Here is a 61432-nt window from a genome sequence, read left to right on the forward strand (position 1 = left end):
CCCCAGAGCATGGTACATTGGCGAGACCATGCAGACGCTGCGACAATGGATGAACGGACACCACGCAACAATCGCCAAACAGGAGGGTTCTCTCCCTGTCGGGGAACACTTCAGCAGTCATGGACATTCAGCCACCGACCTTCGGGTAAGCATACTCCAAGGCGGCCTTCGAGACACACGACAACGCAAAATCGTCGAGCAGAAATTAATAGCCAAGTTCCGCACCCATGAGGACGGCCTCAACCGGGATCTTGGGTTCATGTCACACTACACGTAACCCCACCAGCGAACAAATGTTATCTGTTTTTAATATAACGGGTCATTGACTGTCTTCCTTCTCTCTCTCTCTCTCTCTTTTTTTTGGGGGGGTTGTATATTCAGTGGCCTTTTAGATGACACCTTTCTGTCTGCTCACTGTGATTGCCTTGGCCACGGGCAGTAATCACCAGGCATTGTTCTATGTTTTTCAAATGCGAAGGATTCGAAAATATCATTTCCACCATCCGCCCGACGAAGGAGGAAGCCTCCGAAACCTTGTGGAATTTAATTTAAAATAAATTTGTTGGACTATAACTTGGTGTTGTAAAATTGTTTACAATTATACACACTGTGATTGTGGTTTATATCTGACCTTATTCCACTGACTGGGACTGTGAATGATGTCTGACCCTTATTATAAAGATTGGAACTGTGGGTGATATCTGACTCTTATTACACAGATTGGGACTGTGGGTGATACCAGACCTTTTCATACAGACTTGGACTGTGGGTGATGTCTCGCCCTTATTATACAGACTGGGACTGTGGATGTTGTCTGACCTTATGATACAGACAGGTGCAGTGGGTGATATCTGACTTATTATATGGACACAGGCTGTGGATGACGCCTGAACTTATTATACAGTCTGGTGCTGTTGTCTGACCTTATTAGACAGACGGGAAATGTGTGTTATGTCTGACCGGTATTAAAAAGACTGAGGCTGTGGCAGATATCTGACCCTTATTATACAGACTGTGACTGTGTGTGATGTCCAACACTTATTATACGAACTGGGACTCTGGGTGTTGTCTGATCTTATTATATCGACAGGGGTTGTGGGTGATGTCTGACCTCATTATACAGACTGGGATTCTGCGTGATGTCTGACCCTTTGATAGCGTCTGGAATTCAGTGTGATAGCTGACCCTTATTATACAGAGTGGGACGGTGGGTGATGTCTGACACTTATTATACATACTGGGACTGTGGGTGATGTCTGATCCCTATTATACAGACTGGGACTGTGGGTGATGTCTGACCTTATTATATGGACCGGGTCTGTGGGTGATGTCTGACCTGATTATACAGCCTTGGATTTTGGGTGATGTCCGACCCTTATACGGACTTAGACCGTGCTTAATGTCGGACCCTTAATATACAGACGGGGACTGTGGATAATGTCTGACCTTATTATACAGACGAGGACTGTGGGTGATGTCTGACCCTTATTCTACAGACTTAGGCTTTGGGTGATGTCTGAACCTTATTATACAGACTGAGACTGTGGTGATGTCTAACGTTATTATACAGAATGTAGCTGTGGGTGATGTCTGACCCTTATTACACAGCCTGGGACTATGGGTGATGTCTGACCCTTATTATACAGATGGGGATTGTGAGTGGTGGTCTGACCCTTATTATACAGACTGGGACTGAGCTTAATGTCGGACCGTTATTACAGACTGGTACTGTGGGTGATATCTGATTTTATTAAACAGATGGTGACTGTGGGTGATGCTTGACCTCATTGTACAGACGGGGACTGTGGGTAATGTCAGATCCTTATATAGACTGGGGCAGTGAGTGAAGTCTAACCTTATTATATAGACAGGGGCTGTGGGTTATGTAATAAATGCAATAAACTGTAATACTTGGGCTGTGCTGTAATACATGACATGCACTGTAATAAATGGGGTGCACTGTAATACAGGTGGTGTGTTAATTGTATCCATGTGATTGATATCAATTAGTATTCATTGTATTCAGGTGGTGAGTATCAATTGGGGACTCTTGTATCCATTTTTAGGAGGGAGCTTATCAAGGGGGTGCAAGATTTGTAAGGGGCATCTCTGAGAATAAAGGCTTGGAAGCAACTGAAGATTAGGCTCTAGTATTCTATCCTTCACCACTGGGCTATCAGACTTTTTACATGGTAGCAGAGGATGGTTGGAAACTACGACTTTTTTTCTTCTTCAGTACAATCTAATAGTATAGAGCCAATTGCAGTGTAATCAAGTAGTATTGAGCCAATTGCTGTGTAATCTAATAGTATTGAGCTAATTGCACTATAATCTAATAGTATAGAGTCAATTGCAGTATAAGACTTGAAAGCCTAGTGGCCATTGTGGAAAATGGCAGAAAGCAAGTTTAAGTCGACGAGGTACAATTTCCCTCCAATGTTTTTGGAGTTTGAACAGTATGACCAGTGGAAGAATGAGGTTGACCAATGTGGACACAGGTTACTAATCTACCAAAGATAAAACAAGGCACGGCCTTGGCGTTGTCGTTTCCTGAACGAAGTAAAAGCAGAAGTAAGGTATTTCCTGAGATGGATGCAGACCTTTTGGATAAGGTTTTACATTTCTATTATAATTTCTGGATCAAATCTACAAGAAAGATGACCAGTTAAGTGCCTATGAAGCCCGGTCAGCATTTGATAGATTTGAGAAAACCAACGACCATTCAATGGAAGAGTATATCACGGACTTTAACAAACTGTACAAAACGTTGACATAGTTCCGATAGGGAATCCCTGGATCGGTACTAGCATTTAAATTACTAGATTCTGCTGAGGTGTCTCATATGGACAGGCAACTGATCCTAACTGGCATCCAATTCTTGGAAAAGGAGACTCCGTTGGACCAAATGGCTGCTGCCTTAAAAAAATTCCTAGAGTAACAGTAATTCCCTTCAGCCTTCATGGAACAAATGAGGCCGTGACACAAAAAATAGAAGATTTGATGGTTAGCAGGAGTTTTAATCCTGTGATGAATGTATTAGTCGCGGATTCCTGTGATTGTGCGGTGTTAGATAGTGCATGTACTTCAACTGTATGCGGGGTAGATTGGTTAAAATGTTATCTTGATTTATTGGGGGAAAAATTGGATGGGGCTGTTTTTGGGCACAGGTAGCGTGATGTGCTATTACCCCGCACCCAATGGCCCCTGCGCAGGCAGGACGCAAGTTTCGACCCACCCAAGGACTTACCTGCAATCAGCGTTCCTTTCCAGGCCTTGCATGTGGAATCGATGCAATTTGCACTTTCCACCACCAGAGGGAGCTCAATCTCTTAAATTGAGGATGTTTCTTAGAAATCTCTTTAAGGTAGCTGGTACCTGTTATTTGCTGAAAATAACAGTCTACTGTCTGCACGGAGTCTGAATTGAGATCAGACATCACACACATAAAACACAGATGCAGGTCGTATCCCTATGTTTACACACTGATGAGTTATGTTAAAACATTGAATAAAGGTTGCGCACTACTAAATCCCACATCCTCCAATCAGCACACCAGACCTCACCAATCTGCCAATCTGAGTTGGTACCAGGCCTGCGAGAGTTCATGCACCAAGGTTCATTGCTGATACACTAGAGACCTTAGTGCAAGAGGTGGACAGAAGGAGGGACATCCTATGTCCGCAGGGGGGATGGGGGGCAAAAGGCTCTCCAGACATATATCCAAAATGCAGTGGGCGGCAGCGGGGGACAAAGTCAATGCCAGGCGCACAGCGTCATGAACATGGATGCAGTGCAGGAAGAGCTTTAATGCTGTGACATGAGCGGTCAAGGTGAGTGAGGTGAACTGTCAAGTGGTGTCTCATACCAACTGCACCACGCACTACAACCCCCATCACCCACATACCAACAAACTCTTTCCATCAGTACTCAAATCTTCCAACCAAATGCTTCCTCTCACTCTTACACAATACCACTGTTGCAAGCTGCCAACCCACAACTCACAGGCCACACACACTATAAAAGAGAGGGTCATGGGGAATGGAAAGGCTCTGGTAAGGTAATAGGTCATGATGGTAAGACAGTACTTGTTCAATATAGCATTCAAACTCTTAAGGTTCATTCCTCTTGATTAAGTGGAATTAATTATAAAATCTCAGACTCTGAGTAGCTGATAGAAGTAAACAAGGCACCTTGTATCTCAGATGTTCATGATTTTTTTGATGAGGTTCCTGAGGTACAGACTGTGGTGGATCGAGGGCTGGATAGTGGTAATGTCAGTGATCAAGAAACACATGACAGAGCTATCACATCCACAGAACAATTACCCAAAGTGGGTACACAGGTGACATATGTTCCAGAAGGGACTAATGAATGGAGGGATGCAACAATTTTGGGATGTGCAGGCAAAGCTACTGGTAGGTTTAAATATTGGTTGAATGTTCAGGATGATGGCCATGCAGTGAGGTCCATGGACTGGCAGAATGGGGCAAAAGAATAGAAAGTACAAAATCAAAGTACAAGTATGTAAAGGGAGTCTGGAAGTGAATCTCACGTCAGAAAACGATAATGAACTAGAGATGAAAGAGGGAGATCTTGCAGTAATAATCCTTACAGGCATGGAAGTGGAATAGAAGACATAGCTTGATTAGGTCAGACAATGAAACAAAGACCACAGAACAATCACATAACAGAACCAGAAGCAGAAGTCCTCATGATTGTGAAGTTTTTGTGGCTGCCAATAAACTTGAGGATAAAAGAGTAAGAGAAGCAAAACAAAGGGAGTTAGATAGTTATAAAGAATTTGGAGTTTATTCTGAGGTAACAGATAAGGATCAACCAGCTTTGTCGCAGATGGGTTTGTACTGAAAAAGTCCTTGCAGATGGGACTTATAAGGCTAAAGCGGGGTTGGTAGCTAGGGGTTTTGAAGAGAAACTGGGTGATACAGATGTTTGAGTGGCTTCTCCCACTGCTGGAAAGGTAATCTTCAAAATCTTTTTGGCTCTTTTGGCAACATATTCATGGGAGTGTAGATCAATTGACATAAAAGCCGCATTTATGCTGGGCAATACTTTTCGGAGAGAAATGTATCTGAAACTGCCAAAGAGACAGCAGATGCGGAAGGAAAAGTATGGAAACTAAACAAATAGCTGAATTATGCTTCCAGGGTATGGTATTTTTCAGTGAGATCTGTTTTGCTGAAAATAGGTTGTGTTCAACTAAAATCGGTTCCCATAATGTTTTATTGGTACCATAACGGAAAACTTTCAGACTTCTACATGATGCATGTTGATGATTTCTTATGGGGTGGTACTGCGGAATTTGAGAAATTCATCATTAATAAGATTAAAGATTTAATAAGAGTAGAATTTAAAATTGGGAGTCAAGCCTGAGAGGCTTTTAAATATATTGGTTTAGATATTAAGCAGAGTGGGTCTGGTGTAACTTTTAATCAACAGTCCTATTTAGAGAGTGTTGCTCCAATCCCAGCGAATCGTACCAGGTCATCACAGAAAAGTGATGTTATATCTAAAGAAGAGATGGAGCAATTACGAAGCTTGATTGGTCAAATGAACTGGTTGAGACCAGATGCTAGTTTTGATATGTTGGCGTTAAGTACTTCAATGAAACATCCCATAGTAGAGAATGTTTTAAGGGCAAATAAAACATGACGAAAATTAAATGTAGATAAATGTGTACTTAAGTTTCCCTCCTCAGTTGACCCAAAGAAAATGAAGCTATCCTTAGCAATGCTTCACATGCTAATTTTCCTGATGGGTATTCTAGTGCAGCTGGTTTCATAGTGATTCTTATGGGTGAGAGTGGGAAATGTTGTCCTTTAGCTTGGGAAGCAAAGAAAATAAAAAGGGTTGTCAAAAGTACTCTGGCTGCTGAAACACTGACTCTTGTAAATGCAGTAGATATGGGATTCTATTTGGCAAATATTTTGAGTGACATCCTATACAATGGGAGTACTGAAGATAGTATACCCATTGAATGTTACGTAGACAATCGTTCATTGTGGGATAATGTACACTCTACGAAAAATGTGAGTGAGAAAAGATTACACATTGACCTTGCTGGCTTGAAACAAATGCTGGAGAGAAAGGAAATCTCTAAAATTAAATGTGTGAATTCAAGTCAACTGTCGGATTGTTTTACTAAAAGAAGTACGTGTGAAGAAATTATTAGGGGTCCTGGAGAAGGGTCGCCTCACAATGTAATGCTTTCAACAGTATAAGTTGTACCAAGAATGGAAGATTTTAATTTTTGAAATTTTGTTTGTATTGTATATAAAAAGTTTATTTTTTTTATTGTATCCGTTTATAGGAGAGAGCTTGACTAGGGGGTGCCGAATGTGTTAGGGGGAATCTCTGAGAATAAAGGCTTGGAAGCAACTGAAGACTAGGCTCCAGTATTCTATCCTTCACCAAGTCGGGTATCTGACTTTTTACATGGTGCACTGTAACACTTGGGGTGCACTTTAATACTTGCTGTGCACTGTAATACATGCGGGGCTCCATAAAATATGGGGTGCGCTGTAATACATGGGGTGCGCTGTAATACATGGGGTGTGCTGTAATACATGGGGTGTGCTGTAATACATAAGGGTGCAGTGTAATACTTGGGGTGTATTGCATTACATGGGGTAAACTGTAATAGTGTGCACTGTACTGGATGGGGTGCTCTGCTACATGGGATGCACTGTAATACATAGGGTCCACTGCATTACATGGGATGCACTGTAATAAATGGGGTGTGCTGTAATACATGGGGTGTAGTGTAAGACTTGGGGTACATTGTAAAACATGAGGTTCACTGTAATACACGAGAACCATAAGAGGGGCCTGTCAGTGCGGACAGCACGGTGTGAGGACAACAGTGTGCTGAGAGTTCGGTACGTGTGGGAGTTGGGTAAAGTGGGGGAAGGAGGTGCTGCTTTGCCTTGCTTTTCCTGCAGAGCGGTAGTGGACCTGAGAGCGGTGAGCGGCGGTAAAGAGCGAGACCAGAGCGGGGATAAAAACAGCGCAGAGAGAGCGAGAGTCCAGTCGGTGAGCGGCGGTAAAGAGCGAGACCAGAGCGGGGATAAAAACAGCGCGGAGAGAGCGAGAGTTCAGTCGGTGAGCGGCGGGAGAGAGCGAGACCAGAGCGGAGATATAAACAGCGCGGAGAGAGCGAGAGTCCAGTCGGTGAGCGGCGGGAGAGAGCGAGACCAGAGCGGAGATATAAACAGCGCGGAGAGAGCGAGAGTCCAGTCGGTGAGCGGCGGGAGAGAGCGAGACCAGAGCGGAGATATAAACAGCGCGGAGAGAGCGAGAGTCCAGTCGGTGAGCGGCGGGAGAGAGCGAGACCAGAGCGGGGATATAAACAGTGCGGAGAGAGCGAGAGTTCAGTCGGTGAGCGGCGGGAGAGAGCGAGACCAGAGCTTACTCTGAGAGCGAGACTCTGAGACCAGCGGCAGAGTTCAGGGTGACGTCACCAGTCAGAAAGTGACGCGGCACAGGGGAGGCAGCTGATTGGTGAGTAGGTTCAGGTGAGTATTTCTACCATTTTACTGTAAGTAAAGTAATAAGAAAGGGAAGATCTGCAGGTTTTATAGCAGATAGTGTTTTTTTTTTAGTGAACCTAGGTCCCTAGTATAGTTAACATTTTCTAATTTCAACGTAATTTAAAAGGGGTAACTAAGCTAAGGCAAGTCATGGCAGCAGACCTCGCACCCGTGATATGCTCCTCCTGCAAGATGTGGGAAGTCATGGACACTACCAGTGTCCCTGCCGACCATGTGTGCGGGAAGTGTGTCCACCTGCAGCTACTGACCGATCGTATCTCGGAGATGGAGCTGCGGGTGGACTCACTGTGGAGCATTCGCGATGCAGAGAAACTCGTGGATAGCACGTTTAGCGAGTTGGTCACACCGCAGGTAAAGGGTATACAGGCAGGAAGTGAATGGGTGACCACCAGGAAGAGTAAGAGATGCAGGCAGGTAGTGCAGGGGTCCCCTGTGGCCATCCCCCTCTCAAACAGATATGCCACTTTGGATGCTGTTGGGGGGGATGACTTATCAGGGGAAGGCAGCAGCAGCCAACTTCCTGGCACCACGGGTAGCTCTGCTGCACAGGCTGGGAGGAAAAAGAGTGGCAGAGCTATAGTGATAGGGGACTCAATTGTAAGGGGAATAGACAGGCGTTTCTGCGGCCGCAACCGAGACTCCAGGATGGTGTGTTGCCTCCCTGGTGCAAGGATCAAGGATGTCTCGGAGCGGCTACAGAACATTTTGGAGGGGGAGGGCGAACAGCCAGCTGTCGTGGTGCACATAGGCACCAACGATATAGGTAAAAAAGGGGATGAGGTCCTAAAAGCAGAATATAGGGAGTTAGGAGGTAAATTAAAAAATAGGACCTCAAAGGTAGTAATCTCAGGATTGCTGCCAGTGCCACGTGCTAGTCAGAGTAGAAATAGGAGGATATTTCAAATGAATACGTGGCTAGAGGAATGGTGCAAGGGGGAGGGATTCAAATTCCTGGGACACTGGAAACGGTTCTGGGGGAGGTGGGACCAGTACAAACCGGATGGTCTGCACCTGGGCAGGGCCGGGACTGCTGTTCTAGGAGGAGTGTTTGCTAGTGCTGTTGGGGAGGGTTTAAACTAAAGTGGCAGGGGGTTGGGAACCTGAGCAGGGAGAGAGAGGAAAGCGTAACAGGAAGGGACAGAAGGTATGGAGTAATAGGTAAAGTGTTAAAAAAGGAAAAAGCAGGAACTAAGCGTCACAAAACAGATTTGAAAGTTCTTTATCTGAATGCACGTAGCATTCGTAATAAAATGGACGAGTTAACGGCACAAATAACTACGTATGGGTATGATCTTGTGGCCATTACAGAAACATGGTTGCAGGGTGACAACGACTGGGAATTAAATATGCCAGGGTATTTAACAATCAGGAAGGACAGGCAGGAAGGAAGGGGAGGTGGGGTGGCTATGTTAATAAAGGAAGGAATCACTGTAATACAGAGAAATGATATTGGGACAAAGCATCAAGATAATGAAACAGTTTGGGTGGAGATAAGGAATAATAAGGGAAAAAAAACATTAGTGGGCGTAGTATATAGGCCTCCTAATAGTTGCAACTCTGCTGGAAGAAGTATTAATCAGGAGATAGTCGGGGCATGTAATAAGGGAACAGCCATAATTATGGGGGATTTTAATTATCATATTAACTGGACAAATCAAATTGGGCAGAGCAGCCTTGAGGACGAGTTCATTGAGTGCATCAGGGATGGATTTCTTGAGCAGTATGTAACTGATCCTACAAGGGGGCAGGCAACCTTGGACCTGGTCCTGTGTAATGAGTCAGGATTAATTAATAATGTCCTAGTTAAGGATCCCCTTGGAACGAGCGACCACAACATGGTTGAATTCCATATCCAATTAGAGGGTGAGAAGGTTGATTCTCAAACAAGCGTACTGAGCTTGAATAAAGGAGACTATGATGGTATGAGAGCGGAATTGATTAAAGTGGACTGGGAAAATAGATTAAAGGGTAAGACGGTACATGAGCAGTGGTGTTCATTTAGGGAGTTATTTTACAACTTTCAAAATAAATATATTCCACTGAGGAAAAAAGGGTGTAAAAGAAATGACAGCCATCCGTGGCTAAGTAAAGAAATCAAGGATAGTATCCGACTAAAAACAAGGACATATAAGGTAGCCAAACTTAGTGGGAGGATAGAAGATTGGGAATTCTTCAAAAGACAGCAAAAAGTAACTAAAGGATTGATTAAGAAAGGGAAGTTAGATTATGAAAAGAAATTAGCAAAAAATATAAAAACAGATAGCAAGAGTTTCTATAGTTATATAAAAAGAAAAAGGGTGGCTAAGGCAAACATAGGTCCCTTAGAGGATGAGACCGGGAAATTAATGGTGGGAAACATGGAGATGGCAAAAATGCTGAACAAATATTTTGTTTCAGTCTTTACAGTAGAGGACACTAAGAATATCCCAACACTGGACGAACAGGGGACTCTCGGGGGGGAGGAGCTAAATACGATTAAAATCACTCAGGAGATGGTACTCAGTAAAATAATGGGACTCAAGGCGGATAAATCCCCTGGACCTGATGGCTTCCATCCTAGGGTCTTGAGGGAAGTGGCAGTAGGGATTGTGGATGCTTTGGTGATAGTTTTCCAAAATTCCCTGGACTCAGGAGAGGTCCCGGCAGATTGGAAAACTGCTAATGTAACACCGTTATTTAAAAAGGGTAGTAGGCAGAAGGCTGGAAATTATAGGCCAGTTAGCTTAACATCTGTGGTGGGTAAAATTTTGGAGTCTATTATTAAGGAGACAGTAACGGAACATTTAGATAAGCATAATTTAATAGGACAAAGTCAGCATGGCTTTATGAAGGGGAAGTCATGTCTGACAAATTTGCTTGAGTTCTTCGAGGATATAACGTATAGGGTGGATAAAGGGGAACCAGTGGACATAGTGTATTTAGACTTCCAGAAGGCATTCGACAAGGTGCCACATAAAAGATTATTACTTAAGATAAAAAATCACGGGATTGGGGGTAATATTCTGGCATGGGTGGAGGATTGGTTATCGAACAGGAAGCAGAGAGTTGGGATAAATGGTTCATTTTCGGACTGGCAACCAGTAACCAGTGGTGTTCCACAGGGGTCGGTGCTGGGTCCCCAACTCTTTACAATCTATATTAACGATTTGGAGGAGGGGACCGAGTGCAACATATCAAAATTTGCAGATGATACAAAGATGGGAGGGAAAGTAGAGAGTGAGGAGGACATAAAAAACCTGCAAGGGGATATAGACAGGCTGGGTGAGTGGGCGGAGATTTGGCAGATGCAATATAATATTGGAAAATGTGAGGTTATGCACTTTGGCAGGAAAAATCAGAGAGCAAGTTATTTTCTTAATGGCGAGAGACTGGAAAGTAGTGCAGTACAAAGGGATCTGGGGGTCCTAGTGCAAGAAAATCAAAAAGTTGGTATGCAGGTGCAGCAGGTGATCAAGAAAGCCAACGGAATGTTGGCTTTTATTGCTAGGGGGATAGAATATAAAAACAAGGAGGTATTGCTGCAGTTATATAAGGTATTGGTGAGACCGCACCTGGAATACTGCATACAGTTTTGGTCTCCATACTTAAGAAAAGACATACTTGCTCTCGAGGCAGTACAAAGAAGGTTCACTCGGTTAATCCCGGGGATGAGGGGGCGGACATATGAGGAGAGGTTGAGTAGATTGGGACTCTACTCATTGGAGTTCAGAAGAATGAGAGGCGATCTTATTGAAACATATAAGATTGTGAAGGGTCTTGATCGGGTGGATGCAGTAAGGATGTTCCCAAAGATGGGTGAAACTAGAACTAGGGGGCATAATCTTAGAATAAGGGGCTGCTCTTTCAAAACTGAGATGAGGAGAAACTTCTTCACTCAGAGGGTGGTCGGTCTGTGGAATTTGCTGCCCCAGGAAGCTGTGGAAGCTACATCATTAGATAAATTTAAAACAGAAATAGACAGTTTCCTAGAAGTAAAGGGAATTAGGGGTTATGGGGAGCGGGCAGGAAATTGGACATGAAGCTGAGTTCGGATCGGTCAATGCCCTGTGGGTGGCGGAGAGGGCCCAGGGGCTATGTGGCCGGGTCCTGCTCCGACTTCTTGTGTTCTTTAGATTTGTGGTTGGGATCAGATCAGCCATGATCTTATTGAATGGCGGAGCAGGCTCGAGGGGCCGATTGGCCTACTCCTGCTCCAATTTCTTCTTATATGTGGTGCACTATAATACATGGGGTGCACTATAATATATGGTGTACACTATAATGCTTGGGGTGCACTGTAATGCATGGGGTGCACTGTAAAACATAGGAGGCACTGTAACACTTGGGACGCACCGTAATACAAAGGGTGCATTGTAATACCTGGGGTAGATTGTATTACACGAGGTGCACCATAATATGAGATGCACTGTAATACATGGGGTTCACTGTAATGCATGGGAGTCACTGCAATACAAATTGTGCACTGTAATACATGAGGTACACCATAATATGAGATGCAATGTAATACATGGCATACACTGTATAACTTGGGATGCACGGTAATACATGGGGTGCACTGTGATACATGTAGTGCACTATAATGCATGGTGTGCACTGTAACACTGGGGTACACTGTAATATATGGTGTACACTGTAATAAATGGGAGTCACTGTAATGCATGGGGTACACTGTAATACATGGCTCTTACTATAATGGGGTGCATTATAATACATGGGTTGCACTGTAATATATGGAGTACACCGTAATACAAAATGTACACTGCAATACATGAGGTGCACCATAATATATGGGGTGCATTATAATACATGAGGTGCACTGTAATACACGAGGTGCACCATAACATATGTGGTGCACTGTAATATTTTGGGTGAACCGTAATACATGGGGTGCATTGTAATACATAAGATATGAAGTAATGCACAGGGGTCACTGCAATGCATGGGGTGCACTGTAATTCATGTTATACACTATAATACATGGGATGCACTGAAATGCATGGGTGCACTGTAATACTTTAGGTGCACCATAATCCATGGGGTGCAATGTAATACATTGGATGCACTGTAATTCATGGGCTATACTGTAATACTTGGGGTTCACTCTAATACATGGTGCGCAATACAATAATAGGGTGCACTGTAATACATGGTGTACACTATAATACATGCAGTACATTGTAATACATGGGTGCACTGTAATACATGGGGTTCACTGAAATACTTGGCCGACAATGTAATACTTGAGGTACACCATAAAAAATGGGGTACACTGTAATACTGGGGGTACACCGTAATAATACCTGGAGTACACTGTAATACTTGGGGTGCGCTGTAATACATGGAATGCACTGTAATACACAAGGTGCACCATAATATATTGGGTGCAGTGTGATACTTGGGGTACACTGTAATACATGGGGTGCATTGTAATACATGGAGTACAATGTAATACTTGGGGTGCACTGTAATACATGGGGTATGCTGTAATACTTGGGGTGTACTTTAATACATGGGGTGCACTGTAATACTTGGGAGGCACTGTAATACATGGTGTGCAATGTAATGCATGGGATGACCCTGATTACATGACGATAAATCACAGCATCGTTCCCAATAAAATGTACTTCTAAATAATTACGTGTTAGCCGTGGCTCAGTGGTTGCATTCTCACCTCTGAGTCAGAAGGTTGTGGATTTAAATCCCACTCCAGAAACTTAAGCACAAAATCAAGGCTGATATTCCATGCAGTACTGAAAGAGTCCTGCACTGTCGGAGGTGCTGTCTTGGAGATGAGACGTTAAACCGAGAACCCGTCAGACCCCTCAAGTTGTCAATAGAGATCCCATAACACTATTTCGACGAAGAGCACGGAGTTCTCCCTGGTGTCCTGGCCAAATACTTTCCCTCAATCAACATAACTAAAACATCATTACAGCCTTGGTCCAAACATGGACAAAAGAGCTGAATTCCAGAGGTGAGGTGAGAGTGACCGCCCTTGACATCAAGGCAGCATTTGACCGAATGTGGACCAAGGAGCCCTAGTAAAATTGAAGTCAATGGGAATCAGGGGGAAAACTCTCCAGTGGCTGGAGTCATACCTAGCACAAAGGAAGATGGTGGTGGTTGTTGGAAGCCAATCATCTCAGCCCCAGGACATTGCTGCAGGAGTTCCTCAGGACAGTGTCCTAGGCCCAATCATCTTTAGCTGCTTCATCAATGACCTTCCCTCCATCATAAGGTCAGAAATGGGGATGTTCACTGATGATTGCACAGTGTTCAGTTCCATTTGCAACCCCTCAGATAATGAAGCAGTCCATGCCCACATGCAGCAAGACCTGGACAACATCCAGGCTTGGACTGATAAGTGGCAAGTAACATTCGCGCCAAACAAATGCCAGGCAATGACCATCTCCAACAAGAGAGAGTCCAACCACCTCCCCTTGACATTCAATAGCATTATCATCGCCGAATCCCCCATCATCAACATCCAGGGGGTTACCATTGACCAGAAACTTAACTAGACCAGTCACGTAAATACTGTGGCTACAAGAGCAGGTCAAAGGCTGGGTATTCTGCGGCAAGTGACTCACCTCCTGACTCCCCAAAGCCTTTCCACCATCTACAAGCCACAAGTCAGGGAGTGTGATGGAATACTCTCCATTTGCCTGGATGAGTGCAGCTCCAACAACACTCAAGAAGCTCGACACCATCCAGGACAAAGCAGCCCGCTGGATTGGCACCCCATCCACCAACCTAAACATTCACTCCCTTCACCACCAGCCCACCGTGGTTGCAGTGTGTACCATCTACATGATGCACTGCAGCAACTCGCCAAGGCTTCTTTGACAGCACCTCCCAAACCCGTGACCTCTACCACCTAGAAGGACAAGGGCAGCAGGCACATGGGACAACACCACCTGCACGTTCCCCTCCAAGTCACACACCTTCCCGACTTGGAAAAATATCGCCGTACCTTCGTCGTCACTGGGTCAAAATCCCAGAACTCCCTTCCTAACTGCACTGTGGGAGAACCTTCACCACACGGACTGCAGCGGTTCAAGGCAGCGGCTCATCACCCCTTTCTCAAGGGCAATTAGTGATGGGCAATAAATGCTGGCCTTGCCAGCGATACCCACATCCCATGAACAAATAAAAAAAAGAGATTATCTGGTCATTTATCACATTGCTATTTGTGGGACCTTACTGTGTGCAAATTGGCTGTGGCATTTCCTACATTACAACACTTCAAAAGTACTTCATTGGCTGTAAAGCACTTTGGGACATCCTGACGTTCTGAATGGCGCTATATAAATGCAAGTCTTTCTTTCTTTCACATTCCACATTTCCTAGATCCCCTCTGCAATCTCACTCTGGATGACGGATATTTTGAAATAGTTAATACAACATGGCTGCATGCAAACAATGAAAATTGCACAAATGGATCAGAAATCTACGTTCCTCACCAGGGTCCAAGTGAGCAATACTGGGAGTAAGTAAATTGCTACAGATAGCTGCACCTATAACCTGCACAGCTATACCAGTAGCTTCCTCTTGGGAAGGATCGTTGAGCAAATGTCCTGTTTAATGAGTGAACAGCTATTTGATTTAAATAGAGGTTATATTTTCATTGGGAGGTACAGTGATTAACCCAGGTAGTTTTTGCAATGCATTGTAAGGCAGTCAATTGAGCACTGTCAGGAACTCCTTCAAATCATCTCTCCAGGGAATCTCATCAGCACTCACTGTTTAAGCAAAGCTTTGCACTGCTATATTTTCAAGTATATGACTTCATTGTTTCATTTAATTATTGTGACCAAAATAATATTTTGGGATAAAGCATATGAGTAATTTGAGACATAACATCTGGTAAGTGCAGAATGCTTGGGAGGAACAAATGACTTTGAGCCTATGGTTGGGGTTTTCCTCGCGTTATGTCTGGATCTGTTCTGGACTAGTTGATAGAGATTGATTGCCATGATCAGTCAAACAACTCCATTATCATTGTATCATGCGACTACTAGAATGGTAGAAGGCAAACTAGATGGACACCAGTCTTTTTTTGTTCAGCAAATCCTATGTTCCTATGGGCTTCTTTTTTCCTCTGATGGCAGCAGTAAATAAAAGCTGAACAGCCCAAATACAAAGAAAAACCAAAACGCTATCAAATTTAGCCTCAATTCCTTGCAACAATTCACTTCTAAAAGCAGTACTGATTCTCTTTATCTTTTAAATCAAAGTATAGTTGACTAAACACCTTACCCCACCATTTAAAAAAGGAGGGAGAAAACAAACCAGTTAGCCTATCATCAGTAGTAGGGAAAATGCTCAAGTCTATTATAAAGGATGTGATAACAGAACACTTGGAAGCCATTAATCGGATTGGATAAAGTCAGCATGGGTTTATGAAAGGGAAATCATGATTAACAAACCTACTGGAGTTTTTTGAGGAGGTAACTAGTAGAATAGATAGGGGAGAACCAGTGGATGTGGTGTATTTGGATTTGCAGAAGGCTTTTTATAAGGTTCCACACAAGAGGTTAGTGTGCAAAATTAAAGCACATGGGATTGGGGGGAATATACTGACATGGATTGAGAATTGGTTGACAGACAGGAAACAGAGAGTAGGAATAAACGGGTCTTTTTCCGGGTGACAGGCAGTGACTAGTGGGGTACCGCAGGGATCAGTGCTTGGGGCCCAGCTATTCACAATATATATCAATGATTTGGATGAGGGAACTGAATGTAACATTTCCAAGTTTTCAGACGACACAAAGCTGGGGTGGAATGTGAGCTGTGAGGAGGATGCAAAGAGGCTCCAATGTGATTTAGACAAGTTGGGTGAGTGAGCAAGAACATGGCAGATGCAGTATAACGTCGATAAATGTGAGGTTATCCACTTTGGTTGTAAAAACAGAAAGACAGATTATTATCTGAATGGTGATAGATTGGGAAAAGGGGAGGAGCAACGAGACCTGGGTGTCCTTGTGCACCAGTCGCTGAAAGCGAGCATTCAGGTGCAGCAAGCAGTTAGGAAGGCGAATGGTATGTTGGCGTTCATTGCAAGAGGGTGTGAGTACAGGAACAGGGATGTCTTACTGCAGTTGTACAGGGCCTTGGTGAGACCACATCTGGAGTATTGTGTGCAGTTTTGGTCTCCTTATCTGAGGAAGGATGTCCTTGCCATGGAGGGAGTGCAACAAAGGTTTACCAGACTGATTCCTGGGATGGCAGGACTGACGTATGAGGAGAGATTGGGTCGACTAGGCCTATATTCACTGGAGTTTAGAAGAATGAGAGGTGATCTCATCGAAACATATAAAATTCTAACAGGACTAGACAGACAAGATGCAGGGAGGATGTTCCCGATGGCTGGGGAGTCCAGAACCAGGGATCATAGTCTCAGGATATGGGGTATGCCATTTAGAACCGAGATGAGGAGAAATTTCTTCACTCAGAGGGTGGTGAACCTGTGGAATTCTCTACCACAGAAGTCAGTGGAGGCCAAGTCATTAGATGTATTCAAGAAGGAGATAGATATATTTCTTGTTGCTAAAGGGATCAAGGGATATAGGGAAAAAGCGGGAACAGGGTACTGAGTTAGACGATCATCCATGACCATTTTGAATGGCGGAGCAGGCCCGAAGGGCCAAATGGCCTACTCTTGCTCCTATTTTCTATGTTTCTATGTTAACTGTGTGTAATGAACTGTATCCTTACATGAGATGTTTTCTGTTTCCATTTTATTTAGTAATTTGGCTTTATGCCGTACAAGATCAATGGATGAGACTGGGGAGATAGTCTGGTATTTAGCCCTCTGTCTGCTTCTGGCCTGGCTGATAGTTGGGACAGCGCTATCTATAGAAATCAAATCTTCAGGAAAGGTAAAACAATTGGTGATGAATAGAGTTCAAACTCTGGTGGCAAAGTACATAAAACTAGAATTGATAAATCATTTGTGAAGTGGGCTGGTTTATCTCACAGGTGATGATATCAGTGATTCTTTGGGGAATGTGAGATCCATAATTCATGAACATTGCAGGCCTGAGTGAGATCTGAAGATCTTTCTCCAGAGTGAAAGAACAGCAGAAATTCTACAAACCCCTGAAATGTGCCACTCATAACCGTGCCCTGCTGGTTAAGACTTTTTTCTGCACCCTTCAGCTCAAAATTTTTTTGCATTATAACTTGCTGGAAATGCGAGCTGATAACGGTGGTGAGGGAAACGGGGCATCTGGGATCTTTGTGAACGGTGGGACCAATGGTGTATCTCCTTAACCAATAAGATTTAAGGATTGAAAAAGAACTAGAGGAAGGATTGAGAAGGAGGGTGAATTCGAGTGAATGAGTTAGAGTCAAATCAGGTACAGAAAGAAAAGTAAAGAACATAGGAACATAGGACATAGGAAAGAAGAGGGAAAGAGGGAAAGAAAGATTGGATGAAGAGAGAAAAAAAATTTAAAATGTAAAATTTGACATTTTTAAAATCTTTAAGAACAATTCACTACCTGAAGGAATGAGACTCCGCAGTTTAAAATGTTCAATTTCTGAGCCAGAGAGGTTGATTGGCAGTCATTAACAATGATCACATTGTCAAAAAGGTACTTACGCTCTTAATTACAAGACATAACTTTCTGTGGCGATTTTAATGGGGAATTAATGTGCAAATCCAGCAAATTCTTGAACATAACAGGAAAGCTAAGGGCAAGATGCTATTTGTGTGAAGCAAATGGCGGAGCGATGTAAATCAACCAAGTTCTGGACATTTGTAACTCACAGCATATCTCTTTATCCCCTGAAATTGCTGGACGATTTGCAATTAATAATGGTGTGCGTCGTTAACACGCCATTATTTTTACAGCAAAATCCAGCCTAATATTGTACTATTTAAATTCAGTTACAATATGCACCTCAGTGTTAAATATACCTTTCATGCAGTTATTACTCCTCCATATGTGTTCTGGTTCATTCTCTTTGATTACAATCCTATTTGTTAGTCATTCAATGGAATTCAATACTGTAAATGTTGTACCAGCAATACAGGAAAATCTATCAATCTACTTTCTGTGGTCAGGTGGCTTATTTTACTGCGACATTCCCTTATTTGATTCTCATCATACTTCTGGTCCGAGGTGCTACTCTGGAGGGAGCCTATAAAGGTATTGAATACTGCATCGGAAGACAGTCAAACTTCACTAAACTGGCTGAAGCTGAGGTAAACACACCAAGATAATCCATGGAACTTCAACTGTATTCTTCAGTCAAATTGTTTCATGTTTCACTTTTATTTATTTTCCTGATTTATGACAAGTTCAGTGTAAAAGCTGTGTTGTTTTTGGATTCGTCAGTTATGGAAAAATTAATTTCAGTCATTGCGTTTTAGTTGATAGAATCAGAAGGAAGTTGTAACTGAAAGCTAATGATAAAGGCTAATGAGTTTAATTTATGCTTTTTAACGTCTAGATGTTTGCAGATGGGATGGGATAAGATAGCAGAAATGGGATGAAATAATAATAGGATGGAATGGGATATGATAGAATTGGATGGGACAGGACAGAATAGGGTAAAATGCAATGGCTGTCATATTCCCTTCTGGATACCTACTTTTTAGTATCTTGTAACAAATTCACTAATAAAATTGTCAGGTAAATATTTTGTCAATCTATATGCGTAGGTCACATAGTAACATTTAAGTAGACAATCAATATTATGACATGGCATTTATTGACATTAAGATCTGATTGTTAATTTTATTGGAATTCTGATGGCCTTTTGGTGTGCCTTTCTTTCTTTGTTGCTGCTTTCAACAAGGGTGACAGTAATTAAATTAAACTATCAAGTCATACACTTGAAAACATAACAGTACAAAGCATCAAAGCTCCTGGAGGGAATTAGACAAGGAGGCAGAATGATAACCCTACTGTTCAAGGGAGATACTATTGACCAAAGGGATTTTCATTCAGTCAGATCACTACTGAGCTATGGCACGAACCCCCATGTTCCTCATAGTTAACTTGCAACAGTTGAAAGAGGTCAAGTAAAATTTCTCATTGCTGATTAATTCTACCTTCTATTTACCAGGTCTGGAAAGATGCTGCAACACAGATTTTCTTTTCATTGTCAGTGGCTTGGGGAGGTTTAACAGCACTGGCATCCTACAACAAATTCCACAATAACTCTTACACAGATGCCATAATTCTCTGCGTAATTAATTGTGCTACGAGTGTGTTGGCTGGATTTGCCATCTTCTCCATCCTTGGACACATGGCTCACATACAAGACAAGCCTGTTTCAGAGGTTGCAAAATCAGGTACCTGCAGAGTCAAACTTACTTTCTTCTGTTAAAATGTTTCCAAACTGTGAGATAAAACCGTCCGGGCTCAATGATCTCAGCCTTTCCACTCTGATGGCAAAATCTGGATCCAGTAGTTTTGAATTGGAAATAATTTAACATAAACTTGCTTAAGTGTAAACAAAGCAACCATAACATTAACTGACCAGCTGCTTGTAATTCATAAACGGGAATAACCAGAACTGGTAAAAATATGAACCAGGGTCACAGCTTTAAGCAGCTTTTGAAATCTCAGATTCTCTTTGGGGATTGGGTGGTGCAATGAGTTGGACATTGGTCTTACATATAGGATCTGGCTATAAATCCAGTCCAGACTGATGGGACTAATGTCTCCAATGACTGCTAAGTGTAAGGGACCTACATGGAAAAAGTTTGGGCAGTCTCCATCCTGTTCCTATTGGACATGGGCTCCACAGCACAAAACCGGCTCTGAATTGGCAACATCACTCGGCAAGGGCCCTAGATGGCTGGTGTGAGGAATGGGAAAATGTCACAGTGGTGCAACCTCTTCTCGGGGTGGGGCTGAGGCACATTGTTGGGGCAAAGTAGAGGGATCTTTACTCTGCAGATAACTGTGATAAAAACTAGGGGCCTTAAATGGAAACTGCCCCATTCCCCAGCACTGACATCACTCACCCTGATGGAAAAAAAACAAAAAATCTCAGACCGAATACACAAGTACTCAGCAAGATGTGATACATTTTCACAATCTGGATTCTAAAAGAATTAATAGGTTTTAAATAAGTAACTTCAGGTTACAGTATCTCTCTTTTCAGCATCGTTCATTGCACCGTATCAATTGTTTAGGTTTCGGTTTGGCTTTCATTGCCTACCCAGATGCTCTCGCACAGTTGCCAGTGGCACCTTTATGGTCCATTTTATTTTTCTTCATGCTGGTCACTCTGGGACTCGACAGTCAGTTTGCAAGTATAGGTAAGAATGACCTTACTTCAATTAACATATCTCTTTCCACTTATACAAAAGAAATTATATAAAATATTAAGCTTATAATAGTGGACAAATGTTTAATATGTTTGTGTGTCAATCTTCTGCTCGTTATGTTAATGGATCATGAACCTATTTGTTGAAAATGGGTTGACACCTGCATTAAAGTAACGGCCAGAGGAATGTCACCCCAACATCTGGAAGAGTTTATTCACTAATATCAGCAGCAGTAATTCTAGCCCAGAACTTCCATTTGATGAATCACTTTTTCTAACGCTAATGTGCGATTATTATCATACATGTACCAGTATAAACGTTCCTGAAGTGAATCCATCTATTTCACTGCTATATTTGGGTTTGTTGTTGAAGATGGACGTCATGCAGTGAGATAATTTTAGGCCAGTGTAGTGTCAAGGAGTTATTGTGAGATTCTGAAGATACAATGGTATCAGCCATTGCTCACAACCAGAGCTCATGAATGAAGATCCTGAGTTTTTAAATCATTCATTTTATTGAGCTGTTAGAAAACCCCCTTCTGGTAAAAGAGATGTTGGATAGTGAGAATTGGGAAATCCATTGGCCTCGATATCGACAGGGAAGAGTGTCGTAGCGCTGGGAAATCCGGAAATGTGGGTAACCCAGAGATCCTGCCGGATTTAACGACAGGACCTCATTTAAATTTTTTATCTCCATTTCCCAGCTGGCAGCCAGCCAAATTGAGAGGCTGGCTCCTGTGTGGGAAGGCCTGCAGCACCATGCCGTTGCGGGGGGGGGGGGGGGGGGGCGGAGAGAACGGAGGGAAGGAGAGATTGGAAAGGCCAGGGTTGGGGTCGGGGGGAGATCGTAGGTCAGGGGGGGATTGGAGGTGGGGGGGGGGGGGGGGGAGATCGCAGGTCGGTGTGGATCGTAGGTTGGAGGCCTTGGGGAGATCGGAGGTCGGGGGGGATCAGACGTCAGATGCCTTGGGGAGATTGGAGCTTGAGGGGCGATTGGAGGTCAGAAGCCTTGGGGAGGTCAGAGGTCGGGCGGAGATCCGGGGAGGGGGGGGGGAATGGGGGATCGTGGGACGCTGGGGGGTGGGGGGTGTAGGCCGCTCACAGTGGGGAGTTCGGCTGATTGCCAGGAGGGAAGCAGGTTTGCTTGGGGAGCAGGAGGGATGCACTCCTGCTCCTCCTGGAAAGGCACTTACCTGCTGGATCCGGTCATTCACGCCTCCCTCCAGCTGCCGGGTTTCCTGAGCCCTGGGAAACACGGCCCGCAGGCGTTAAACTTAAAACTCTGCTAAAATTTGAGGCAGGTAGCCTCATTAAAATATTTAAATTACGGACCTGCCACTGGAGAGCAGATCAGTCACCCGCCCCTCAACATGCCTCCATTAAAAAGGGAAGTTGGAGGTGGGTTGGGTAGGGTTTCCAATTTTTAAAATTTTAACCCCTCCCCCAGCCCTCTCCCGCCTGTTCCAGGGGTTTAAAATTCCCCCCATTGATTCTAATCTGACTGCACTATGATATCTTCTGACACATTCTTTCATATCCACAGCACTCCTCGTCTTACTAGACATTGCTGCTGCTCTTTCCCCGTAAATACTGTCAGAGATAAATCTCACCTCCAGCTCTTTCAGAGTTGCTGATGACTTTTGAGGCACTTGGCAACTATAATACAATTTGGATCCAATTTTCCACCTGTAAATTTATTGGAGAAAATTAATTCCACTGTCCCAATATTAAACTTATTGATCTAGACTAAGAATCATTCAAATTGCAGCATAGAAGAAAGGAGGCCATTCAGCCCATCACAGCTTTGCCTGTGCTAGCTCTTTAACTGCTGTTATCTGCTCTAATCCTATTTCCCTACCCATTCCAGGTACCTTTTCATATTATTCCTCTTCTACTCCCTATCTTTTAGTGATGATCCTGAGTTGATGTCCCCTTATTAGTAATTCACTAGCCTGTGGAAACAATCGTTCACTATTTTCCTTCCATAATTTTGAAAACCTCCATTACATCCCCTTAACCTTCTCTGTTCCAGTGAAAAAGCCCCAATTTTTCAAACCTTTCTTTGCAACTATAATCCTGGGTCTCATTCTGGTGAATCTTCTCTATACCCCGTCCATGCCTCCAATATCTTCCCTACAGTGGGATTGCCAGAACTACAGACAATATTCCAATTGTGCCCTAACCAATGTCCTGTACAAATTCAACATCACTTCCTGCTTTTATGTTCAATGCTCCAGTGTATAAAACACAGAATCCTTTTCAAGGCCGTTTCAACCTGCACTCCCAACTTTGTCTGCTCCACTGGATCTCTTGATTCTTCCACATGATTAAGAATCTCACTGTTCAGGTTACACGTCCTTTCCCTGTTCTTTTTCCCCAAAATATACCACCCCGCATTTTTCTGCTTGTGCCCAGGCACTGCTGCACTGAGGATAATAATTATACAGTTTGAGGTACATCTCTAAAAGTTCACCACACAGCAGAGCAACAGGAAAGGGATGGGGTAAAATGCATGTTCTTCTATTACGTGAAGCCCATTAAAATGTTTATCCTATATTCAACTTCCAGGTGTAAAGGCGCTTTGGGGAATAACTGTACATCAGCTGCATCCAGTCATTCAGTAATTACTGAGGCATCACACTCATCATGTGAGACCCACAGCCAATTCAGGAACCTTTGTCAAAGATTCATCTCCGACTCTTCAATGGTGATCAGGCAAGCCCCAGGGGACCCCACCCATTGATTATTACTGACAATCTGATGTTCCTTCCACCATGATCACATAGTTTTCCAAAAATACGTCTAACACCTTCTTAAAGGACTGCAAGGAGTCAGCCCTCACCACCACTGTTGCAAAGGTCAATCACCTTCTGAGAAAAATAAAACTTCAACACGTCCAACCTTACTCCCTGCTTCCTCAACATAAATGGACAGCCCCTAGTTTAACCCGGCCATCACCTCAAGCAATCTTTCCACCTGTATGTTATCAATGCCCTGGATAAATTTAAATATCTCAATCAAATTACCTCTAACTCTACATACACCTCTCCAGCCAATCCAAACACAAGACACAAGGAGTACCTTTACAGTTCAATGCACTTAGACCAGGTATCATCCTCATTGACCTTCTATGTACCTTCTCCAGAGTCAGATTGCCCTTCTTGAGATATTCCTATTTACTGCTTTGTAATTTATCTCCAGGTCTATTTTAATCCATTCAGACATCAGCAATTCTTACACTTCAACTCCAGACAATCCAGAAATGAGGCTTTAACAACTATAGTAAGTCATCAAAATACAATAATGATGGCAAAGATAATCAGCAGGTGCTGGGAAACACCACAACAAAGCACCAACACATTCTACAGTATCATTGCTGAGCTGGCAGGCAGGGTGTAGCATCACCAGGAGAGGAGGCTGAATTATTGAGACCCATTTTAGGTCACAGGCCTCAAGATCATTTGGGTAAAGAGGTCACTGTGCAGAGCGTTTAGGGTCATCTGCAGGTTATGCAAAATTCTATTGGTCAGTTCCATATTGCCTTCATTCTGAGACTGGTTAATATTTAAGGCTTTGTTCTCCAAGATTCATGAGGAGCTGGACTATGGATTGGGTGAAATGCACGCCAGAGAGAGCAGTGGCTGCTGCTGCTGCTGCAGCAAAGACATTTAGCGAATGGCCTGAAGCATTGTATTCATTCTAGCTTTGGTAACAAATCCTGGTTTAATTTTGACTTTGTTATATAAATGTAACGGGTTTCAAATATCAAAAATTCCCATCTCACTACTCGGGGCAGCGATCACAATAAAGGTGAGTGTACTGCCCCAGTTCCTCTGGATGGATGTTGTCCATTCAATCCCAGCTCCCCATTCCAAGACTGATAGAATATCCTCAGCTTTCTCTGTACAGAGGCCACCCATGGATGGACCTGCAATGGCTTTAACTCTCCAAGAGAGAAGCTAGGTTTAGTCTCCCAGTCACTACTGTAGGGCAGTGCCTCTCTATGGGATCATTATTTGGAGCGTTGCCTCTCCTTTAAACCTTTTGCTGGGCATGGAGGTTACTCTGCTCATCCTCCTTATTGCAGTCCCAGCAAAGACCATCAAGTTACTGAAAACATCCAATAGTCTCAGTAACTCTGGTGTCCTGGAGGGGAGGCTTCAATGCCCTGTACTGAGGGTACTCTTGAGCTTTTGGCCTTCTCTCCACTATGGTACAGCAGAACCAACCTCTCAGAGGAGCTCACTGCAAATGGCTTCAAGGCACAGCATGAGAAAGGAAGCACTAAAGTTACCATCCTGCTCCACCAGGGTCAGATCATCAGATTCCTATGTTCCTGGTGCAAACATGGCTTAAGTACAAGCAAGCCTTGTGGTGAAATTCTGTTTATAATCGTGCAAAGATCTGATAGCCTGACCACACCTTTCCAATGTTTCAGAGAGCAGTCTCATGGATAGAGTAAGCTGTCCTCATCTGCTCCTCTGGGCTGCAGGGCTTTGGTCTCTCCTATCATTTGTTTCTCTGGCAATTTATAAATTATTAATTAATTACTGATCTCATTTAACTCTTTTTTTCATCAGAAACAATTATAACAACCCTGCTGGACCAGTTCCCTAATTTTCTGCGATCAAAACGTATTCATCTGACAGCTGCAATTTGCTTTTTTTTTTGCTCGGCCTTGTATGTGTAACACAGGTATGCTGTCCTTTAATAGTTTGCTACGTTTCCATGTGTAATGTTATTAAGCCAGAAATTTCACAGGATTAAGTACACAAAGAAGGATCTAGTGTGTTGGTTGTGTTTTTTTTCCATTTGTTTAATATTTTGCAGTTATGGTGTGGGACTGGTTTGACCCTTCCCCATCTGCTGTTACTAAATACAGAGTCTGGTTAAAGAGATGAAACTCATCATCATTATCATTCTGTAAATCAGATTTACAGTGTATTCATTTTAAATCAGCAGTTATTGTTTGAAATATTTTCTTTCTGTTTAGGGATGTCCACCTTGATAAGTTTCTATCTTAAGTTTCAGTTAGGCTCAGTTGGAAACACTCTCACTGCCGAGTCAGAAGGTTGTGGTTTCAAACCGCAACCAAGAATTGAAGCACATATTCTAGGCTGACACTTCAGTGCAGTAGCTGAGGGAGTGCTGCATTGTCAGAGGTGCCATCCTTTGCAGGAGGCATTAAACCGAGGCCCCGTCTATCTGTTCAGGTGGGCGTTAAAAATTCCATGACCTCCTTTGGTTAACTTTCTTCCATCACCCAACACGACCAGAAACAGATTAACTGGTCATTTTATTGCTGGTTGTGGGATCTTACTGTGTGTAAAGTGGCTGATTAATTTTCTCATACGGTAACTGCACAAAGTAATTTATTGATGCCCAATTTCAAGGCACTGCATAGGCTCCTTGAGATGGATCAGAGTCATTGCATTTGTGTCTATCACAAATGTTAACAGGTAAATGGGTGTTTCTGATGGTTTCTGAGATCTTTTATATCAACTGTTGTCCTGGTGGAGTAAAGGGACAGAGGCTGGGGAAGAGGCTGTTGCAAATGATCTCACTGGGTGATGGACATGGATGCAGATAATGAGGCAGACAGATCAAATGGTTATCTTTGCATTATATATCAGCAGAGATCTGCAGCAAAATACTAGAGTCCTTTAGAACTGTAAGAAAACATGGGGACAGTAATGGATCTGAGAGAATGGGCCCAATTTTAGCAGGGCTGCGGGTTCTCGGCGGGTGGGCCAGCGTGCGCGTGGGTAACGCGCCCGGTGAAATTCGTGGGTTTCCCGCGCCCAGGGGGAAGGCTGCTCCCATTTTAATGATGCCTCACCCCAGGTATCAATATATGGGGTGAGGAGGAGGGGGAGGACAGAGATCTTCCACCCGGCGGGTGGGAGGAAGCGGCCCGCCTCCGCCACCAGGAAGACCTGGCTCGAGGTGGCAGAGGGGGTCACCTGCGTCACCAACATCTCGCCCACCTGCACACAGTGCAGGAGGCGGTCCAATGACCTCAGTAGGTCAGCCAAAGTGAGTACACTTACTCATTCCCCTACACTCCGTCTGCCACAACACTGCCCCCACCCCACATCTCCTTCGGCACTGCCAACACTACTCTGTCACATCACCCCTCATACCCACTCAAACCCCATCCTCATCTTACCTGCACCTACTCACCTCGCCAGTACTCACCCCGCCACTACCACGCAGCCCAATCCTCATACAATCTCATGGCTCTATCCCATACTCGCCCTCTCGTGCATCTCTCTCACGGCCAGCCTCACTCAACCTGCCACTACCTGTGCTGCAGCCACAGGGCATGCATCACATATGTGCAGTAGGCAGCATAAGGCAAATGTGTCGTGAGCATGAAGGGGATGCACAAGGGTGTTTGAGGGTTTGTCATGGTTGTTCCTTATATTGAATTTCAGAACAACTCACATCAAACATTACATTGGCACCACTACTGCCATGTGTTCGCGAATCCTGTCCGGTTTATGCAATAATACCCACTCCTGGGTATCACTATGAGGGCCCACCACTGATGCCACCCATTGTGTCACTGCAGAGTGGGTGTGGGTGTATTTGCAGGGCTCTTCTGCGCAGACGACTGAGAGACATGGGCGATGTCCCCGGTTGCACCCTGGAAGGCTGCGGAGGAGAAGTTCGGGAGGGCAGTGGTGACTTTGACAGCGACAGGTAGGAAGATGTTGCATGGGCCAGTCAGGAGCAGCTCGGCATGAAAGAGGCTGCAGATGTCCACGGCTACATGGCGAGTGACTCTGAGCCTCCGTGTGCACTGCTGCTCAGAGAGTCCAGGAGGCTGAGCCTCGGTCCGTGGAACCTGTGACGAGGGTAGTGCCCTCTGCGACGCATCTCTCTCTGCGGTAGCCCTCCCTCCTGCTGTACCGGTGGATGTGTCACAGCACTCTGTTGTGGAGCTCCACGTGTCAGAGGTGGACGGTGTGGATGGCGAGGCTGGTGATGCTGTTCGCCCTCCGAGGAGGTCATGACTGCAGCTACGGCGGCCCCCATCCGGAAGATGTACATCTGAGGGGGTCCGCAAGGTAGGTACATGTCTCCGGACCCCGGGGTAAGTGTGCAGGTTGGTGACTTTGACCATCAGGAGGAGGGTGGTGGAGGCCAAACTTTGTCCCAAGTGACAGAGTGGCCTCCTGCAATGCGGGAGGGTCTCCCCCCCCCACCTGTCGAATGGACCTTTGCAGCTGCCACAGGCTGCTGGCTGCAACACGTCCGTTTGGAGTGAGAGTGTTTCCCCCAGTATGGGAAACGGTCTCAGTTCAAGGTAAAATCCCATCCTTCTTAATAAAACAGCTCAATCAGGTCAGTTAATGACCTGAAATAGCTAAATAAATACTCTCAAGTGGCATCCCGCTGGCTTTAATTGCCTGCGGGATTCCCACCAGCGGGGGCTGCGCGCGCACGCCGGCGCGTCAGCGGGAAACCCGGAAGTGGGCGGGATCGAGGCGGGATCCGGTCGGGCTCCTGCATTTCACGATTTTCGAGGCCCCCCCGCCGAGAACGCACCCGATAGCGGGTGCTAAAATCGGGCCCAATGTGTCGGAGGATATAACAATGCAGTCAACTTAGGATTGGCTGGTTTGTAGTTGAGAAAAGTGCTGATTTTTCATGTCCCAGAAAGCTCTTATTTTGAATATCAGTGTATTATAGTTTTCTCATGCAGCATATTTTCTAATACTTCATTTCTTTTTAGGCTGGAATTTACTGGATCAATTTAATTGATCATTTCTGTGCTGGATGGGGCCTTCTTGTAGCTGCTATCCTGGAACTTGTTGGTCTAAGCTGGATCTATGGTATGTACAACTGGGAAAGCACTAAAACAAAATGAAATAATTACATTTTAAAAAGTACTTGTGTGGGTCTTCATGTCTCTTGGAAGAAACATGACAAAGAATAGGGTGATGTGATGTAGATAGTCCTTCATCTTTTATATGATGACTGGGAATCTCCTTAGTTGTCAAAGATCTTTCCCTATTTGGTTCCAAATGCAAATATGAACAGGCAGTGCCTTCTGCATCCTTCACCCATGAAGCCCCCTTGTTTTTGCTGCGTTACAGCTGGTTGTTTTGGGGGTAAATTTTGCTGCAGCCATTTTCTTGCTAATTGCTGATGGGGATGTTGCTCAAACATCTTCACCACGAGTTAAACAGCTGTTTGCCACTTGACACAGTCAGTTACCAGTTTCTCCCAACTATCAAGGCAGATGGAACAACAGGAAAGGTTCTGCTTCAGTGAGTTCATGATGTTTCTGGGATCCATTTGCTTTTCTTCAGTTCAGGACAGAGGACTCACTTTGGTAGTCCATCTTCCCCCATTCTGATAACAGCACAGGTTTGATACAGGAGCCTTTCCTAGAGTGAACACCTGTTCTTCAGGATTTTCTACAAACATTTTACCTTCACGGGTAATCAGGTTGGTGACAGAGGACAATTTACTCATCCTGTTTGAAATCCTGAGTGATTCCTTCTCTGATTTAGCCTGTTCGTTGGTGATACCCAGTACGAGATGAACTTCTACAGCAAACAAGCTGCCCTAAAGACAGGTCAAACCAAGTGATTGTGTATCCCTGCTTTCTTGTTGTTCACAGGGATGAACAGATTCATCAAGGATATTGAGATGATGATTGGAGAAAAGAATTGTCTCTTCTGGCTGTGGTGGAGTGTGTTGGTTTTTTATCTCTCTGTGCTTGCTGGCAGTAAGGAGATATTACATCTTTTGTGATTAGAGCTGAAAATAATCAAGCTGCAGATAGTCTATCTCATTTGGTTTCTGATCTTCTTTTGTGCAATCTTTTCGTTCAGGCAATCTTAATCTGGTCCTTAGTAACATTTGTTCCACCAACATATGGACCTGTTGAGTACCCTGTCTGGGCAACAGCACTTGGCTGGTGTATGATAATCTTCTGTCTTATATGGATCCCCGTTATAGCCATTGTGAAAGTTGCCCAAGCTGGGGGATCCAGCTTATGTCAGGTAAGGAAACATCTTGATACATTTTAAAGGCCAAGTGAATTTTACGCTTATTGAGGTGCAAATGTTAATGCAGCGTAATGGGAGACATTTAACTCAGTCTACTCAGCTCTAACATTGTGCCTTAAGTTACAAACTCTGAAGGGCATCTTCCAACACTCTCTCTCTCTCGATCACACACACACGTGCGCGCGCTACCAACCATCCTGTAGTTCCAGTTAGTGAAATTGACAATTTAGTGCCAATTACGGACAATATTTTGTAGTGGGTCCACAAGCAACAGTAACTGGGCTGAAAATCTACCTCAAGCACCAGGGTTCATTTCTAGAGGGATAGAATTAAAAAAACAAAGAAGTTATGTTAAACTCGTATGGGACCTTGGTTATACCATACTTGGAGTATTGTGCACAATTCAGGTCTCCATATTATAAAAAGGATATAGAGGCATTGGAGAAGGTGCAAAACAGATTCACAAGGATGATACCAGAACTGAGAGGATAACCTTATCAGGAAAGGCTGAACAGGCTGAGACTGTTTTCTCTAGAAAAGAGAAGGCTGAGGGGTGACCTGATATAGGTCTTTAAGATAATGATAAGGTTTGATAGGGTAGATGTAGAGAAAATGTTTCCACTTGTGGGGGAGACCAAAACTAGAGTCATAAATATAAAATAGTCGCTAATAAATCCAATAGGGAATTCAGAAGAAACCTAGCTGAAATTTAACGTAGAGAAGTGCGAAGTGATACATTTTGGCAGGAAGAATGAGGAGAGGCAATTTAGACTAAATGGTACAATTCTAAAAGGAGCACAGGAACAGAGAGATCTGAGGGTATATGTGCACAAATCTTTGAAGGAGGCAGGACAGGTTGAGAAAGTGGTTAAAAAAGCATACGGGATCCTGGGCTTTATAAATAGAGGCATAGAGTACAAAAGCAAGGAAGTTATGTTGAACCTTTATAAAACACTGGTTCGGCCACAACTGGAGTATTGTGTCAAACTCTGGGCACTACATTTGGATGTGAAGGCCTTGGAGAGAGTGCAGAAAAGATTTACTAGATTGGTTCCAGGGATAAGGGACTTCAGTTACATGGATAGACTGGAGAAGCTAGGGTTGTTCTCCTTAGAGCAGAGAAGATTAAGAGGAGATTTGATAGAAGTGTTCAAAATCATGAAGGGTCTAGATAATGTAAATAAGGAAGGACTGTTCCCATTGAAGGGTCGAGAACCAGAGGACACAGATTTAAAGTGATCGGCAAAAGAACCAAAGGCGACATGAGGAAAAACTTTTTTAAGCAGCGAGGAGTTGTGACCTGTAATGCACTGCATGAAAGGGTGGTGGAAGCAGGTTCAATCGTGGCTTTCAAAAAGGAATTGGATAAATACTTGAAGGGAAAAAATTTGCAGGGGAAAGAGCGGGGGAATTGGACTAACTGGATTGCTCTTACAAAAAGCCGGCACGGGCTCGATGAGCAAATGGCCTCCTTCTGTGCTGTAACCATTCTATGATTGTATGATTCTTTACCCAAAGAGTGGTAAGAATATAAGAACGCACTACCACAAGGAGTAGTTGAGGCACATATCATAGATGCATTTAAGGGGAAGCTAGATAAGCACATGAGGGAGAAAGGAATAGAAGGGTATCCTGAGGGGGTCAGATGAAGTAGGGAGGGGGGAGACTCGTATGGAGCATAAACGCCGGCATAGCCCAGTTGGGCTGAATGGCCTGTTTCTATGCAGTAGTTTCAATGTAATTCGATGTAACTCAATGATTTCACCCTTGCAACCATCAGAAGTAATGGTATTGCATCCTATTAGTCCTGGAGGTGAAAGGATAGTTTGCAAATCCATTGGGGCACTCAGTCATTTATATAGCACCTTTCATAACCTCATGATGTCCCAAAGCACTTTACAGCCAATGAAGTACCTTTGAAGTCTAGTCACTGTTGTAATGTAGGGAAAATTGGCAGCTAATTTACACACAGTGAGGACCCACAAACAGCAATGAGATAAATGACCAGATAATCTATTTTTTAGTGATGTTGGTTAAAGGACAAATGTTGGCCAGAACACCAGGAGAAGGAATAGTGTCATGGGATCGTTTACATCCACGTGACAGGGGACACAGGGCCTCGGTTTAACAGTGCCACAGTCCCTCAGTACTGCACTGAAGCGTCAGTCTAGGTTATATGCTTAAGTCTGTGGAGTGGAGCTTGATCCCATGACTTTCTGGTCCAGAGCCAATAGTGCTACCGCTGAGCCATGCCTGACACTTAGGGGGTTAAATTGGATAACCCCAAAAACCGTGCGCAGGTAGCGCAATCCGCTATTAACCCGCGTCCGATGCTTCTTGCTTTCGTCAGGCCTGTGGACTTACCTTAAAGCTGCAATGGAAATCAGCGTTGACACGAGGATTCAATGCAATTCTCACTTCCTACCAACAGGGGGAGCCCCAATCTCTTAAAGGTAGGCTGTCTCTTAAACTCTCTTAAAGGTAGCCCTGTTATTTGCTGAAAATAACAGTCTGCTGTCTGCACAGAGTCTGAATGGAGATTCGACATTGCACACGCGAAACACAGATGCAGCTCCCGTCCCTATGTTTACAAACTGATGAGTTATGTTAAAACATTGAATAAAGGTTGCACACTACTAAATCCCACATCCTCCAATCTGCACGCCAGACCTCACCAATCTGCCGATCTGAGTTTGTACCTTACCTGCAAGAGTGCACCAAGATTCTCTGCTGATGCACTAGAGGCCTTGGTGCAAGAGGTGGACGGAAGGAGGGATATCATATATCCGTGGGGGGTGGGGGGGGCTGGCAAGAGGCCTTCCAGACATATGCCCAAACGGCAGTGGGAGGCAGCGGGGGACAAAGTTAATGCCAGATGCACAGCATCATGAACATGGATGCAATGCACAAAGAAGTTCTTGACTTTGACTTGAGTGGTCAAGGTGATTGAGGTCAACTGTCAAGTGGCGTCTCCTACCAAGTGCACCACTAGCCGCATCCACTGCTCCATGCACTACACCCCCCATCATCCACATACCAACAAACTCTTTCCATCAGTATTCAACTCTTCCAATCAGATGCTTCCTCTCACCCTTACACATTACCACTGTTGCAAGCCGCCCACCCACAACTCACAGGCCGCACACACTGGCAGCTATTCAACCATGACAGGCACATCACCCAGATACACGTCCCGCTTGCTTGCAGAGGTGGTGCATAACAGGAGGCAGCAAGTGGCAGTGGCATTTAGCCCCTCTAGCCTGTTCCGCCATTCAGTGAGATCATGGTGGACCTGTGACCTAACTCCATATACCCGCCTTAGCCCAATATCCTTTAATACCCTTGGTTCACAGAAATCTATCAATCTCAGATTTAACATTCACAATTGAGCTAGCGTCAGCTGCCATTTGCAGAAGAACGTTCCAAACTTCTACCACCCTTTGCGTGTAGCAGCGTTTCCTAACTTCACTCCTGCACGTCCTGGCTCTAAATGTTAGGCTATGTCCCCGCGTTCTAGTATTGAAGTCTAGGAGACCTCCAAAAACAGTTACAAATGTATCGGCAGCCAGAAGCAATAATCCATTAACTAACCTGTAAATCCTGCATGGTCCGTTTAAATACTGCTAGTGGGGGTTCTCCAGGCACTATAAGACCTGTTCAGACGGTCATGATTAAGAGTGTGCGTTGAGTTAAGCGTTAAGTTCCAAAATGGTGTCTATCACTTTAAATCAGCGTTGCACGCTGGTTGTATCCATTTTCTCCTTACTTTACATGCTTCTGACGTTCAGTATTTGCACATGTGCTAATATCTATACCAAGATGGTGTCCAGTGCAAGTCATGCTGGAAACGTGCATGCACAGCCAAGACGCCAACTTGGCACTTCGGGAGACCGCGTAGCGCCAAAACAACGAGCACTAGGCGGCCGAGTTCTAACCCTTAATATCCAGGAAATGGATCTACTAGATACACAGATCACATATAAACACAAGTTGTTGTTGTACAAGGCTGGCCTTGTATGTTACACCTGCAAAACTGGATATGCAATTTCCTCAGATTCTGATGAATGGGTCCTTATTAGTGGACAGATATTTTCAAGCTCATACTCTAATATCCTAGGAAATAGATAGATTCGACTACCTCCTTTTTATCTGAGTAATATGCAAGGTTTTCCTATCCATAAGTACCTACAATATATTAAAAAACTTGAGGGTGAATGAAGTCAGTGGAAACAAATATTGGGCAGAGTGTAAAATGGGCGGCCGATTCGCTATTGCCCATTTTGCGTTACTGCCCAAGGCGGATTTCACCCCCCCTTATGTCTGTCCACGCTTGCTGCCTACAGAACCTTACTTCCTGTTGTCACATTTTTGACAAACGTTTATGTTAACTTTTTTCTATTATAAATTCCTATTTCTACAGTTATAAAGGAAATTTCCTATGTAAACGTGTCACCAGTGATGGTGCTTTAGTGGCGCAGTTTTGCATCTCCCAGCTCTTCACTCTGTGTTGGGGAGAAACTCCTATGCTCCAACCCACTTTTCTTCCCAAGTTGCTGTAAGTTTTGCTATTTAAATATAAATAATAATATTGAATCAAAATGTATGACTTTAAAATGGGGACTGAATCATACCTGTGTGCCCTGGTCCAATTATCCTCTGCGCTCTAACCCCGCATCACCTGAAATCAGCTCTTGGTTTTGACTCCCCATGTGCAACACCATGGGAGATCAATGAATAGATTTAAATACCGAGTATGAAGTGTGTTTAATGCGTTAAAGAACTTTGTAACAAAGGGTTGCATTCATGCGACTACCGGGTTGGTAGAAGGCGAACTAGATGGACCTTGGTCTTTTTTCTTCTAGCAATTCCTATCTTCCTGATGTAGAATTGTTGATAAATAAGAGGTGGAAATAGTAAATAGCAAATAATAAAATATTGCTGTGTACAACAGTGATTCGTGTCATCATCCTCCTTTATGGCAGAATACATGGGTCAAGATGGAGGAATCATTGACACTTCAATTCTGAGCTGAAGTGAACAGTTTCAAAGTCATGAGAGGTGCTGTCGAGCGACCGGATATTGGGACATGTGCAAAAACTGTTGTTAATTACATCAAAGATATAGTTCTATTGATGTCATTCTTCATATTCATAGGAGCTTGTAGACACTGAGAATAAAAGTCACAAGGACACTACCATATGGCACAGCACGTTAGTGGTGTAACACACTAAATAACAGAGCAATGGCTATGGATTCTCACCCACGATTCCTCCACATAGCGAGTTCCCAATCTCGGCCATACAGTCTGAGTGGATGTGAGCCACTTGTCAAGCGATAAGGAAATCTAAACAAAGGTAGTGATAACCCTGCAATGGATCTCTCAGGGCCAGTTCAGAGCATCATTAACAAGAGAGGCCATTTGGTCACTGTCTGTCTCAGAGAATGAGTCCTAACACAGAAAGGGCCTAAAATGGCAAATAAAGTCATGTTCAAAAATGGAGAGTAGAGGGAGCAAACATAACATAATGTTAGAATGTGATCATTTAAGCACACAGACCAGAAAAAAACACCGCCGATAATTCTGTTATGTTGATATTTTGGCCATTTTGGGTTTCGACAGTAAATTGAAAAATTGATAAAATGCAAATTAAAACTCTAGCTAGGCTACAATCTCATTTAATACGGACACATACTGCCATTTTGTATAGATTTTAATACTCATTGACACAAATGTCAGTGTGACTCAGGAGTCAGGTCCTGATCTGACTGCCCAGTGTATTAGGATTCATTAGATTTCCTGGGTACTTTCTGAACTACTTTTATTGTTTTTAACATTACGAGAAAGCAGACACTTCCACCAACTCTCATCACCTTAAGAATTAGTACAGCTCTGCAATGTGAACCAAGCATGCAAAAACGCTGCTCTTTAATGGTTGCCCTACGTGTGACCTGCACTGAAGCACACTCAACAGTATAACTCTGATCTGCTGACGGAGCATTGCCCTTCACAAACACCAGTCTGAGATGGATAGCTGCCGTTTAACTGCTGTCTCACTGTTAGGATCTCCATCACAAAGATTGCTTAATTCCACCCCCACATTAGCTCCAATCATGCCTACAACAGCCCTTCCACTGCTCAAACCCTTCTACATGCCTTCATCAACTCCAGAATCAATTACTCCAATGCTGACCTTGCTGCCTCCTTTCTTCCACCATCTGTAAACTCCAGCTCATCAAAAACTCTGCTGCCCTTATCCTATCCCACACCAAGGATACGATTTTAACTTTGAAGTCCAGGTGTACTGTGGGCGGGTGAGGGGGGGTGGTGGTGGGCAAAGAAAATCGTGCATTTTCGGAGCAGGTAGCAATCCCGGCTCCAACCCGCCGAAAAACGTGCACGACCCAGACCCATCTGGGCGCGCGCGGTTCACACACCTGGAAGCCCCGCCAGCAATTAAAGCCAGCAGGACTATACTTAAACCAGAAATTAAACTACTTAAAGTACTTGAAATCTTCATTAATGTAGTTAATCACGCTGGGAAGCAATCTCAACGCTGCCTCAACGTCTTTCCCGTACTGCGTGAAGCAAACCATGGGAAACTAGCCGGGTTGCAGCCGGCAGCCATTTGGCCACTTAAATCCCTGTTTGGCAGATGGGGATAAAATGCAGCAGGGCACTCAAGTTCTATCAGACAAAGTTTTGGCTCGGAGTTATTTGTTTTCAGACTGAAAATTCTTGGTTCACATTCAGAATTGTTCTGTTTACACATATTTACCTACTTTTTAGACCCCCTCAAACTAACATCATCAGGATGGGGGGGGCGCAATGGCTGCATTCACCAGTACATCCCAGGAGGAGCAACATTACCATTCTTGCCAGGCACGGCGTGCACTTCCGCCATTTGCAGCTCCACAAAACAGAGGTGCACCACAGGGACCTGCACAAGAGCAGAGAGGGGAACAACAAAGGGACCGACGTCACTGGAGGCACTACCCTCATGAGAGGGTCTACAGAACGAGGCTCAGGTTCCTGGACCGCTCTGAGGAGCGGTGTCTCTGAAGGCTCAGAGTGAGTCGCCAGATGGTCGCAGACATCTGCAACCTCCTTCACGCCGAGCTACTCCCGGCTGGGCCTGGTGGCATTGCATTGCCCATGGCAGTTAAAGTGACCACTGCCCTCAACTTCCCTGCCTCCGGATCATTCCAGGGCGCCGCCGGGGTCTCTCAGTCGTCTGCCCACAAGTGCATAACACGGGTCACCGATGGATTGTTTCACAAGGCGACCCGCTACGTCAACTTCCCCATGGACGACCTCAGCCAGACGGAGAGGGCAGTGGGATCCACTCTGTGGCTGGCTTTCCACAGGTACAGGGTGCAATTGATTGCATGCATATAGCAATCCCAGCACCTCCACACGAGCCAGGACTGTTCATCAACAGAAAGGGAAATCACTCCATCAACGCGCAGCTTGTTTGCGACCATCGGAAAAGATTTCTTCACGTGTGTGTCAGATTCTCTAGCAGCTGCCATGATTCATTCATTCTCAGGGAATCCAACATCCCGGCCCTCTTCCATGCACCAAACAGCTTAAGGGATGGGTCCTCGGAGTCAAGGGATACCCTTTGCACATGTGGCTCATGACACCTGTGAGAAACCCCATCAGAGAGGCACAGCATCGATACAACGACAGTCACCTCACCACCACGTCTGTCATTGAACATGCGATAGGACTGCTGAAGATGCGATTTCGGTACCTGGATTGATCTGGGGGAGCACTTCAATACACACCAGCGAGAGTGGGTAGAATTATAGGCGTCTGTTGTGTGCTGCACAACATGGCGCAACAGAGAGAGTTGCCGGTTGATGACGCCCCATGCCCTCATCCAGCATCCACATCTGCCATCAGGAGGGGGTGACGAGGCGTGTGGATGAGGGTAACGCAGTGGATGTGGTTTACATGGATTTCAGTAAGGCCTTCGATAAAGTCCCGCACAGGAGACTGGTCAAGAAGGTACGAGCCCATGGAGTCCAGGGTGCCTTGGCACTTTGGATACAAAACTGGCTTAGTGGCAGAAGGCAGAGGGTGATGGTCGAAGGTTGTTTTTGTGACTGGAAGCCTGTGGCCAGTGGGGTACCACAGGGATCTGTGCTGGGGCCCTTGCTGTTTGTGGTCTACATTAACGACTTGGATATGAATGTAAAAGGTATGATCAGTAAGTTCGCTGATGATACAAAAATTGGTAGGGTGGTAAATAGCGAGGAGGATAGCCTCAGTCTGCAGGACGATATAGATGGGTTGGTCAGATGGGCGGAACATAAGGACATCTGCAAAGTGAGGACTGTCCAGTCTTCAGACCACCTGGAAAGAGCAGCGCCAACACCAGCGCTCTCCCCACCCCATCCCCACACAAAACAGTTCTGCAACTACACATACATCCACTGTAAACACACCCACTGGGTGGCATCAAGTCTCGCTATTCATGATGAAGCACATGAAAGGGCAGTATCACAAAAGGCAGTCAAGAATGGGCAAGACGTGGCAGTAGTGGTGAGAATGCAAACATTTAATGTGAATTTAACAAAAACCAAATATAAATGAAAAACATGACAGTCTGTCAGACACCTTGTGCATACCCTTTGTGATCACAAAACCTTAGCCTTTCACTTCCTACTACTTCTACATGGTGCATCCCCTGTGGCTGTAGCAGAGGTAGCGGCAGGTTGCTCATGTTCATGCCCTGACTGTTGAGTTGTTTTTGGCCTATGCCCTCTGGGTTTTGGAGCCCGTGAGGGCCCCGTCAAAGACTGCTCCACCTTCACCTATGCAGGGCAGACTCGGCCACCTGGAGAGGAGGCAGCATTGTGGGTACTGGTTGAGGGGTGGGGGGGCAACGGGTAAGTAGTTGGAGCACTTTGAGTGGCATCCCCACTTCCATGTCCCCTTTTGCCATCATCTGTCTCCTGGGCCAGGCCCACATCACTACTACCACCCTGCTGGACAACAGTTTGGAGGACATGAGGGATGCTCTGGAAGCCCACTTGTAAAGTTTCTGTCTGCCTGTTTAAGGCGGCAGAATGTTGTTCACCATGAGTCCAAACGGCCGTTGGCAGGGCCTGAATGTACTTATTTGTGAGGCGTACTTGAAGCTCAATGGAGGCCAGCCTTCTCTCCATTGCAGACATTCCTGCACGTACCTGTGCCACCATTCCACTAATGCAGGAAGTGGACTCCTCCATCCTCGCCGCTATTTTGGAGATTATGCATGGCACCTGTCCCAGCACCTCGCAAACATGCCGCTGTCCCTCGATCATTCTCCTTTTAAAGCATGGCCCCCGGGGTTCAGCATCTGCGTCCAGCTGAGCAAAGCCTGGTGACGAGTGCACCCATTGACGCAAACTCTCCACAGCTGCCCCTGCCACCAGTGTCTGCTCGTGCTCACTTGTGTGTGGTGACTCACCAGGTGCCAACCCAACTAACTGACTACTAGGACCCACCGAGGTGTGAGTATCTGCACTGGTGGATGGCTCACTAAGATGTGACCGTGCGCCCTCAGAGGCCGGGAACTCCTCTGAGGAATCGCCTTCTCCTGTCACTTCGGTCGCTGAAGGGCCTGGAATAGAACAGAAGACAATATTAACCATCATCACAGATGTGTATTGTTGCGATGACCTCCTCTGCCACCTCGAGCCAGGCCTTCTTGGTGGCAGAGGCAGGGTGCTTCCTCCTGTCGGCCAGGTAAAATAGTTCCCTCCTCCTCCTCAACCCGGCCAGCAGTACCTCAAGTGAGGCGTAACTGAATTCTGAAGCGGGCTTGCCCCTCTGCTGCTCCATTCTGCATGCTCGATCCTTGTTCCAACAAAAGCCATTGGTGCAATGGCTCTTTAAATCCAGACACTCCAGCTGTCAGCAGGTCATGCGGGTGCGCAGTCCGCCCGTTGCGCAGCTTTCGGACGGCAAACCTGGAAATAACATTAAGGGCCGTCAATTAAGTCGCGATTGCGTGGGGAACGGTAAGATTTTTTTTTTCGGGTTACCTGCATGCCTATCGACCATGCCCCCCCCCCCACCCATCCCAACGGCATTTTAAAATCGTGCCCCAATTCCCACTCATCCATTGCCCTAGTCCTCACAGAACTACATTGTCTCCTGGTCCCCCAGTGTCTCAAATTTAAAATGATCAAGTTTATGTTTAAATCCATGGTCTCTCCCCTCCATACCTCTGTAATCTCCTGCAACCCTACAAATCTCCCCAGCTTTCCATTCCTCTGACTCCACCCTCTTAAGTATTCCTCCCATTGTTTGCCCCACCATTGTCAGCAGAGCATTCAGCCACTTTGATGCTGGTCACTGGTATACCTTCCCTAAACATCTCCTCTTTTAAAAAACCTCCTCAAAGCTCTCTTTGTCCAAGCTTTAGGTCAGCTCTCCACATCTCTCCCTTCCTTGCTCAGCGCCCATCTTCAATACATCTTCTGTGGAACGCTTTGAAACTTTTTTTTTCGACATTTAAGGTGTGATATAAATGGAAGCTGTTTAATTGATGAATGGTAAAGACAGAGGGAGCTGTATGGAGATAAGCAACAGCATGTTAACAGTAAGGCCTCTGGGATAATGTGTTGGAATAAATTACAGTCTAATCTAGGAATATAGGAACAGGAGTAGGCCATTCACCCCCTCAAGACTGTTCCACCATTCAATTAGACCATGGCTGATCTGTTTATCAACTCTATTTACCCACCTTGGTTCCATATACCTTAATAGTCTTACCTAACAAAAATCTATCAATCTCAGTTTTGAATTTTTCATTCGACTTAGCCTCAACAACTTTTGGGGGGAAGAGAGTTCCAAATTTCCACTACCCTTTGTGTGAAGAAGTGCTTCCTGACATCGCCCCTGAACAGCCTAGCTCTAATTTTAAAGTTATGTCCCCTTGTTCTGGACTCCCCCACCAGAGGAAATAGTTTCTCTCTATCTACCCGATCAAATCCTTTAATCATCTTATACACTTCAATTAGATCACCTATACTTGAGGGAATACAAGCCTAATCTATTCAACCTGTGTTCTAAATTTAACCCCTTTAGATCTGGTATCATTAAGATTGGGATCAGGGTTTTTTTTCTAGTTGGGTGTTGATGGTGGATAAAAATCAAGCAGAAATTATTAATTGTGTAATTTTTCTTTTTACAGTAAATCATTGCAGCTTGCAAGTCAACTCCAGACTGGGGTCCATACTTGAAACAACACAGAGGGGAAAGATACAAAAATAAGCATGATTCTACACGAGCTGCTAGTCCTGAGATGGCAAAACTTTAGGGAACATTTTCAGTTCAATTTGTAAACATTAGTTTCAAAGTCGAAGAATTTGTAAAGAAAAAGTGTAGTAAAGAAACAGTTGTGTTATTTTTAAAAGAATAAGAGGAAAGGTTTCTCCTAACAAATCTTTCAAAGTACAGGAATCATTTTTAAAATGCATGCTCCTCCCGTGGAGCTTTGCCGGCCTGGAGCATTTATCAGGAATTCAGGCATGGGAAATCATGTAGAGCACATGGCTGAATTCCCAATGTGCACTCCCAATGGGCGAGGCTCCATGCCGAGAGCAGAAATTCATAAAATTACCCCTTTCAGTTTCTATTCAAAAAACATCATATCTATAAAATGCTCAAGGAGGGATTGGGTAAATTTAAACAGTGACGATTGGGGGAATTTTAACCCCCAAGAACGTGTGGGTTGGGGGGCGGGTAGGTTGTTAAAATAATATTTTTCCTGTGCGACCACAACCCGGGTTTAACAGAGACATGTTTGGATGCGTGTGAGTAACCTACTCGCCGGAGGCGGGTCCACTACTAGTGCAGGCGGGAGGGTAGTTAACGGAGCAATTAACGTGATTATGAGGTGTTAAGTAGGTGTTTTTACATTGAATTTAACACCTCCAGCACGGGTTTCCAGGCCACCGGAATCATGGCAGGTAAAAGGAGGAAAGAAGGGCTGGATCCATGAGGTAAGTGCCTTTATTGCACAGCTTATGGGCTAGGAAAAGCAGGAGTGCTTCCCTGCGGCTCACCAAGCTTACCTGTCACGATCGAACCCCCGCGATCGGCTGATCTCCCCCCGTGATCGGTCGACGACCCCTCCCCCATGTCCGATACCCCTCACAACCTCCGATGTCCCACTCTCCTCCCGACCTCCGATGCCCAACTCTCCTCCCGACCTCCGATGCCCAACTCTCCTCCCGACCTCCGATGCCCAACTCTCCTCCCGACCTCCGATGCCCAACTCTCCTCCCGACCTCCGATGCCCAACTCTCCTCCCGACCTCCGATGCCCAACTCTCCTCCCGACCTCCGATGCCCAACTCTCCTCCCGACCTCCGATGCCCAACTCTCCTCCCGACCTCCGATGCCCAACTCTCCTCCCGACCTCCGATGCCCAACTCTCCTCCCGACCTCCGATGCCCAACTCTCCTCCCGACCTCCGAGGCCCAACTCTCCTCCCGACCTCCGAGGCCCAACTCTCCTCCCGACCTCCGAGGCCCAACTCTCCTCCCGACCTCCGAGGCCCAACTCTCCTCCCGACCTCCGAGGCCCAACTCTCCTCCCGACCTCCGAGGCCCAACTCTCCTCCCGACCTCCGAGGCCCAACTCTCCTCCCGACCTCCGAGGCCCAACTCTCCTCCCGACCTCCGAGGCCCAACTCTCCTCCCGACCTCCGAGGCCCAACTCTCCTCCCGACCGCCGAGGCCCAACTCTCCTCCCGACCTCCGAGGCCCAACTCTCCTCCCGACCGCCGAGGCCCAACTGTCCTCCCGACCGCCGAGGCCCAACTGTCCTCCCGACCTCCGACGTCCAACTCTCCTCCTGACCTCTGACGTCCAACTCTCCTCCCGACCGCCGAGGCCCAACTGTCCTCCCGACCTCCGACGTCCAACTCTCCTCCTGACCTCTGACGTCCAACTATCCTCCCGACCTCCGATGCCCAACTCTCCTCCCGACCTCCGATGCACAACTCTCCTCCCGACCTCCGATGCCCAACTTTCCTCCTGACCTTATAAAGGGGGATATAACAAGAGGTAAGCAGCCAACAGAGACCTTATGGGTTGAATTGAGAAATAGGAAAGGACCGAAGGCTATAGTGGGAGTTGTATATAGGAGCCCTAGCAGCAGCTCTGAAGTTCTAGATTGTATAATTGCAGAGATTAGACAAGCGTGTAAGAAAGGCATAGTGGTCTTAATGGGGGATTTTAACCTTCACATAGATTGGGAAAAGCAGACTAGCAACTGTCAGAAAGGTAGTGAATTTCTTGAGTGTGTCCAGGATAGTTTTCTACAGCAGTATATCCTAGAGGCAACAAGGGGGCAAGCCATACTAGATTTAGTAATGAGTAATGAACCAGATTTAGTTAACGGCTTAACTGTGCGTGAACATCAATCCAATAGTGATCATAACATGATCGAGTTCAATGTAGTGTTTGAAAGGGAAAAAAGTGAATCAGCTGCTAAGATTCTAGACTTTGGCAAGGCTGACTTCAATGGGATGAGACAGAGACTGTCCACAGCAAACTGGGCAAATCTGTTAATGGGTAAAACGACTGATGATCAGTGGGAAATGTTTAAAGAAACATTTAACGTGATACAGAATCGGTTTATACCCCTGAGGGGCAAGAACTCTACTTGCCAAAAAAAACAGCCATGGACAACTAAAGAGGTAAGGTACAGTATAAGACATAAGGAAAGGGCATACAAAAAGGCAAAAAATGGCACAGATCCTGGCGAATGGGAAAGATATAAAAATCAACAAAGGGTCACAAAACAGATAGTAAGGGCTACAAAAAGAGAGTATGAAAAGAAACTCGCAAGGGTTATCAAAACCAATACGAAGAACTTTTATAGTTATATTAGGAAAAAGAGGGTGGTCAGGAGCAGTGTTGGCCCCTTAAAAACTGAAAGTGGGGATATTGTCATTGACAATGGGGAAATGGCGGACATGTTGAACAATTACTTTGCGTCAGTATTTACAGTCGAAAAAGAGGATAGCATGCCGGAAATCACAAGAAAACTTATATTAAATCGGGGACAGGGACTCGATAAAATTAACATAAGTAAAGCAACAGTAATGAAGAAAATAATAGCACTAAAGAGTAACAAATCCCCAGGACCAGATGGTTTCCATCCCAGGGTTTTAAAGGAAGTAGGTGAGCACATTGCGGATGCCCGAACTATAATCTTTCAAAGTTCTCTAGATTCAGGAACTGTCCCTCTAGATTGGAAAATTGCACATGTCACTCCGCTTTTTAAGAAAGGAGAGAGAGGGAAACCGGGGAATTATAGACCAGTTAGCCTAACATTTGTTGTGGGGAAAATGCTGGAGTCTATAATTAAGGATAGGGTGACTGAACACCTCGAGAATTTTCAGTTAATCAGAGAGAGCCAGCATGGATTTATGAAAGGTAGGTCGTGCCTGACAAACCTGATTGAATTTTTTGAAGAGGTTACTAAAATAGTGGACAGGGAATGTCAATGGATGTTATTTATATGGACTTCCAGAAGGCATTTGATAAGGTCCCACATAAGAGACTGTTAGCTAAGATAGAAGCCCATGGAATCGAGGGAAAAGTACGGACTTAGTTAGGAAGTTGGCTGAGCAAAAGGCGACAGAGTAGGGATAATGGGAAGGTACTCGCATTGGCAGGATGTGACTAGTGGAGTCCCGCAGGGATCTGTCTTGGGGCCTCAATTATTCACAATATTTATTAACGACTTAGATGAAGGCATAGAAAGTCTCATATCTAAGTTTGCCGATGACACAAAGATTGGTGGCATTGTAAGCAGTGTAGATGAAAACATAAAATTACAAAGCGATATTGATAGATTAGGTGAATGGGCAAAACTGTGGCAAATGGAATTCAATGTAGACAAATGTGGAGGTCATCCACTTTGGATCAAAAAACAATAGAATAGGATACTTTCTAAATGGTAAAAAGTTAAAAACAGTGGATGTCCAAAGGGACTTAGGGGTTCAGGTACATAGATCATTGAAGTGTCATGAACAGGTGCAGAAAATAATCAAGAAGGCAAATGGAATGTTGGCCTTTATATCTAGAGGACTAGAGTACAAAGGGGCAGAAGTTATGCTGCAACTATACAAAACCCTGGTTAGACCGCATCTGGAGTACTGTGAGCAGTTCTGGGCACCGCACCTTCGGAAGGACATATTGGCCTTGGAGGGAGTGCAGCGTAGGTTTACTAGAATGATACCCAGACTTCAAGGGTTAAGTTACGAGGAGAGATTACACAAATTGGGGTTGTATTCTCTGGAGTTTCGAAGGTTAAGGGGTGATCTGATCGAAGTTTATAAGATATTAAGGGGAACAGATAGGGTGGATAGAGAGAAACTATTTCCGCTGGTTGGGGATTCTAGGAGTAGGGGGCACAGTCTAAAAATTAGAGCCAGACCTTTCAGGAGCGAGATTAGAAAACATTTATACACACAAAGGGTTGTAGAAGTTTGGAACTCTCTTCCGCAAACGGCAATTGATACTAGCTCAATTGCTAAATTTAAATGTGAGATAGGATAGCTTTTTGGCAACCAAAGGTATTAAGGGATATGGGCCAAAGGCAGGCATATGGAGTTAGATCACAGATCAGCCATGATCTTATCAAATGGCGGAGCAGGCACGAGGGGCTGAATGGTCTACTCCTGTTCCTATGTTCCTATGACCTCAATGCCCAACTCTCCTCCTGAACTCTGATGACCAGTATCTCAATCTGGCTGGCTGTGGGCAGGAAACCGATTTGAAAAATTTAAAACAGGTCCTACTGTTAAATTTGGTAGGATCTGGGGGAAACCCTTACTTCCGGGTTTCCCACAAATCCCACCTCCCTCCGCGCCGCCCCCCCCCCCCCCCCCCGCCCCTTCTCCGGTTCTTTACTCCCAGCTCCAAGTTAAAATCCAGAACTATAAGTCAGCAATTCTCAGAGTGCTGTTTAAGGGTTTCAGATTGTATGATGTGGCTCAAATAATCACATTTCAAGTTCTATATATATCACCTCGAAAACTCTTACATAACACAATGGCAATTCTTTGGGGATGAAAATACTAAATCCTCCAATTTATCACACTGTAAATATAAAAAGATTCATACAATGGAGATAAAACAATCCCTAAAGCTGCTGGTAAATCCTTTCATGGAGCTGATGAAGTGACTGCCTGTTTGGGTGAACAATAACTGTGATCTCCTTCCACATCGTTTTTGCTGGCAACTCAGTGAGGACATTGCTCCAATATCACAATACACCCTCTAAACCTCTGACATATAGTGAGGTTGATTTTACAAATGAACGCTCCTAAGGCAAGTGCATGCTGGGAATTCGGGTGCAGAGGTCAGCGTGATTTTCTACCCATTAATATGGACACTGATCTCTGAGCCCAAATTCCCGATATGAGAAGCTCTGCACCAGGAACTCTATATAAAATCCGCCCCAGTGTCTCATTTTGTTATTTATCTGTGTTTTGGCCCACTTCAGTGGGGATTGTTATTGAGCTGAGATCTCACCCTGATAAGTTGGTCGGTAGCCTGCTTTTTGTTTCCACAATTTCTCTTTTTATCTTACGAACATAAGAAATAGGAGCAGGAGCTGGCCATACAGCCCCTCGAGCCTGCTCCGCCATTCAATAAGATCATGGCTGATCTTTGGCCTCAACTCCACTGTCCCACCCGATCGCCTTGATTCCACTTGAGTCCAAAAATCTATCTATCTCAGCCTTGAATGTACTCAACAACTGGGCATCCACAGCCCTCTGGGGTAGAGTAGTCCAAATATTCATGACCCTCTGAGTGAAGAAATTCCTCCTCATCTCAGTCTTAAACGACCGACCCCTTATCCTGAGACTATGCCCCATAGTTCTAGATTCACCAGCCAGGGGAAACAACCTCTCAGTATCTACCCAGTCAAGCGCTCTCAGAATCTTATCTATTTCAATGAGATCACCTCTCATTCTTCTAAAGTCCAGAGTATAGGCCCATTGTACTTAATCTCTCCTCATAGAACAACCCTCTCTTCCCAGGAATCAATCTAGTGAATCTTCCTTGCACCGCCTCCAAGGCAATTATATCCTTCCTTAGATAAGGAGACCAAAACTATACACAGTATTCCAGGTGTGGTCTCACCAAAGCCCTGTATAATTGTAGCAAGACTTCCTTGCTCTTGTACTCCAACACCCTTGCAATAAAGGCCAACATGCCATTTGCCTTCCTGCATGCTAACTTTTTGTGTTTCTTGTACGAGGACACCTAGATCTCTCTGAACACCAACATTTAACAGTTTCTCACCATTTAAAAAATATTCTGCTTTTCTATTCTTTCTACCAAAGTGAATAACCATACATTTCCCCACATTATACTTCATCTGCCACCTTCTTGCCCACTCACTTAACCTGTCTATATCCCTTTGCAGATTCCCTACAGCTTACTTTCCCACCTACCAGCAAACTTAGAATCATAGGAAGGATACAGCACGGAAGGAGGCCATTCGGCCCATCGAGTCCACACCGGCTCTATGCAAGAGCAATCCAGCTAGTCCCACTCCCCCGCCCTAGCCCTGTAGCCCTGCAAATATTTTCCTTTCAAGTATTTATCCAGTTCCCTTTTGAAGGCCATGATTGAATCTGCCTCCACCACCTCCTTGGGCAGTGCATTCCAGATCCTAACCACTCACTGTGTAAAAAAGCTTTTCCTCATGCCACCTTTGTTTTTTTTGCCAATCACCTTAATTCCATGTCCTCTGGTTCTTGACCTGTCCACCAATGGGAACAGTTTCTCTCTATCTACTCTGTCGAGACCCTTCATGATTTTGAATACCTCTATCAAATCTCCTTGCAACCTTCTCTGTTCCAAGGAGAACAACCCCAGCTTCTCCAGTCTATCCACATAACTAAAGTCTCTCATCCCTGGAATCATTCTAGTAAATCTCTTCTGTACCCTCTCGAAGGCCTTCACATCTTTCCTAAAGTGTGGTGCCCAGAATTGGACACAATACTCCAGTTATGGACGAATCAGTCTTTTATAAAGGTTCATCATGACTTCCATACTTTTGTACTCTATACCTCTATTTATAAAGCCAAGGATCCCATATGCTTTTTTAACCGATTTCTCAACCTGCCCTGCCACCTTCAACGATTTGTGCACATATACTCCCAGATCTCTCTGTTCCTGTACCACAACTAGAGTTGTGCCCTCTAGTTTATATTGCCTCTCCTCATTCTTCCTACTGAAATGTAACACTTTGCACTTAGCTGCGTTAAATTTCATCTGCCACGTGTCCGCCCGTGCCACCAGCCTGTCTATATCCTCTTAAAGTCTATCACCATTCTCCTCACTGTTTACTACCCTTCCAAGTTTTGTCATCTGCAAATTTTGAAATTGTGCCATGTACACCCAAACCCAAGTCATTAATATATATCAAGAAAAGCGGTGGTCCCAGCACCGACCCCTAGGGAACACAACTGTACACCTCCCTCCAGTCTGAAAAACAACCGTTCACCACTACTCTTTGTTTCCTGTCACTTAGCCAATTCTGTATTCATGTTGCTACTGCCTCCTTTATTCCATGGGTCGCAATCTTGATGATAAGCCTACCATGTGGCACTTTATCAAATTCCTTTTAAAAATCCACATACACCATATCATGCATTGCCCTCATCTACCCTCTCTGTTCCCTCATCAAAAAACTCTATCAGGTTAGTTAAACACGATTTGCCTTTAAAACATCCGTGCTGGCTTTCCCTAATCAATCCACACTCGTCCAAGTGACTGTTAATTCTGTCCTGGATTATCATTTCTATAAGTTTCTCCACCACTGTGGTTAAACTGACTGGCCTATAGTTGCTGGGTTTATCCTTACACCCTTTTTTGAACAAGGGTGTAACATTTGCAATTCTCCAGTCCCCTGGCACCACTCCCATATCTATGGATGTTTGGAAGATTATGGCCAGTACCTCCACAATTTCCACCCTTACTTCCCTCAGCAACCCAGGATGCATCCCATCCAGACCGGGTGACTTATCTACTTTAAGTAGATGCATTGAATGCATTACACTTGGATGCATTACAGTCGATCCCATCATCTAAGTCATTAATTGAATTAAATCAACCTGCGACCTCTACCACCTATAAGGACAAGGGCAGCAGGCACATGGGAACAACACCACCTGCACTTTCCCCTCCAAGTCACACACCATCCCGACTTGGAAATATATTGCCGTTCCTTCATCGTCGCTGGGTCAAAATCCTGGAACTCCCTACCTAACAGCAGTGTGGAAGAACGTTCATCACACGGACTGCAGCGGTTCAAGAAAACGGCTCACCACCACCTTCTCAAGGGCAATTAGGGATGGGCAAATAAATGCTGGCCTCGCCAGCGAGGCCCACATCCCATGAACGAATAAAAAAATATATAGATTGTAAATAGCTGAGGCCCCAGCGCTGATCCTTGCGGCACCCCACTAGTTACAGCCTGCCAACCTGAAAATGACCCGTTTATCTATACTCTCTGTTTTCTGTCCGTTAACCAATCCTCTATCCATGCTAATATATTACCCCCAACCTCATGAATCCTTATCTGCGTAGCAACCTTTTATACAGCATCTTATCGAGTGACTTTTGAAAATTCAAATATACTACATCCACTGGTTCCTCTTTATCTACCCTGGTAGTTACATCCTCAAAGAACTCTAAGAAATTTGTTAAACACGATTTCCCTTTCATAAAATCATAAATTATACAAAGGCTCCTTTTGTGCCCAATGTTGCTCTCTTCCAAGTTAATTGTTCAAGTATGGGACAGTGCATTAGCTAACAAGTGTTGGGACAGCAAGTGTGGGAGTTACTGCCAGTACAGCTTTGAACTGTTCAGCCAGTAGACTGATAAGCAGTGGAATGGAAGGTTGAGCTCACAAATGGTCTATTAGTTGTCCCATCCTCAGGCTGTTAGATGACTGTGTTCAGATACCATATTTTAATGCTAGGATCCGGCTGTTCGTAATTTTAACCTGCTCTCCTGAGCAGGCGGCAAGGACGTCCACTCAAAGCCAGAGGGGTCTTTCCTTACATATGCATCTCCGGTCCTGATGACATCATTGGGACCTGACTGCAATTTTAGCTCATGGCTAAGCGGGGAAGCCGCCAGGTGAAGGCCAGTCAGGACATGCAGAGGAGAGCAAGAGGCTTAAAAAGGTAAGTTGTTTTCTCTCCTTTGTGGAGCCTGGAGTGCTCCTCTGGTCCCCTCAGGGAAAGCTTAGGCAACCCCCCCTTCCAAGGGTGAGATCCCTTCAAAACGCCCCTGTAACCCAATCCCGCCACCTATTTCGTGTTAGCAGGCAACCCCCAGGCCACACGATATTCCATTGCTTGATGCTTACTTCCACCGGCAGAAGTTGGCTGGCTGGATTTAAATGAGGCCTAAGGGGGGCAATATTAACCTAACCCGCCTGGCAGGAAACTGATGGGATCAGGTCGGCCGCCCATTTTACACCCCGCCCGATTTTGTAGTAAACTACCACCCCTCACCCCCCGCCCCGCCCCGCCATTATTTCTGGAGCAGTGGGTGAGTTTCCAACTCACCTTGTTACCCAACCGCTCAAAACCCTCCCGGAGTTAAATTAGGGGCCATCCTCTTTACCCATTTTTGCTGGAACATTAATTTCTTATTGAATTAGTACAAATCAATTATTCAACCCACTGAATCTGCTCAAAATCGCATCAGGTACTGCTGCTATTTTGAGTATTCCTTTATAAGTGAATTTACAATTTAAGAGAAAGACACTTGGGAGTTTGGCAATTGCTGATGATGTTCGAGTCTGCATGGTTAATTTGGGATGGGAGGAGGCTCGTGTGGAGCATAAACGCCAGCGTAGACAAGTTGCGCTGAATGGCTTGTTTCTCTGCTGTGGACTCTATGTAACTCTATGTAGCTTACTAGCTTTTCCAACTCAATCAGGAAGGAATGCTGAAAATGTAAACAAGAGCTGCCCTTGGATCACTAGCCAGGTCAGCTGTAACTCTCTCTTCCCTGTTCTTGAAAGGACTGCAAACACATTAACAGCCAGACTAATGAGCAGAAAACTGCCCACTCATCCTTACACAGCATTTCAAATGATTAAGGACCAGCAACATTAAGGAGCAAGCAATTCCACCTGGCGGGGGTGGGGGGGGGGGGGGGGGGGGTAGGGAGACACATTCACTACCTCAGCGAAGCATTAAGAAATGGTTTCACCTAACCATGACACACCCCCCTCCTAATTTTGTTAGGAGAGGGGTTACATTTTATCTTTACAAATTTAAATATTATTTCAAGTTAAAATAACTTCCAAATACTTCAAATTTGAGAGGAGGCCATGTTTAGATAATGGCAAAGTTGGCAAAATTGTAGCCAGAGAGACCCAAATTCTCATACAACTTCACAACAATGGAGGGATTGATGTTCTGAGAATTGAAGTGAACTTCGTAAGGTAGAATTTTCTGTTAGTCGCGCCTCATAAATGGACTTAAACAGGTTGTAACTGACCAGAGGTAAGGGTGGAAATTCATATGGCAGATCTCCACCTGTAATGTCCACTTCCAGTTGGGCAGATGTTGGGCACAAGACGATCCCACCAAAAACAGGTGGGACCTTCATTGTAATATGTTAATAGATTGCCTATGCCATCATTTGGATGTCAAAGCAACATCCTTTTTCAGGCACAGGAAATGTCCTCTTTGTAAACTTGGCTCATATTAAACAGGTGTCCATGGTTACTAGGTTGTGTGCTGGAAGCACAAGTTATCTGAAAGGATAGGTGGCAATTAGAATTAATAGGCCAGAATTTGCTGAAAAAATAATAGCTTGTGAATGACGCACGCCGTTATTAATGTACAAATCAGCCAGCAACTTGTAGCGAGGAAGAGATACTGCATGAATTGCGAATCACCACAAGTTGCTGGATGATTTGCACCGTTCCTCTGTTGGCTTTGCGAAAACGACATCGCACTCTTAACCCCTCTGTGAGTTTAGTGACGTTGCTGCATTTGCACATTAATTGCCCATTAACTTGCCCCAGAAATTTATGTCTCGTAATTAACAGCGTAAGTACCCTTTTAACAATGTGATAATTGTTAATAACTGCCAATCAACCTCTCTTGCCCAGAAAGTGAACAATTAAAAATGTGGAGTCTCATTTCTTCAGGCAGTGATATGTTGTTGGAGATTTTAAAAATGTCAAATTTCGCGTTTTTAAATTTTTTTTCTTACTTTTCCTTTCTGTCGCCTTTTTCTCTCTCTCAATCCAATCTATCTTTCCCCCTCTTTATTTCTCTTCCTGTATCTTATTTGACTCTAATTCACCCTCTTTCTCAGTCCTTCCTCTGTTTATTTCTCAATCTTTAAATCTCATTGATTAAGGAGTTACCCTGTTGATCCCACTGTTTACTAAGGTCCCAGATGCCCCATTGCACTCGCTGCACTGTTATCCAGCAAATTACAGGGCAAAAATATTTTAAGCTGAAGGGTGCAGGAAAAAGTCTAACTGACCTGGCATGCCATGAGATGGCCTGCTCCAACAAATTCAGGCCCAGTATTTTGTTGACAACCTTTGAAGTCTTTTTTTCTACTTGCTTTCTTACTGCTGAAAATGTTTTTATCATTGATTTTGGCAATGCCATTTTTTGGATTGTCCCTCCCCCCCTAGAAATTGGGAAATTGAGGGCACTAAATTGGGCCGTGTAGTGCGCGTCATTTCGGCTACACGGCCTCTCCGACATCCAAGATGGCGTCTTGGATGCGCACGCACGTTTCCAGCGTGACATGCGCCGGACGCCATCTTGGTATAGGAGTTAGCGCAGACGCAGATAATGAATGCTGAAATCATGTAAAGTAGGGAGAAAATGGCTTCAATCAGTGTGCAACGCTGATTTAAAGTGATAGACACTATTTTGGAACTTAACACTCAACTCAACGCACAGTCTTAACCCCGACCATCTGAACGTTTCTTAGAATGCCTGGAGGACCCCCCACCAGCACTATTTAAAGGGACATACGAATATACGCATTAAGAGGAGTAAGCCATTCGGCCCCTCGAGACTGCTCTGCCATTTGATAAGATCAAGGCTGATCCGATTGTGACCTCAACTCTACTTTCCCGTCTACGTACCTTGACTCCTTTGTTAATCAGGAATCTATCTAACTCAGCCTTAAAAATATTCAATGACCCTGTCTCCGCCACTCTCTGGGAAAGGAAGTACCACAGACTCACGACCCTCTGAGAGAAAAAATTTTTCCTCATCTCCGTCTTAAATGGGAGACCCCTTATTTTTAAACTGTGGCCCCTAGTTCTAGTCTCTCCCATGGAGGCCATGCAGGATTTATAGGTTAGTGACTGGATTATTGCTTTTGGCTGCCGAGACATTTGTAACTGGTTTTGGAGATCTCCTAGACTTCAATACTAGGACGCAGGGACATAGCCTAACATTTAGAGCCATGACGTGCAGGAGTGAAGTTAGGAAATGCTTCTACAGGCAAAGGGTGGGAGACGTTTGGAACGTACGTCTGCAGATGGCAGTTGATGCTAGCTTAATTGTGAATGTTAAATCTGAGATTGATAGATTTCTGTGCACCAAGGGTATTAAGGGATATGAGGCTAAGGCGGGTATATGGAGGTAGGTCACAGGTCCACCATTGAATGGTGGAACAGGCTCAAGGGGCTAAATGCCACTGCCACTTGCTGCCTCCTGATATGGGCCACCTTATCCTGTAAGAAAGCGGGACATGTGTCTGTGTGATGTGCCTGTTACAGTTGAATAGCTAGTGTGTGTGTCCTGTGAGTTGTGGGTGGGTGGCTTGAAACAGTGGCAACGTGTAAGGGTGAGAGAAAGCATCTGGTTGGAAGAGTTGAGTACTGATGGAAAGAGTTTGTTGGTATGTGGGTGATGGGGGGTGAAGTGCATGGTGCAGTTGGTAAGTGACGCCATTTGACAATTGACCTCACTCACCTTGACCACTCATGTCATAGCATTGAACTTCTTCCTGCACTGCATCCATATTCATGATGTAGTGCGCCTACCATTGACTTTGTCCCCTGCTGCCTCCCACTGCCTTTCGGATATATGTCTGGAAGGTCTCTTGCCCCCCCACCCCCTGCCCCGCGGATATAGGATGTTCCTCCTTCTGTCCACCGTTTGCACCAAGGTCTCTAGTGCATCAGCAGAGGACCATGGTGCATGCACTCTCACAGGCCTGGTACCAACTCAGATCGGCAGATTGGTGAGGTCTGGCGTGCAGATTGGAGGATGTGGGATTTAGTAGTGCGCAACTTTTATTCAATGTTTTAACATAACTCATCAGTGTGTAAACATAGAGATGGGACCTGCATCTGTGTTTTATGTGTGCGATGTCTGATCTCCGTTCAGACTCCGTACAGACATAGACTGTTACTTTCAGCAAATAACAGGTACCTTTAAGAGATTTCTGACAACCATCCTCCCTTTAAGAGATTGAGCTCTGCCTGGTGGTGGAAAGTGCAAATTGCATTGATTTCATGTGCAAGGCCCGGAATGGAACACTGATTGCAGGTGAGTCCTCGGGGCAGCCGAAACTTGCGTCCTGCCTGCCCTAGGGTCATTGGTGAGCGAGGTAATAGTGGAACACGCTACCCACGCCCAAAGACAGCCCCCAGCTAATTTTTTTTCCCCCTGGGTGTCCTTACTGGAATCCTGATGTATTTCAGAATATAAAGACTGCATTTGGGTGGGTTGGATGAACACAGAATATACTTATCATTTAAACTGAAGGCGGTTGACAGAGAAAAGGATTAATCATTGAATACAAATCAAAGGATACCATTCTGTCATTATAGAGGTCTTTGTTTAGACTGCATCTGGATTACTGTGCCCAGTTTTGGTCCCCTAACATGGTGGGTGATACAATGGCCTTGGAAAAGGTTCAGCGAGAGCTACAGAATGATTCCCAACTTAAAGAACCTTAGTTACTCAGATCGGCTTAAAGAGCTGGATCTATTAACTTTAGAGCAGCGTAGACTTAGAGGCAACCTAATAGAGGTATATAAAATAATGAAAGGGCTGGATTGTGTACCTATTGATAGATTATTTCAGTTTGACAGATTGGGGAGGACCAGGGGACATACATTTAAACTATGCAAAAGTAGGAATAGGCTAGATGTTAGACAGTTCTTTGTTTCCCAGAGAGTAGTGAGCCTCTGGAATGCATTGCCGGCTTGTGTGGTGTGTGCTAACTCTCTGCATGCCTTCAAGAGAGAGAGCTCTTGGCTGGGTCTGAGATCGCATCATATAACAGGTAAGTGGATTAACAGTTAATGTACGCATGGTCAATGTAACCTCCTGGGGTGGGTTTGGTCACTTGAGGGGGTCAGAGAGGAATTTTCCAGAGGTTGTTTTTCCCTTATTGGTCCTGAGTTTTTTTGTTTTTTCCCTCTCCCAGGAGATTACATGGGGGTGGGGGGGTGGATGTGGGTGGTAGGAAGTGTCTAGTCATAATGCTTCAGGCATCATGAGTGTGGGACAAGCTTGATGGACCAGCTGTTCTTTTCCTGCCCATCATTTTCATACGTTCGTACCCGAAAGCCAACCATGATTCCCTGGATGCCATAGTGGGCAGAGAACCTTTGCACTAACGGAACCAGCCTTCTGACAAAGAGAGGGGAAAACAGAAAGAACAATGAACTTACATTTATATAATGCCTTTCACGAACTCAGGATGTCCCAAAGTGCTTTACAGCCAATTAAGTACTTTTGAAGTGTAGTCACTGTTTTAATGTAGGAAACATGTTATTGTGCATTAAAAGCCCACATTATTAACCAAATAAATATCTGCCACCCAGGTAGTTTCTCTCTTGATTACAAGCAGCCACATTAAACATGCAAAAGATACAAATAAATATACTTGCGTCAGTTCACTCGAGGGGCGATTGAACAGACAACTTTTGGGAGATGCACACCAGAACAAAGAGAAAGTATAGCCTCAGACTTTGAGAAAATCTTCCTGTTACTCCCTACCAATACAGACAGCGCAAGACAAGGGAGATATTCAGTATTCAATCAGCTACTATGGCAGCCTCAATGGAGATGCCAACACTCAGGTAAGAAGAGAATTTCCGTTGAAACCTTACATTATTGCTCGGAGTTCATCAATCTCGGTATTTTGCAGATAATGAAGTGATGCACGTACAGAGCTCAGGGTGAAACAGGTTGGACAAGCGCCAATGCAAGAATATGTGAGAGCACAACTTGTTCAATGTGACAAAACACCACTCTTGTGTAACCTAGGTATTTTTCAGGAGGTAAAGAGATTTACTGGCAATCACATATTTTTAGAGGGAAAAAAAACAAGGTGTTAGTAATAATAATAATTGACAACAACATAAAGATTCTGATGCCATTTGAAAAATAAGGTGACTTTGAACCTATGGTTCCCAAAGCTCTCGATCACTGGGGTTTTCCTCACGTCTTGTCTGAGTCTCATAGAGTCATAGAGTCATAGAGTTATACAGCACGGATAGAGGCCCTTCGGCCCATCGTGTCCGCGCCGGCCATCAGCCCTGTCTACTCTAATCCCATATTCCAGCATTTGGTCCATAGCCTTGTATGCTATGGCATTTCAAGTGCTCATCCAAATGCTTCTTGAATGTTGTGAGGGTTCCTGCCTCCACAACCCTTTCAGGCAGTGAGTTCCAGACTCCAACCACCCTCTGGGTGAAAAAGTTCTTTCTCAAATCCCCTCTAAACCTCCCGCCTTTTACCTTGAATCTATGTCCCCTTGTTATAGTACCCTCAACGAAGGGAAAAAGCTCCTTAGTATCCATCCTATCTGTGCCCCTCATAATTTTGTACACCTCAATCATGTCCCCCCTCAGCCTCCTCTGCTCCAAGGAAAACAAACCCAATCTTCCCAGTCTCTCTTCATAGCTGAAGCGCTCCAGCCCTGGTAACATCCTGGTGAATCTCCTCTGCACCCTCTCCAAAGCGATCACATCCTTCCTGTAGTGTGGCGACCAGAACTGCACACAGTACTCCAGCTGTGGCCTAACCAGTGTTTTATACAGCTCCATCATAACCTCCTTGCTCTTATATTCTATGCCTCGGCTAATAAAGGCAAGTATCCCATATGCCTTCTTTACCACCTTATCTACCTGTTCCGCCGCCTTCAGGGATCTGTGAACTTGCACACCAAGATCCCTCTGACCCTCTGTCTTGCCTAGGGTCCTCCCATTCATTGTGTATTCCCTTGCCTTGTTAGTCCCTCCAAAGTGCATCACCTCGCACTTTTCCGGGTTAAATTCCATTTGCCACTGTTCCGCCCATCTGACCAACCCATCTATATCGTCCTGCAGACTGAGGCTATCCTCCTCGCTATTTACCACCCTACCAATTTTTGTATCATCAGCGAACTTACTGATCATACCTTTTACATTCATATCCAAGTCATTAATGTAGACCACAAACAGCAAGGGACCCAGCACCGATCCCTGTGGTACCCCACTGGCCACAGGCTTCCAGTCACAAAAACAACCTTCGACCATCACCCTCTGCCTTCTGCCACTAAGCCAGTTTTGTATCCAAAGTGCCAAGGCACCCTGGATTCCATGGGCTCGTACCTTCTTGACCAGTCTCCTGTGGGGGACTTTATCGAAGGCCTTACTGAAATCCATGTATACCACATCCACTGCATTACCCTCATCCACACGCCTAGTCACCCCCTCAAAAAATTCAATCAAATTAGTCAGACATGATCTTCCCTTGACAAAGCCATGTTGACTATCCCTGATTAATCCTTGCTTCTCCAAGTGGAGACTAATTTTGTCCTTCAGAATTTTTTCCAATAATTTTCCTACCACTGATGTTAGGCTCACTGGCCTGTAGTTCCCCCGTTTTTCCCTACTCCCCTTCTTGAATAATGGTATTTCATTAGCGGTTCTCCAGTCCTCTGGCACATCCCCTGTGGCCAGAGAGGTTCTGAATATATGTGTCAGAGCCCCCGCAATCTCCTCCTTTGCCTCACACAGTAGCCTGGGATACATTTCGTCCGGGCCTGGGGATTTATCCATTTTTAGGCCTGCTAAAACCGCCAATACCTCCTCCCGCTCGATGTTAATAAGTTCAAGTATATCACAGTCCCCCTGCCGTATTTCTATGTCTACATCGTCCTTCTCCATAGTGAAAACAGATGCAAAAAATTCATTTAGAACCCCTCCTACATCTGCCGGCTCCACACACAGATTGCCATTTTTGTCCCTAATGGGCCCTATTTTTTCCCTAGTCATCCTCTTACCCTTAATATACTTATAAAACATCTTAGGATTTTCCTTTATTTTGCTCGCCAGTGTTATTTCATGGCCCCTCCTTGATCTCCTAATTTCTTTTTTAAGTATCCCCCTGCACTTTTTGTACTCCTCTCGGGCTTCCTCCGTCTTTAGCCTTTTGTATCTGCCAAAAGCCCTCCTTTTTTTCCTAATCCATTCTCGTATATCCCCTGACATCCAAGGTTCCCTGGAGTTCTTGGAACCACCCTTGACCTTTACGGGAACATGTTGCCATTGTATGGTCTCAATCTCCCTTCTGAAAGACTCCCATTGCTCCGATGTGGATTTTCCTACAAGCAGCTGATCCCAGTCCATTTTGGCCAGATCCTGCCTTATCCTATTAAAATCGGCCTTCCCCCAATTTAGAACCTTTATTTCCGGCCCCTCCCTGTCCTTTTCCATGACCACCTTAAATCTCACCAAATTATGGTCACTGTCACCAAAGTGCTCACCTACATTCTTGATGCAGGACCTCATCTCCCTTCCTACCTATGTCGTTGGAGAATTATTGCCATGATTAATCAACAACTCCACTGTCACTGTATCATGCGACGACCAGGATTGTAGAAGCCAAACTAGATGGACCTTGGTCTTTCTTCATCTAGCAATTCCTATGTTCATAAGGGCCCATGAATATACAACCCTTTGTCTATTATGTTGAAGTACAGACAATGATTAAAGAATCTGAATACAGATTTGTCCAAATCTATGACCTGCGAATGTCATAACATTTCAATTTACCTGATAAAGCTAATGTGAACACAAGGGGCTATTTTGTGTGAGATGATCCACTTCTGTTTAAATGGAGATAATATTACATGCCTCAGATATTGGGAATCTGAACAAAGATTCAAAAATAATTAGGTTAGCTGTACTCTGTATAAGTACACAGGATTGTCTGAAGAATTATTTTTTGTTGGCTATTAGATTTTGATCCATAATTTATCCATTATTACTAGAACTGAGTTTGAGAAGATGTTGAAAGTCAAAGGCAAACAATGAGCTCATTAATTCGCTGATACAGGCCAAGTTAAGCCTCCAGTTACTGGCTACAACAGTGCTATTGTACTGATCAAACTATGGCATGCATTAAATAAATGGCAATAAATAAAGAAATTTATTGCCATTTACAATCTGCTTTATAGTTTAACCAAATATCCAGCAGGCAGAATCTATTTTCGCACCATCCCCTTTAAAACTGATTTGTTCCTAGTCAATTTAATTAGCTTGCTCATTTGACAAGGGCTCACGTATTCAATTAAAACTAAATAAAGTTGCCTCTACGTTGCCACTATGTTTATTTGGCCAGTCTAGCTGGCTGTTGGATTTTGGAAAGCTTGTAAACACTGATCAGTCCACCATCTGAAAAGCTCGTTCTCAACAACATTAAAGGTTTCGCTCCTTCAATTATTACAATTCTGTCAGATAATTCCACCTTGCTGCCATTTTTCTAGATGTAGAACAGAGGTTCAAGCAGACTCGTTCACCCAGCTGCAGTACCCACCCCAAAAAAAAATGTTGAGGGTGATAGAACATTAAGATAAATGTTATATTTTCATTTCTGGAGACAGGTAGTTCGTTGAAACTGTTGATTCTTTGATAAAAGATATTTTATGAAAAGAAGTGTTTTTTTCTCACAAATTTGTTGAAAACTGGAACTGGGTGACACAGCAGGTTAAGTATATAGGGGGTAATTTTGACTTTAGGTGATAGTGTAAAACAGGTGATAACAGATCAAATGCCCGTTATATATATCTCCCGATTTTAATTTCCATTTAGAAATGAAAATCGGGAAAGATGTTACAACAGGCAGCTGAATCGATATCGCCCGTTTTACACTTATCGCCCAAAGTCAAAATTACCCCAATTGTCTTTTCACCTCTTCTCGCATGTAGCTTCAAATGAAGCCCAGACTGATGAAGTGAAGACTTCCTCCATCTGTCAGCTGGAAGTACTCCACATAAAATTAGTTTTTCGCTCTCTACTCAGTATGTGGTGCAAGTTCACAACTGGCAGTCTGAGAGAGATTATTAAAGAATAGGAAGTGAGAAAAAAGATGCACTGCAACAATAGGAGTTACTTTTCTACATTAAGGATTAAAACACATTGTTGGAACAGAATATCTGACACGGGAGGGATTCACTTTGTCAAAAGTTCATTCCCAAGCACTGACATCATCTTGGATGAGCACAAAATAACATCTGTCTCACACACAATTGGGTAGATTTATAACTTGCCGTCCAGAAGTGAAAATCGGGCGATCTCTATAACAGGCATCACTCCGCCACGTCGGTTTTACACCTGGACAGCAAGTTGAAAATCTACCCCAATATGATCTTACATATAATATAATTTTAATAGAGCAAAAGCTGAGGAATAATTCAGTAGTATTACCTTTATTATGGAATAAAGTTATGGAGCTAAGTTGCTCCATGTAGACCTTTTGGTACTGGAGGAAAATCAAAGCCAGCCACACTCAGGTGTATGAGAAAGGTGCAATGATGTTAGGATATGGCAGGGTCACCAATCAAGTGATAGCCAACAAAAAAGGGACGGAGAAAAAAAGCCAGAAATAAAAGAGAAGGCAAATCAAAGTAAGTGAAATATAGTAAAACATATAGTAAAACATAAACTCAACTGGCAAAATCGAAGCACTGAGAAATTGGATGCGGCTAGTGGTGCAATTGGTAGGAGACGCAACTTGACAGTTGACCTCACTCACCTTGAACACTCAAGTCGAAGCACTGAACTTCTTCCTGCACTGCATCCATGTTCACGATGCTGTGCGCCTGCCATTGACTTCGTCCCCCGCTGCCTCCCACTGCCTTTTGGGTATATGTCTGGAGAGACTCTTGGCCCCCCCCCCCCCCGCCCCCCCATGGATATAGGATGTCCCTCCTTCTGATCACCTCTTGCACCAAGATCTCTAGTGCATCAGCAGAGAACCTTGGTGCCCACTCTCTCGCAGGCATGGGTACCAACTCAGATTGGCAGATTGGTGAGGTCTGGCATGAAGATTGGAGGATGTGGGATTTAGTAGTGCACAACCTTTATTCAATGTTTAACATAACTCATCAGTTTGTAAACAGGGATGGGAGCTGCATCCGTGTTTTAGCTGTGTGATATCTGATCTCCATTCAGACTCCATGCAGACAGCAGACTGTTATTTCAGCAAATAGCAGGTACAAG

The 61432-nt window shown here is 44.6% G+C and overlaps 1 pseudogene; it reads left to right on the forward strand.

Annotated features, from left to right (window-relative positions):
• The first annotated feature begins 6807 nt into the window (after positions 1–6807).
• On the forward strand, positions 6808–41199 carry LOC137333190 (sodium- and chloride-dependent neutral and basic amino acid transporter B(0+)-like; annotated as a pseudogene).
• The last annotated feature ends 20233 nt before the right edge of the window (positions 41200–61432 follow it).

Source organism: Heptranchias perlo, chromosome 15, assembly GCF_035084215.1.
Source record: "Heptranchias perlo isolate sHepPer1 chromosome 15, sHepPer1.hap1, whole genome shotgun sequence".
Classification (NCBI taxonomy): Eukaryota; Metazoa; Chordata; class Chondrichthyes; order Hexanchiformes; family Hexanchidae; genus Heptranchias; species Heptranchias perlo.